We start from the raw sequence: 62,658 nt of genomic DNA, 5'->3' as shown, positions 1-62,658 counted from the left end.
TCTGATCACACCAGTATATAACCCTAATTATATAACTAACTATAGAACCCTCTGATCACACCAGTATATAACCCTACATCATAAGGAGTTATCCTGAGGCATATGATCACACCAGTATATAACCCTACATCATAAGGAGTTATCCTGAGGCATCTGATCACACCAGTATATAACCCTAATTATATAACTAATAACCTATACTATAGTATATAACCCTAATTATATGACTAACTATAGAACCCTCTGATCACACCAGTATATAACCCTAATTATATAACTAACTATAGAACCCTCTGATCACACCAGTATATAACCCTAATTATATGACTAACTATAGAACCATCTGATCACACCAGTATATAACCCTAATTATATGACTAACTATAGAACCCTCCGACCACACCAGTATATAACCCTAATTATATGACTAACTATAGAACCCTCTGATCACACCAGTATATAACCCTAATTATATGACTAACTATACTGTAGTATATAACCCTAATTATATAACTAACTATACTATAGTATATAACCCTAATTATATGACTAACTACAGAACCCTCTGATCACACCAGTATATAACCCTAATTATATAACTAACTATACTATAGAATATAACCCTAATTATATGACTAACTATACTATAGTATATAACCCTAATTATATGACTAACTATACTATAGTATATAACCCTAATTATATGACTAACTATACAACCCTCTGATCACACCAGTATATAACCCTAATTATATGACTAACTATACTATAGAATATAACCCTAATTATATGACTAACTATACTATAGTATATAACCCTAATTATATGACTAACTATACTATAGTATATAACCCTAATTATATGACTAACTATACTATAGTATATAACCCTAATTATATGACTAACTATACTATAGTATATAACCCTAATTATATGACTAACTATACTATAGTATATAACCCTAATTATATGACTAACTATACTATAGTATATAACCCTAATTATATGACCAACTATACTATAGTATATAACCCTAATTATATGACTAACTATACTATAGTATATAACCCTAATTATATGACTAACTATACTATAGTATATAACCCTAATTATATGACTAACTATACTATAGTATATAACCCTAATTATATGACTAACTATACTATAGTATATAACCCTAATTATATGACTAACTATACTATAGTATATAACCCTAATTATATGACTAACTATACTATAGAACCCTCTGATCACACCAGTATATAACCCTAATTATATAACTAACTATACTATAGAACCCTCTGATCACACCAGTATATAACCCTAATTATATAACTAACTATACTATAGAACCCTCTGATCACACCAGTATATAACCCTAATTATATAACTAACTATAGAACCCTCTGATCACACCAGTATATAACCCTAATTATATGACTAACTATACTATAGTATATAACCCTAATTATATAACTAACTATAGAACCCTCTGATCACACCAGTATATAACCCTAATTATATGACTAACTATACTATACAACCCTCTGATCACACCAGTATATAACCCTAATTATATAACTAACTATAGAACCCTCTGATCACACCAGTATATAACCCTAATTATATGACTAACTATACTATAGTATATAACCCTAATTATATGACTAACTATACTATAGTATATAACCCTAATTATATAACTAACTATAGAACCATCTGATCACACCAGTATATAACCCTAATTATATGACTAACTATACTATAGTATATAACCCTAATTATATAACTAACTATAGAACCCTCTGATCACACCAGTATATAACCCTAATTATATGACTAACTATACTATACAACCCTCTGATCACACCAGTATATAACCCTAATTATATAATTAACTATAGAACCCTCTGATCACACCAGTATATAACCCTAATTATATAACTAACTATAGAACCCCCTGATCACACCAGTATATAACCCTAATTATATAACTAACTATAGAACCCCCTGATCACACCAGTATATAACCCTAATTATATAACTAACTATAGAACCCTCTGATCACACCAGTATATAACCCTAATTATATGACTAACTATACTATACAACCATCTGATAACACCAGTATATAACCCTAATTATATGACTAACTACACTATAGAACCCTCTGATCACACCAGTATATAACCCTAATTATATGACTAACTATACTATAGTATATAACCCTAATTATATGACTAACTATACTATAGTATATAACCCTAATTATATGACTAACTATAGAACCCTCTGATCACACCAGTATATAACCCTAATTATATGACTAACTATACTATAGAACCCTCTGATCACACCAGTATATAACCCTAATTATATAACTAACTATACTATAGTATATAACCCTAATTATATGACTAACTATACTATAGTATATAACCCTAATTATATGACTAACTATAGAACCCTCTGATCACACCAGTATATAACCCTAATTATATGACTAACTATACTATAGTACATAACCCTAATTATATGACTAACTATAGAACCCTCTGACAACACCAGTATATAACCCTAATTATATAACTAACTATACTATAGTACATAACCCTAATTATATGACTAACTATAGAACCCTCTGATCACACCAGTATATAACCCTAATTATATGACTAACTATAGAACCCTCTGATCACACCAGTATATAACCCTAATTATATGACTAACTATACTATAGTACATAACCCTAATTATATGACTAACTATAGAACCCTCTGACAACACCAGTATATAACCCTAATTATATAACTAACTATGCTATAGTACATAACCCTAATTATATGACTAACTATAGAACCCTCTGATCACACCAGTACATAACCCTAATTATATGACTAACTATAGAACCCTCTGATCACACCAGTATATAACCCTAATTATATGACTAACTATACTATAGTATATAACCCTAATTATATGACTAACTATAGAACCCTCTGATCACACCAGTATATAACCCTAATTATATGACTAACTATACTATAGTATATAACCCTAATTATATGACTAACTATAGAACCCTCTGATCACACCAGTATATAACCCTAATTATATGACTAACTATACTATAGTATATAACCCTAATTATATAACTAACTATACTATAGTATATAACCCTAATTATATGACTAACTATACTATAGAACCCTCTGATCACACCAGTATATAACCCTAATTATATTACTAACTATAGAACCCTCTAATCACACCAGTATATAACCCTAATTATATGACTAACTATACTATAGTATATAATCCTAATTATATGACTAACTATACTATAGTATATAACCCTAATTATATTACTAACTATAGAACCCTCTAATCACACCAGTATATAACCCTAATTATATGACTAACTATACTATAGTATATAATCCTAATTATATGACTAACTATACTCTGTTACATGTCCTATGTGGCTCAGACCACTGTGCTTGCAACACCAAGAGTCATGGGTTTGTTTCCTGCTGACCCAAAAGAAAAGGGATTCTTGACTGTCCTTCCTTTTGGACTAAAGTGTGTGTTACCTGCTCGTTGGTTCTGGTCCAGAAGATAGCCAATGAGAAGACAGCGGTAACGGGTGGAGCCAGGTAACTGGTCACTGATTGGATGTAAACGTAGAGCTGTCCGCTATTGGCCGACTGCAGGATTGGAATCCACACCACGCTTATCACCACCAGAATCACTGTTACTATCCTACACACACGCACACGCACACGCACAGGCGCACACGCACACGCACACGCACATGCACACGCACACGCACACGCACAGACACACACACACACACACACACACACAGTGTGACTGACCTGCCGACCAATAGCAGCTGTTCCTGTGTGAGTGACTGACCTGCCGACCAATAGCAGCTGTTCCTGTATGAGTGACTGACCTGCTGACCAATAGCAGCTGTTCCTGTATGAGTGACTGACCTGCTGACCAATAGCAGCTGTTCCTGTATGAGTGACTGACCTGCCGACCAATAGCAGCTGTTCCTGTGTGAGTGACTGACCTGTTTAAACAGCAGCTGTGCCTGTGTGAGTGACTGACCTGTTTAAACAGCAGCTGTTCCTGTGTGAGTGACTGACCTGTCTAAACAGCAGCTGTTCCTGTGTGAGTGACTGACCTGTTTAAACAGCAGCTGTTCCTGTGTGAGTGACTGACCTGCTGACCAATAGCAGCTGTTCCTGTGTGAGTGACTGACCTGCTGACCAATAGCAGCTGTTCCTGTGTGAGTGACTGACCTGCTGACCAATAGCAGCTGTTCCTGTGTGAGTGACTGACCTGCTGACCAATAGCAGCTGTTCCTGTGTGAGTGACTGACCTGCTGACCAATAGCAGCCCTGTGTTCCTGAATGCTGACCAATAGCAGCTGTTCCTGTGTGAGTGACTGACCTGCTGACCAATAGCAGCTGTTCCTGTATGAGTGACTGACCTGTCTAAACAGCAGCTGTTCCTGTGTGAGTGACTGACCTGCTGACCAATAGCAGCTTTTCATGTGTGAGGGACTGACCTGCCGACCAATAACAGCTGTTCCTGTGTGAGTGACTGACCTGCCGACCAATAGCAGCTGTTCCAGTATGAGTGACTGACCTGCTGACCAATAGCAGCTGTTCCTGTGTGAGTGACTGACCTGTCTAAACAGCAGCTGTTCCTGTATGAGTGACTGACCTGCCGACCAATAGCAGCTGTTCCTGTATGAGTGACTGACCTGCCGACCAATAGCAGCTCCCGTTCCGAGGCGTACGCACGGTACTTCTTCCAGATGTCCATGGTGAAGAGCGTGGAGGAGGAGTTAAAGATAGAGGTCAACGATGACATCAGGGCCGCCATCATCACTGCTATCATCAGCCCCCGCAGACCTACACACACACACATGGAATCATCAGACCTACACACACACACACACATGGAATCATCAGACCTACACACACACACACATGGAATCATCAGACCTACACACACACACACATGGAGAGCGTTGGATTCCATTGACTATTTACACTTATTTCGGGAACGTTCTTAGTTCCTTAAAAAGAGACGGCTTGCACCCGAACAGGAGAGGAGCTCAGATGCTGAGTGCCAGTATCGAAGAGGTACTACAGAAATGATGGGCTATCAGTCTTTGCCTGCAACAGGTTAGGGTTAGGGTTAGGGTTAGGGTTAGGGGTTAGGGTTGGAGGTTAGGGTTTAGGGGTTAGGGTTGGAGGTTAGAGGTTAGGGTTAGGGGTTAGGGTAAGGGTTAGAGGTTAGGGGTTAGTGTAAGTGTTAGAGGTAACCCTTATTGACTCGTTTTAATCCACATCCTCATTCAAGGAACAGGGCTGAGGGTTCAGTTCTAGTCAATCTGGTGTCTTTTCCATTTCAATCCAACCCCATGGTATTGTCTATTCCAATCCAAGCCAACCCCATGGTATTGTCTATTCCAATCCAACCCCATGGTATTGTCTATTCCAATCCAAGCCAACCCCATGGTATTGTCTATACCAATCCAACCCCATGGTATTGTCTATACCAATCCAACCCCATGGTATTGTCTATTCCAATCCAAGCCCATGGTATTGTCTATTCCAATCCAAGCCCATGGTATTGTCTATTCCAATCCAACCCCATGGTATTGTCTATTCCAATCCAATCCCATGGTATTGTCTATTCCAATCCAACCCCATGGTATTGTCTATACCAATCCAAGCCAACCCCATGGTATTGTCTATTCCAATCCAACCCCATGGTATTGTCTATTCCAATCCAATCCAACCCCATGGTATTGTCTATACCAATCCAAGCCAACCCCATGGTATTGTCTATACCAATCCAAGCCAACCCCATGGTATTGTCTATTCCAAGCCAACCCCATGGTATTGTCTATTCCAATTCAACCCCATGGTATTGTCTATTCCAATCCAAGCCAACCCCATGGTATTGTCTATTCCAAGCCAACCCCATGGCATTGTCTATTCCAATCCAACCCCATGGTATTGTCTATTCCAATCCAACCCCATGGTATTGTCTATTCCAATCCAACCCCATGGTATTGTCTATTCCAATCCAACCCCATGGTATTGTCTATACCAATCCAAGCCCGCCCCATGGTATTGCCTATACCAATCCAACCCCATGGTATTGTCTATACCAATCCAACCCCATGGTATTGTCTATACCAATCCAAGCCAACCCCATGGTATTGTCTATACCAATCCAACCCCATGGTATTGTCTATACCAATCCAAGCCAACCCCATGGTATTGTCTATTCCAATCCAACCCCATGGTATTGTCTATACCAATCCAACCCCATGGTATTGTCTATACCAATCCAACCCCATGGTATTGTCTATACCAATCCAATCCAACCCCATGGTATTGTCTATACCAATTCAAGCCAACCCCATGGTATTGTCTATTCCAATCCAACCCCATGGTATCGTCTATTCCAATCCAACCCCATGGTATCGTCTTATTCCTGTCCAATTCAACCCCATGGTATTGTCTATACCAATCCAACCCCATGGTATTGTCTATACCAATCCAAGCCCATGGTATTGTCTATTCCAATCCAACCCCATGGTATTGTCTATTCCAATCCAACCCCACGGTATTGTCTATTCCAATCCAAGTCAACCCCATGGTATTGTCTATTCCAGTCCAACCCCATGGTATTGTCTATTCCAATCCAACCCCACGGTATTGTCTATTCCAGTCCAAGCCAACCCCATGGTATTGTCTATTCCAATCCAACCCCACGGTATTGTCTATTCCAGTCCAAGCCAACCCCATGGTATTGTCTATTCCAAGCCAACCCCATTGTATTGTCTATTCCAATTCAATCCCATGGTATTGTCTATTCCAATCCAATCCAACCCCACGGTATTGTCTATTCCAATTCAATCCCATGGTATTGTCTATTCCAATCCAAGCCCATGGTATTGTCTATTCCAATCCAACCCCATGGTATCGTCTATTCCAGTCCAAGTCAACCCCATGGTATTGTCTATTCCAATCCAAGCCAACCCCATGGTATTGTCTATTCCAATCCAAGCCCATGGTATTGTCTATTCCAATCCATCCCCATGGTATTGTCTATTCCAATCCAAGCCCATGGTATTGTCTATTCCAATCCAACCCCATGGTATTGTCTATTCCAATCCAACCCCATGGTATTGTCTATTCCAATCCAACCCCATGGTATTGTCTATTCCAATCCAACCCCATGGTATTGTCTATTCCAATCCAACCCCATGGTATTGTCTATTCCAATCCAACCCCATGGTATTGTCTATTCCAATCCAACCCCATGGTATTGTCTATTCCAATCCAACCCCATGGTATTGTCTATTCCAATCCAACCCCCCATGGTATTGTCTATTCCAATTCCCAATCCAACCCCATGGTATTGTCTATTCCAATCCAACCCCATGGTATTGTCTATTCCAATCCAATCCAACCCCATGGTATTGTCTATTCCAATCCCAACCCCATGGTGTCTATTGTCTATGGTATTGTCTATTCCAATCCAACCCCATGGTATTGTCTATTCCAATCCAACCCCATGGTATTGTCTATCCAACCAATCCAACCCCATGGTATTGTCTATTCCAATCCAATCCAACCCCCATGGTATTGTCTATTCCAATCCAATCCCCATGGTATTGTCTATTCCAAGCCAACCCCATGGTAAATCCAACCCCATGGTATTGTCCAACCCCCCATGGTATTGTCTATTCCAATCCAACCCCATGGTATTGTCTATTCCAATCCAAGCCAACCCCATGGTATTGTCTATTCCAATCCAACCCCATGGTATTGTCTATTCCAATCCAACCCCATGGTATTGTCTATTCCAATCCAACCCCATGGTATTGTCTATTCCAATCCAAGCCCATGGTATTGTCTATTCCAATCCAACCCCATGGTATTGTCTATTCCAATCCAAGTCAACCCCATGGTATTGTCTATTCCAATCCAAGCCAACCCCATGGTATTGTCTATTCCAATCCATGGTATTGTCTATTCCAATCCAATGGTATTGTCTATTCCAATCCAACCCCATGGTATTGTCTATTCCAATCCAACCCCATGGTATCGTCTATTCCAGTCCAAGTCAACCCCATGGTATTGTCTATTCCAATCCAAGCCAACCCCATGGTATTGTCTATTCCAATCCAAGCCCATAGTATTGTCTATTCCAAGTCAACCCCATGGTATTGTCTATTCCAATCCAAGCCCCATGGTATTGTCTATTCCAATCCAAGCCCATGGTATTGTCTATTCCAATCCAACCCCATGGTATTGTCTATTCCAATCCAACCCCATGGTATTGTCTATTCCAATCCAATCCAACCCCACGGTATTGTCTATTCCAAGTCAACCCCATGGTATTGTCTATTCCAATCCAAGCCCATGGTATTGTCTATTCCAATCCAAGCCCATGGTATTGTCTATTCCAATCCAATCCAACCCCATGGTATTGTCTGTTCCAATAAGCCCATGGTCCAATCCAACCCCATGGTATTGTCTATTCCAATCCAACCCCATGGTATTGTCTATTCCAATCCAAGCCCATGTATTGTCTATTCCAATCTATTCCAATCCAACCCATGGTATTGTCTATTCCAATCATGGTTTGTCATTCCAATCCAACCCCATGGTATTGTCTATTCCAATCCAACCCATGGTATTGTCTATTCCAATCCAACCCCATGGTATTGTCTATTCCAATCCAACCCCATGGTATTGTCTATTCCAATCCAAGCCCATGGTATTGTCTATTCCAATCCAACCCCATGGTATTGTCTGTTCTAATCCAATCCAACCCCATGGTATTGTCTATTCCAATCCAAGCCCATGGTATTGTCTATTCCAATTCCAACCCCATGGTATTGTCTATTCAATCCACCCATGATTGTCTATTCCATTGGTATTGTCTATTCCAATCCAAGCCCATGGTATTGTCTATTCCAATCCAAGCCCATGGTATTGTCTATTCATGGTCTATTCCACCAACCCAGGTAGTCTATTCATGACTGGTATTGTCTATTCCACATTCTATTCCAATCCACCCAGAGACATGACTGATACATTCTATTCAATCCAACCCAGAGACATGAAGCCCATGGTATTGTCATTCTAAACCAACCCAGAGACATGACTGATACATTCTAAACAACCCATGGATGATACATTCTAAACAACCCCCAGAGACATGACTGATACATTCTACACCACCCAGAGACATGACTGATACATTCTAACAACCCAGAGACATGACTGATACATTCTAAACAACCCAGAGACATGACTGATACATTCTAAACAACCCAGAGACATTCTAAACAACCCAGAGACATGACTGATACATTCTACACCACCCAGAGACATGACTGATACATTCTACACCACCCAGAGACATGACTGATACATTCTACACCACCCAGAGACATGACTGATACATTCTACACCACCCAGAGACATGACTGATACATTCTACACCACCCAGAGACATTCTACACCACCCAGAGACATTCTACACCACCCAGAGACATGACGGATACAATCTACACCAGGCTTTTACACACATACAGCATTACACACACACACTCACTCACCGCTGGGCATGAGTTCGATGACCAGTTTTGGGAAGGCGATATTGGAGCAGCCCACCTCCGCTCCACACACCCTCACACACTCCTCTGGGTCCACACACCCCACCGAGTCTGGAACACACAGTTATTACACTGGTTATAATGTCTATGATTATTACACACACCATTATTATTACCCTGGTTATAATGTCTATGATTATCACACGCCATTATTACCCTGGTTATAATGTCTATGATTATTACACACACCATTATTATTACCCTGGTTATAATGTCTATGATTATTACACACACCATCATTACCCTGGTTATAATGTCTATGATTATTACACACACCATTATTATTACCCTGGTTATAATGTCTATGATTATTACACACACCATCATTACCCTGGTTATAATGTCTATGATTATTACACACCATTATTTACCCTGGTTATAATGTCTATGATTATTACACACATTATTACCATTATTATTACCCTTATTACCCTGGTTATAATGTCTATGATTATTACACACCATTATTACCCTGGTTATAATGTCTATGATTATTACACACCATTATTATTACCCTGGTTATAATGTCTATGATTATTACACACCATTTATTACCCTGGTTATAATGTCTATGATTATTACACACCATTATTATTATAATGTCCCTGGTTATAATGTCTATGATTATTACACACCATTATTACCCTGGTTATAATGTCTATGATTATTATACACCATTATTACCCTGGTTATAATGTCTATGATTATTACACACACCATTATTACCCTGGTTATAATGTCTATGATTATTACACACCATTATTACCCTGGTTATAATGTCTATGATTATTACACACCATTATTACCCTGGTTATAATGTCTATGATTATTACACACCATTATTACCCTGGTTATAATGTCTATGATTATTACACACACCATTATTATTACCCTGGTTATAATGTCTATGATTATTACACACCATTATTACCCTGGTTATAATGTCTATGATTATTATACACCATTATTACCCTGGTTATAATGTCTATGATTATTACACACACCATTATTACCCTGGTTATAATGTCTATGATTATTACACACCATTATTACCCTGGTTATAATGTCTATGATTATTACACACCATTATTATTACCCTGGTTATAATGTCTATGATTATTACACACCATTATTACCCTGGTTATAATGTCTATGATTATTACACACCATTATTACCCTGGTTATAATGTCTATGATTATTACACACCATTATTACCCTGGTTATAATGTCTATGATTATTACACACCATTATTATCCTGGTTATAATGTCTATGATTATTACACACCATTATTACCCTGGTTATAATGTCTATGATTATTACACACCATTATTACCCTGGTTATAATGTCTATGATTATTACACACCATTATTACCCTGGTTATAATGTCTATGATTATTACACACCATTAGTATTACCCTGGTTATAATGTCTATGATTATTATACACCATTATTACCCTGGTTATAATGTCTATGATTATTATACACACCATTATTACCCTGGTTATATAATGTCTATGATTATTATACACACACCATTATTACCCTGGTTTGAAAGTCTATGATTTTTACCTCTAGGGGTCGCCCTATTGGGCATTGATGCAGTAACGGCCCCTCTATCTACTTTTGTTGACTTTTTTATTAGACCACTCGCAGAACAGCTCCCCTCCTTTGTAAAGGACACCAGCAGTATGACCTCTCCCTGACAATACCTTGTTAGTTACTTTTGATGTTGAGTCATAATACATTTTTCTTTTTCTTCTGCAACGTGACCCTAATGAACTACCTTCCAGTGCCTGCATTATAACTTTGGCTGAAGTTGTACTCACACATAACTACTTCATGTTTCTACATGATTTCTTTATTCAGGCGAAGGGTAATACTATGGGATCCCCCATGGCTCCCAACTATGCTAATTTGTATGTGGTTTACATGGAGAAACAGTCAATCCTCTCCAAAATGTTTCTTGCTTCACATCATTATTTTAGGGAAACTGTATGTTGGTGATATTTTTGTGATGCCAAACAGCTCCAGGCGTTTCATGCTTTTCTTAACTCCTGTTCTGAACATCTGAGATTTACTATGCAGTCTGACACACGTCAAATCAGTTTCCTTGATCTTCTGACTCGCTATTCAAAAAGACTCATTCTTGTATTCTAACTACCCGCTATTCAAAAAGACTCATTCTTGTATTCTAACTACCCGCTATTCAAAAAGACTCATTCTTGTATTCTAACTACCCGCTATTCAAAAAGACTCATTCTTGTATTCTAACTACTCAAAAAGACTCATTCTTGTATTCTAAAAAAAAGACTCATTCTTGTATTCTAACTACTTATTCAAAAAGACTCATTCTTGTATTCTAACTACTCGCTATTCAAAAAGACTCATTCTTGTATTCTAACTACCCGCTATTCAAAAAGACTCATTCTTGTATTCTAACTACTCGCTATTCAAAAAGACTCATTCTTGTATTCTAACTACCCGCTATTCAAAGTGCTCTGAACAAATTAAGGGAAATGTTCACAAACATTGGCACATTCTAAAATCCGATGACAGTATCGGTAATGTGTTTTCGGACCTTCCCTTGGTCGTATTCTCGCGGGGCATAAATCTCAGAGATCAATTGGTACACTCGGATTTACCACCCCAAGATATTACCGAACGACGTGTAACGGTGGGTGAGTGCGTCAAAAGCAGAGAGCAGAGTAAACGGGAGAAACGCTTTAATGTCTTTAACAAAGTACCAGGTCCAAACATGGGTGAAATACCCTAAAACACAGGTGCAAAACACACCATTATTATTACCTTGGTTTTAAATGTATATGATTATTATACACAATTATCGTTCCATTGGAAATGAATGTACTTCTGGTGAACCAAAATGTAAAACACTGTCGGTGTGATCGAGGCGTAACCGGCTACAAAAAAAGTCCATTCTGACTAAAGCTGGATACCTCTTCTAGCCACGACACATGAGGCGGGGTTATAGTGTTTCTAGGTTCTCTCTCTATTATTTCCTGACCCACTAACCGGACACTCCGCCCTCGAGTCCCCGGTGAGGACAGCTTCCGTTCCAGAGTTCACAGCTCGAGTTACAGACAGATATCTCTCCGCGATACAGGATCATTAGCGGTTATTAACTATCGTTATTATTAACCGTTCGTTTTTTTTATTTAGGACTTTGTCTATAAAAGGATAAAGACACTTTTGGTAAGAAACTCCGCAGAGTTTTGTCTCAAAGCTGCTTCAACAGTTTTCTGGAGGAACTAAACGGGATCGAGGAAGTGCCTCGCTTCTAGTAGAATAGAACCGAGAGAAAAGTGTTTAACCGCAGACAGACTCGTCATCAGAATAGTTGAACAAGTCAGAGTCTGGATTAAAGCTGCTGCAGTTTGAAAAGATCCTCTGACTCACACGAACAACACTTCCCCGGTGCTCCACCGGAACGGGGCTGGAGCGGTCATGTGTGACGGGCGTGGCGGGGTGGGGAAGTTTGTCCCGGTTTACCTGTGTCTGCGTGTTTGTTCATGAGATGTGGTTTGAGGCTCCACTGGGAGATGAACCCGTCATCATCTCACAGAGACATTTCACATTCCGCCTGTAACTATTTACTTCTGCTCAATTCTATTGCGTTTTACAACACGAGGAGACGCACTGACGACCGGTAGTTTATACGGTGCTGCTGATAAACTAGTCGGTCTCGGTTTCTGTCGGCTTTGAGGAGAAAAGTCGCCGTTTTATTTATTTTCAACATTATTCGTGTTTTATGGGACACATCGTGGGAAGCTGGTGTACACGGATACGAATACAACATGAGCTGAGACAAGTTGAACTCTTGTCGGAAAGGTTTGGTAAATCTCCCGGTTCAACCGTGGGATTGTATATTTAATGTTCTCCAGTAATATCTGTTGGGTTATATTATTGATCCGTCAGTGATTATCCGTTAGGTATTGATAAAGCGTAGCGCCATGGCTCTGTCTCAGGTGCAGTGTCTCGATGAGCATCACATCAACTGGCGCGTGACCGAGTCCAAACCCGAGTTCTTCTACAGCGAGGACCAGCGGCTCGCGCTCGAGGCTCTGCTGACCGGGGGGCGAGAGGCCTTTAGCAGCTACCTCAGTGAACATGACCTCCGACACTTCCTGTCTGAACCGGAGCTCCTGCGGCTGGCGCGCACCGTGGAGGCCTACCGGCCTGGAAGCGAGCACCTCAAGGCCGAGGCGGGAGCGCTGGAGTATGACGGGGGCAATGGGCCACTGTCATTACAGTACTGGCCCGACCGCTCTGAAGGCTCTATACCCGACCTGGACCTGGGCTGGCCCGACGCCGCGTCATACCGAGGAGTGACGCGTGTCAACGTGCACACGCAGCCCCCGGCTGATGGACAAACACACATCAAGGAGGTGGTCCGGAAGACTATATCACAGGCTCAGAAGGTAGACTACACACAGTACAGACTATAGACTATAACAGACTCAGAAGGTAGACTACACACAGTACAGACTATAGACTATATCACAGGCTCAGAAGGTAGACTACACACAGTACAGACTATAGACTATAACAGGCTCAGAAGGTAGACTACACACAGTACAGACTATAGACTATATCACAGGCTCAGAAGGTAGACTACAGACACTATATCACAGACAGACTATAGACTATATCACAGGCTCAGAAGGTAGACTACACACAGTACAGACTATAGACTATATCACAGGCTCAGAAGGTAGACTACACACAGTACAGACTATAGACTATATCACAGGCTCAGAAGGTAGACTACACACAGTACAGACTATAGACTATATCACAGGCTCAGAAGGTAGACTACACACAGTACAGACTATAGACTATATCACAGGCTCAGAAGGTAGACTACACACAGTACAGACTATAGACTATATCACAGGCTCAGAAGGTAGACTACACACAGTACAGACTATAGACTATATCACAGGCTCAGAAGGTAGACTACACACAGTACAGACTATAGACTATATCACAGGCTCAGAAGGTAGACTACACACAGTACAGACTATAGACTCAGAAGGTAGACTACACAGTACAGACTATAGACTATATCACAGGCTCAGAAGGTAGACTACACACAGTACAGACTATAGACTATATCACAGACTCAGAAGGTAGACTACACACAGTACAGACTATAGACTATATCACAGGCTCAGAAGGTAGACTACACACAGTACAGACAGACTATATCAGACTATAGACTATAACAGACTCAGAAGGTAGACTACACACAGTACAGACTATAGACTATATCACAGGCTCAGAAGGTAGACTACACACAGTACAGACTATAGACTATATCACAGACTCAGAAGGTAGACTACACACAGTACAGACTATAGACTATATCACAGACTCAGAAGGTAGACTACACACAGTACAGACTATAGACTATATCACAGGCTCAGAAGGTAGACTACACACAGTACAGACTATAGACTATAACAGGCTCAGAAGGTAGACTACACACAGTACAGACTATAGACTATATCACAGGCTATAACAGAAGGTAGACTACACACAGTACAGACTATAGACTATAACAGACTCAGAAGGTAGACTACACACAGTACAGACTATAGACTATATCACAGGCTCAGAAGGTAGACTACACACACAGACTATAGACTATATCATAGACTCAGAAGGTAGACTACACACAGTACAGACTATAGACTATATCACAGACTCAGAAGGTAGACTACACACAGTACAGACTATAGACTATATCACAGGCTCAGAAGGTAGACTACACACAGTACAGACTATATCACAGGCTCAGAAGGTAGACTACACACAGTACAGACTATAGACTATATCACAGGCTCAGAAGGTAGACTACACACAGTACAGACTAGACTATCTATATCACAGGCTCAGAAGGTAGACTACACACAGACTATAGACTATATCATAGGCTCAGAAGGTAGACTACACACAGTACAGACTATAGACTATATCACAGACTCAGAAGGTAGACTACACACAGTACAGACTATATCACAGACTCAGAAGGTAGACTACACACAGTACAGACTATAGACTATATCACAGGCTCAGAAGGTAGACTACACACAGTACAGACTATAGACTATAACAGGCTCAGAAGGTAGACTACACACAGTACAGACTATAGACTATATCACAGGCTCAGAAGGTAGACTACACACAGTACAGACTATAGACTATATCACAGGCTCAGAAGGTAGACTACACACAGTACAGACTATATCACAGGCTCAGAAGGTAGACTACACACAGTACAGACTATATCAGAGACTCAGAAGGTAGACTCACACAGTACAGACTATAGACTATATCACAGACTCAGAAGGTAGACTACACACAGTACAGACTATAGACTATATCACAGGCTCAGAAGGTAGACTACACACAGTACAGACTATATCACACAAGGTAGACTACACACAGTACTATATATCATAGACTCAGAAGGTAGACTACACACAGTACAGACTATAGACTATATCACAGGCTCAGAAGGTAGACTACACACAGTACAGACTATAGACTATATCACAGGCTCAGAAGGTAGACTACACACAGTACAGACTATAGACTATATCACAGGCTCAGAAGGTAGACTACACACAGTACAGACTATAGACTATATCACAGGCTCAGAAGGTAGACTACACACAGTACAGACTATATCATAGACTCAGAAGGTAGACTACACACAGTACAGACTATAGACTATATAACAGACTCAGAAGGTAGACTACACACAGTATAGACTATAGACTATATCACAGGCTCAGAAGGTAGACTACACACAGTACAGACTATAGACTATAACAGACTCAGAAGGTAGACTACACACAGTACAGACTATATCATAGACTCAGAAGGTAGACAGACTATATCATAGACACACAGTACAGACTATATCATAGACTCAGAAGGTAGACTACACACAGTACAGACTATATCATAGACTCAGAAGGTAGACTACACACAGTACAGACTATAGACTATATAACAGACTCAGAAGGTAGACTACACACAGTATAGACTATAGACTATATCACAGGCTCAGAAGGTAGACTACACACAGTACAGACTATAGACTATAACAGACTCAGAAGGTAGACTACACACAGTATAGACTATAGACTATATCACAGACTCAGAAGGTAGACTACACACAGTATAGACTATAGACTATATCATAGACTCAGAAGGTAGACTACACACAGTACAGACTATAGACTATATCACAGGCTCAGAAGGTAGACTACACACAGTACAGACTATAGACTATATCACAGGCTCAGAAGGTAGACTACACACAGTACAGACTATAGACTATATCACAGGCTCAGAAGGTAGACTACACACAGTACAGACTATAGACTATATCATAGGCTCAGAAGGTAGACTACACACAGTACAGACTATAGACTATATCACAGGCTCAGAAGGTAGACTACACACAGTACAGACTATAGACTATATCACAGACTCAGAAGGTAGACTACACACAGTACAGACTATATCACAGGCTCAGAAGGTAGACTACACACAGTACAGACTATAGACTATATCACAGGCTCAGAAGGTAGACTACACACAGTACAGACTATAGACTATAGCACAGGCTCAGAAGGTAGACTACACACAGTACAGACTACAGACTACATCACAGACTCAGAAGGTAGACTACACACAGTACAGACTATAGACTATATCACAGGCTCAGAAGGTAGACTACACACAGTACAGACTATAGACTATATCACAGGCTCAGAAGGTAGACTACACACAGTACAGACTATAGACTATATCACAGGCTCAGAAGGTAGACTACACACAGTACAGACTATAGACTATATCACAGGCTCAGAAGGTAGACTACACACAGTACAGACTATAGACTATATCACAGGCTCAGAAGGTAGACTACACACAGTACGTTGACATGAGGACCTGTTAGATGGGTCAGGGTTATAACCACTGTGTGTCTGTTCTCCAGGTTATAGCAGTAGTAATGGATCAGTTTAGTAATGTTGACATTAGGACCTGTTAGATGGGTCAGGGTTATAACTACTGTGTGTCTGTTCACCCAGGTTATAGCAGTAGTAATGTTGACATAAGGACCTGTTAGATGGGTCAGGGTTATAACCACTGTGTGTCTGTTCTCCAGGTTATAGCAGTAGTAATGGATCAGTTTAGTAATGTTGACATTAGGACCTGTTAGATGGGTCAGGGTTATAACCACTGTGTGTCTGTTCTCCAGGTTATAGCAGTAGTAATGTTGACATTAGGACCTGTTAGATGGGTCAGGGTTATAACCACTGTGTGTCTGTTCTCCAGGTTATAGCAGTAGTAATGGACAGTTTAGGACCTGTTAGACATTAGGACCTGTTAGATGGGTCAGGGTTATAACTACTGTGTGTCTGTTCTCCAGGTTATAGCAGTAGTAATGGATCAGTTTAGTGATGTTGACATTAGGACCTGTTAGATGGGTCAGGGTTATAACCACTGTGTGTCTGTTCTCCAGGTTATAGCAGTAGTAATGGATCAGTTTAGTAATGTTGACATCTATAAGGACCTGTTAGATGGGTCAGGGTTATAACCACTGTGTGTCTGTTCTCCCAGGTTATAGCAGTAGTAATGTTGACATTAGGACCTGTTAGATGGGTCAGGGTTATAACCACTGTGTGTCTGTTCTCCCAGGTTATAGCAGTAGTAATGGATCAGTTTAGTAATGTTGACATTAGGACCTGTTAGATGGGTCAGGGTTATAACCACTGTGTGTCTGTTCTCCCAGGTTATAGCAGTAGTAATGTTGACATTAGGACCTGTTAGATGGGTCAGGGTTATAACCACTGTGTGTCTGTTCTCCCAGGTTATAGCAGTAGTAATGGATCAGTTTAGTAATGTTGACATTAGGACCTGTTAGATGGGTCAGGGTTATAACCACTGTGTGTCTGTTCTCCCAGGTTATAGCAGTAGTAATGTTGACATTAGGACCTGTTAGATGGGTCAGGGTTATAACCACTGTGTGTCTGTTCTCCAGGTTATAGCAGTAGTAATGGATCAGTTTAGTAATGTTGACATTAGGACCTGTTAGATGGGTCAGGGTTATAACTACTGTGTGTCTGTTCTCCAGGTTATAGCAGTAGTAATGGATCAGTTTAGTGACGTTGACATCTATAAGGACCTGTTAGATGCGGCCTATAAGAGAAGAGTTCCTGTCTACATCGTCATCGACACATCTGCTGTGTCCTGCTTCCTGGACATGTGTTGTAGAGCCAACATGCACCAGGGACACCTCAAGGTAACACACACACACACACACACACACACACACACACACACACACACACACACACACACACACACACACACACACACACACACACACACACACACACACACACACACACACACACACACACACACACGGTTTCAGATACTTGTAAAATAATTTAAATACTTTATCTGTATGTGTTTGAGCTTGCCTGGCTTAAAGGTAGACTTTGTGAAATGATGTTGAGCAGCACCGGAGATATTAAGATGAGCGAGATGCAACACTGCGCTCTCACACGGTCACACACATTATTTGCTTCTCTCTCCCCTGTTCTCTTACTGTCTTCTCTGTTTCTCTCTCCCTCCCTCCTTCTCTCTCTCCACTGTTCTCTGTTTCTCTCTCTCCTCCCTCTCTCTCTCTGCTGTTCTCTTCTCTCTTCCTCCCCCTTCTCTCTCTCTGCTGTTCTCTTCTCTCTCCCTCCCCCTTCTCTCTCTCCACTGTTCTCTTCTCTCTTCCTCCCCCTTCTCTCTCCCTCCCCCCCTTCTCTCTCTCCCCTGTTCTCTTCTCTGTCCCCCTTCTCTCTCTCTGTTCTCCTCCCTCCCCTTCTTCTCTCTCTCTGCTGTTCTCTTCTCTCTTCCTCCCCCTTCTCTCTCTCTCCACTGTTCTCTCCCTCCCCCTCTCTCTCCACCCTTCTCTCTCTCTTCCTCCCCCTTCTCTCTCTCCCTCCCCTCTTCTCTCTTCCTCCCCCTTCTCTCTACCTCCCCTTCTCTCTCTCTGCTGTTCTCTTCTCCCCCTCCCCATTTTCTCCCACCCCCACGCCTTCCCCTCCATCTCTAGTTTTACTGCACTGGGGACATTTTCCTTTGGTACAGAAATATTACCCACAATGCCACACCCAATGCCACACCCCTTATAAAGAGACTAACTCCACACACACACACACACACACACACACACACACACACACACACACACACACACACACACACACACACACACACACACACACACACACACACACACACACGGTTTCAGATACTTGTAAAATAATTTAAATACTTTATCTGTACGTGTTTGAGCTTGCCTGGCTTAAAGGTAGACTTTGTGAAATGATGTTGAGCAGCACCGGAGATATTAAGATGAGCGAGATGTAACACTGCGCTCTCACACGGTCACACACAGTACTTAATCACGTCCACGGTTTCTCTTCCGCTGTTCTCAGTGTGGTGGTCAGGGCAAGAAAAGAGCCTAGAGAGTTGAGCCTCTACTTCAACATTCTCTGGTTGTAGTCCTGACAAACTGTCTTGTCTCTGTCTGTCTGTCTGGTTGTAGTCCTGACAAACTGTCTTGTCTCTGTCTGTCTGTCTGGTTGTAGTCCTGACAAACTGTCTTGTCTCTGTCTGTCTCTCTCTCTGCTGTTCTCTGTCTGTCTCCCCCATTTCTCCCACCCCCCCGTCTGTCTCTAGTCCTGACAGACTGTCTGTCTTGTCTCTGTCTGTCTGTCTGGTTGTAGTCCTGACAGACTGTCATGTATCTGTCTGTCTGTCTGTCTGGTTGTAGTCCTGACAGACTGTCTTGTCTCTGTCTGTCTGTCTGGTTGTAGTCCTGACCGACTGTCTTGTCTCTGTCTGTCTGTCTGTCTGGTTTCAGTCCTGACAGACTGTCTTTATCTGTCTGTCTGTCTGTCTGTCTGGTTGTAGTCCTGACAGACTTCTTGAAATCTGTCTGTCTGTCTGTATTAAGATGACAGACTGTCTTGTCTGTCTGTCTCTGTCTGGGTCCTGACAGACTGTCTTGTCTCTGTCTGTCTGTCTGGTTTCGTCTGTGTTCTCTGTCTGGTGGTCAGGGCAGTCCTGACAGACTGTCTTGTCTCTGTCTGTCTGTCTGTTGTAGTCCTGACTACTGTCTTGTCTCTGTCTGTCTGTCTGTCTGTCCTGACTGACAGACTGTCTTGTCTCTGTCTGTCTGTCTGGTTGTAGTCCTGACAAACTGTCTTGTCTCTGTCTGTCTGTCTGGTTGTAGTCCTGACAAACTGTCTTGTCTCTGTCTGTCTGTCTGTCTGTTGTAGTCCTGACCGACTGTCTTGTCTCTGTCTGTCTGTCTGGTTGTAGTCCTGACCGACTGTCTTGTCTCTGTCTGTCTGGTTGTAGTCCTGACCGACTGTCTTGTCTCTGTCTGTCTGGTTGTAGTCCTGACCAACTGTCTTGTCTCTGTCTGTCTGTCTGTTGTAGTCCCGACTGACCTTCTGTCTGTCTGGTTGTCTCTGTCTGTCTGTCTGTCTGTTGTAGTCCTGACAGACTGTCTTGTCTCTGTCTGTCTGTCTGGTTGTAGTCCTGACCGACTGTCTTGTCTCTGTCTGTCTGTCTGTCTGGTTGTAGTCCTGACCGACTGTCATGTCTCTGTCTGTCTGTCTGGTTGTAGTCCTGACCGACTGTCTTGTCTCTGTCTGTCTGGTTGTAGTCCTGACAAACTGTCTTGTCTCTGTCTGTCTGTCTGTCTGGTTGTAGTCCTGACAGACTGTCTTGTCTCTGTCTGTCTGTCTGTCTGTTGTAGTCCTGACCGACTGTCTTGTCTTCTGTCTGTCTGGTTGTAGTCCTGACCGACTGTCTTGTCTCTGTCTGTCTGTCTGGTTGTAGTCCTGACCGACTGTCTTGTCTCTGTCTGTCTGTCTGGTTGTAGTCCTGACCGACTGTCTTGTCTCTGTCTGTCTGTCTGTCTGGTTGTAGTCCTGACAGACTGTCTTGTCTCTGTCTGTCTGTCTGTCTGGTTGTAGTCCTGACAGACTGTCTTGTCTCTGTCTGTCTGTCTGGTTGTAGTCCTGACAGACTGTCTTGTCTCTGTCTGTCTGTCTGTCTGGTTGTAGTCCTGACCGACTGTCTTGTCTCTGTCTGTCTGTCTGTCTGGTTGTAGTCCTGACCGACTGTCTTGTCTCTGTCTGTCTGTCTGGTTGTAGTCCTGACAAGTCTTGTCTCTACTGTCTGTCTGGTTGTAGTCCTGACCAACTGTCTTGCTCTGTCTGTCTGTCTGGTTGTAGTCCTGACAGGACTGTCTTGTCCTGTCTGTCTGTCTGGTTGTAGTCCTGACCGACTGTCTTGTTACCTTCTGTCTGTCTGGTTGTAGTCCTGACCGACTGTCTTGTCTCTGTCTGTCTGGTTGTAGTCCTGACCGACTGTCTTTGTCTGTCTGTCTGTCTGGTTGTAGTCCTGACCAACTGTCTTGTCTCTGTCTGTCTGTCTGGTTGTAGTCCTGACCGACTGTCTTGTCTCTGTCTGTCTGTCTGTCTGGTTGTAGTCCTGACCGACTGTCTTGTCTCTGTCTGTCTGTCTGGTTGTAGTCCTGACCGACTGTCTTGTCTCTGTCTGTCTGTCTGGTTGTAGTCCTGACAGACTGTCTTGTCTCTGTCTGTCTGTCTGGTTGTAGTCCTGACCGACTGTCTTGTCTCTGTCTGTCTGTCTGGTTGTAGTCCTGACAGACTGTCTTGTCTCTGTCTGTCTGTCTGGTTGTAGTCCTGACAGACTGTCTTGTCTCTGTCTGTCTGTCTGGTTGTAGTCCTGACCGACTGTCTTGTTTCCTTTCCCTTTTCTCTGTTCCTTTGAGCTGTTTGTTTGGTCCGTCTGGTCTGTCTGTCTGTATTCTCTCTGTCTGTCTGTTATCTCTCTGTATGTATGTATGTTATCTCTCTGTTTGTCTGTCTGTTATCTCTCTGTCTGTCTGTATTCTGTGGAGAATAGAGGAACTAGTTCTGCAGTTTGTCTGTCTGATATCTGTCTGTCTGCTATCTCTCTGTCTGTATGTTATCTCTCTGTCTGTCTGTATTCTGTGGAGAATAGAGGAACTAGTTCTGCAGTTTGTCTGTCTGTTATCTCTCTGTTTGTCTGTCTGTTATCTCTCTGTCTGTCTGTTATCTCTCTGTCTGTCTGTATTCTGTGGAGAATAGAGGAACTAGTTCTGCAGTTTGTCTGTCTGTTATCTCTCTGTCTGTCTGCTATCTCTCTGTCTGTATGTTATCTCTCTGTCTGTCTGTCTGTATTCTGTGGAGAATAGAGGAACTAGTTCTGCAGTTTGTCTGTCTGTTATCTCTCTGTCTGTCTGTATTCTGTGGAGAATAGAGGAACTAGTTCTGCAGTTTGTCTGTCTGTTATCTCTCTCTGTCTGTCTGTTATCTCTCTGTCTGTCTGTTATCTCTCTGTCTGTCTGTATTCTGTGGAGAATAGAGGAACTAGTTCTGCAGTTTGTCTGTCATCTCTCTCTCTGTCTGTCTGTTATCTCTCTGTCTGTCTCTCTGTCTGTCTGTTATCTCTCTGTATGTCTGTTATCTCTCTGTCTGTCTGTCTGTTATCTCTCTGTCTGTATGTATTCTGTGGAGAACAGAGGAACTCGTTCTGCAGCTTAACTCTTGGAGTAGTTAGTGTTTTAGTTTCAGAAGCTTCCAGAAGAACATTCAACACATTCCATACTGCTGCTGCAGTCAATTAGACACACGCACGTGAAAATACACACACGCACACACACACAAACACACACACGCACGCACACACAAACACAATTAAATCAACCACATAGACAACACTCTAAAGACAGTACATTGGGAAGGTATTCAGACCCCTTGACTTTTAACACATTTTGTTTTACGTTACAGCCTTTTTCTACACACAATACCCCATAATGACATCACAATACCCCATAATGACATCACAATACCCCATAATGACATCACAATACCCCATGATGACATCACAATACCCCATAATGACATCACAATACCCAATAATTAGATTGATGAGGAAACATATTTGTTTAATCCATGTTAGAAAGGCTGTAATGTAACAGAATGTGGAAACATGGAAGGAGTCTGAATACTTAACGAATATACTGACAACCTCCCACCTCCTAAATGATCAGAGCTTCTCTCTCTCCGCTGTCCTCTTCTCTCTCTCCCTCCCCCTTCTCTCTCTCCGCTGTCCTCTTCTCTCTCTCCCTCCCCCTTCTCTCTCCGCTGTCTCTCTTCTCTCTCTCCCCCCCTTCTCTCTCTCCGCTGTTCTCTGTCTCTCTCTCCTCCCCTGTTATCTCTCTGTATGTTGTATTCTGTTCTCTCTCCCTCCCCCTTCTCTCTCTCCGCTGTCTCTCTGTTATCTCTCTGTCTCTCTCCGCTGTTCTCTTCTCTATCCTATGTATCCCTCTCTGTCTGTCTGTTATCTCTCTGTCTGTCTGTTATCTCTCTGTCTGTCTGTATTCTGTGGAGAATAGAGGAACTAGTTCTGCAGTTTGTCTGTCTCTCTCTCCTCCGCTGTCTCTCTGTTCTCTCTCTGTCCCCTTCTCTCTCTCTGTCTCTTCTCTCTCTGTCTGTCTGTTCCTCCCCTTCTCTCTCTCCGCTGTTATCTCTCTCTCTCCCCTCTCTCTCTCCCTCCCCTTCTCTCTCTCCGCTGTTCTCTGTTCTCTCTCCCCTTCTCTCTCCGCTGTTCTCTTCTCTCTCCCTCCCCTTCTCTCTCTCCGCTGTTCTCTGTTCTCTCTCCTCCCCTTCTCTCTCTCCCCCTTCTCTCTGCTCTTCTCTCTTCTCCCACTTCTCTCTCCCTCCCCTTCTCTCTCTCCGCTGTTCTCTGTTCTCTCTCAAACCCACTCTCTCTCTCTGTCAATTAAATCTCCCTCCCCTTCTCTCTCTCTCCCCCTTCTCTCTCCCTCTCTCCTGTTTCTCTCTTGACTCTCTCTTCTCTGTCCCTCCCCTTATTCTCTCCCTCCCCCCCATTCTCTCATCCAATTCTCTTCTCTGACTCCCTCCCCCTTCTCTCTCTCCCTCCCCTTCTGATCCATCACAATCTCCCTCCCCCCTCATCTCTCCCTCCCCTTCTCTCCCCTCCCCCTTCTCTCTCCGCTGTTCTCTGTTCTCTCCCTCCCCCTTCTCTCTCTCCCTCCCCTTCTCTCTCTCTCCTCCCCTTCTCTCTCCCTCCCCTTCTCTCTCTCCTCTGTTCTCTCTCTCTCCCTCCCCTTCTCTCTCTCCCTCCCCTTCTCTCTCTCCCTCCCCCTCTCTCTCCCTCCCCACTTCTCTCCTCCCCTTCTCTCTCTCCCTCCCCCTTCTCTCTCTCCGCTGTTCTCTCTCTCTCCCTCCCCCTTCTCTCTCTCCCCTTCTCTCTCCCTCCCCTTCTCTCTCCCTCCCCTTCTCTCTCTTCTCTTCTCTCTCCGCTGCTCTCTCTTCTCTCTCCCTCCCCCTTCTCTCTCTCCTCTCCGCTTTCTCTCTCTCCCCCCCCCTTCTCTCTCCCTCCCCCTCTCTCTCCCTCCCCTTCTCTCTCCCCCCCTTCTCTCTCTCTCCCCCTTCTCTCTCTCTGCTGTTCTCTTCTCTCTCCCTCCCCTTCTCTCCCCCTCCCCCTTCTCTCTCCCTCCCCTTCTCTCTCCCTCCCCCTCTCTCTCTCCCCCTCTCTCTCTCTCTGTTCTCTTCTCTCTCCCTCCCCCTTCTCTCTCCCTCCCCCTTCTCTCTCTCCCTCCCCTTCTCTCTCTCCCTCCCCTTCTCTCTCCCTCCCCTTCTCTCTCCCTCCCTCTTCTCTCTCCCCCCCTCTCTCTCTCTCCCCCTTCTCTCTCTCTCTGTTCTCTCTCCCCTCCCCCTTCTCTCTCCCTCCCCTTCTGTCTCTCCCTCTCTCTCTCCCTCCCCCTTCTCTCTCTCCTCCCCCTTCTCTCTCTCCCCCCCTTCTCTCTCTCTGCTGTTCTCTTCTCTCTCCCTCCCCTTCTCTCTCCCTCCTCCCTTCTCTCTCCCTCCCCCTTCTCTCTCCCTCCCCCTTCTCTCTCCCTCTCTCCCCTCTCTCTCCCTCCCCCTTCTCTCTCTCCCTCCCCTTCTCTCTCTCCCCCACTTCTCTCCCTCCCCCTCTCTCTCTCCCTCCCCCTTCTCTCTCTCCTCCCCCTTCTCTCTCTCCGCTGTTCTCTGTCTCTCTCCCTCCCCCTTCTCTCTCTCCCCCCTTCTCTCTCTCCCCTCTCTCTCTCTCTCTCCCTCCTTCTCTCTCCCTCCCCTTCTCTCTCCCTCCCCTCTCTCCCTCCCCCTTCTCTCTCCCCCTTCTCTCTCCCTCCCCACTTCTCTCCCTCCCCTTCTCTCTCTCCGCTGTTCTCTCTTCTCTCTCCCTCCCCCTTCTCTCTCTCCCCCTTCTCTCTCTCCCTCCCCCTTCTCTCTCTCCCGCTGTTCTCTGTCTCTCTCCCTCCCCTTCTCTCTCCCTCCCCTCCCCCTTCTCTCTCTCCTCCCCTTCTCTCTCCCTCCCCTCTCTCTCTCTCTGCTGTTCTCTTCTCTCTCCCTCCCCCTTCTCTCCCCTCCCCCTTCTCTCTCTCCTCCCCCTTCTCTCTCCCCTCCCCTTCTCTCTCCCTCCCCACTTCTCTCTCTCCCTGTTCTCTGTTCTCTCTCCCTCCCCCTTCTCTCTCTCCCCCCCCTTCTCTCTCTCTCCCCCCTTCTCTCTCTCTGCTGTTCTCTTCTCTCTCCCTCCCCTTCTCTCTCCCTCCCCTTCTCTCTCTCTCCCCCTTCTCTCTCCCTCCCCTTCTCTCTCCCTCCCCTTCTCTCTCCCTCCCCCTCTCTCTCTCTGCTGTTCTCTTCTCTCTCCCTCCCCCTTCTCTCTCCCTCCCCTTCTCTCTCCCTCCCCCTTCTCTCTCTCTCCCCCTTCTCTCTCCCTCCTTCTCTCTCCCTCCCCCTTCTCTCTCCCTCCCCTTCTCTCTCTCTGTTCCCTTCTCTCTCTCCCCCCCTTCTCTCTCCCTCCCCCTTCTCTCTCCCTCCCCCTTCTCTCTCCTCCCCTTCTCTCTCTCTCTCCCCCTTCTCTCTCCTGCTGTTCTCTTCTCTCTCTCCTCCCCCTTCTCTCTCTCCCTCCCCTTCTCTCTCCCTCCCCTTCTCTCCTCTCCCCCTTCTCTCTCTCTGCTGTTCTCTTCTCTCTCCCTCCCCTTCTCTCTCCCTCCCCCTTCTCTCTCTCCCTCCCCTGTTCTCTCCCCCTTCTCTCTCTCTCCTGTTCTCTTCTCTCTCCCCCCCCTTCTCTCTCCCTCCCCTTCTCTCTCTCCCTCCCCTTCTCTCTCCCTCCCCCCTTCTCTCTCTCTCTCTCTTCTCTCTCCCCCCCCTCTCTCTCCCTCCCCCTTCTCTCTCTCTCTTCTCTCTCCCTCCCCCTTCTCTCTCTCTGCTGTTCTCTTCTCTCTCCCTCCCCTTCTCTCTCCCTCCCCCTTCTCTCTCCCTCCCCTTCTCTCTCTCTCTGCTGTTCTCTTCTCTCTCTCCCCCCCTTCTCTCTCCCTCCCCCTTCTCTCTCTCCCTCCCCCTTCTCTCTCTCCCTCCCCCTTCTCTCTCTCTGCTGTTCTCTTCTCTCTCCCCCTTCTCTCTCTCCCTCCCCTTCTCTCTCCCTCCCCCTCTCTCTCTCTGCTGTTCTCTTCTCTCTCCCTCCCTTCTCTCTCTCCCCCTTCTCTCTCTCTCTCCCTCTTCTCTCTCCCTCCCCTTCTCTCTCTCTCCCCTTCTCTCCTCCCTCCCCTTCTCTCCCCTCCCCTTCTCTCTCTCCCCCTTCTTCTCTCCCTCCCCTTCTCTCTCTCCCTCCCCTTCTCTCTCTCCCTCCCCCTTCTGTCTCCCTCCCCCTTCTCTCTCTCCCCTTCTCTCTCTCTCCCCCTTCTCTCTCTCTCTCCCCCCCTTCTCTCTCTCCCCCTCCCCCTCCCCTTCTCTCTCTCCCCCCTTCTCTCTCTCTCTCTTCTCTCTCTCCCCTCCCCTTCTCTCTCTCTCTCCGCTGTCTCTTCTCTCTCTCTCTCCCCTTCTCTCTCTCCCCCTTCTCTCTCTCCCTCCCCCTTCTCTCTCTCCCTCCCCTTCTGTCTCCCTCCCTCTTCTCTCTCTCCCTCCCCCTTCTCTCTCTCCCTCCCCCTCTCTCTCTCCCTCCCCTTCTCTCTCTCCGCTGTTCTCTTCTCTCTCCCTCCCCCTTCTCTCTCTCCCTCCCCCCTTCTCTCTCTCCCTCCCCTTCTCTCTCCCTCCCCACTTCTCTCCCTCCCCCTTCTCTCTCTCCCTCCCCTTCTCTCTCTCTGCTGTTCTCTTCTCCCCCTCCCCATTTTCTCCCACCCCCACACCTATCCCTCCATCTCTAGTTTTACTGCACTGGGGACATTTTCCTTCGGTAAAGCAATATTACCCAAGAGGCATTGCTCCTCCTAACGCCACACCCTTATTAGAGAGACTAACACCACACACACACACACACACCAGACTTAAGTTTCAGAATACTGCAGGTTTATTTTTTAAAGATCTTGTGTTGTGGTATTAAATCATGTTTTATATATATATAATGTTTTTATAAAGTAATTATTTTAGTTACTTTGACCCCGTTTTCTCCCCAGTGTCATGTAGGGTTAGTATGTAATACTTTGTAATTATCTGGTTTTCAGTGGAACTGCAGGCTGTTAACTGCAACAGGTTATAATAACATGGGTGTGTGTGTGTGTGTGTATATTAATGTGTGTGTATATATTCGTGTGTGTGTGTGTGTGTGTGTGTGTGTGTGTGTGTGTGTGTGTGTGTGTGTGTGTGTGTGTGTGTGTGTGTGTGTGTGTGTGTGTGTGTGTGTGTGTGTGTGTGTGTGTGTGTGTGTGTGTGTGTGTGTGTGTGTGTGTGTGTGTGTGTGTGTATATTAATATGTGTATATATTCATGTGTGTGTGTTCTCTGTCCTCTAGAACCTGCGTGTGCGATGTAGTGAAGGAGTAGAGTTCTACACTCGCTCGGCTCAGAAGGTCCGAGGTTCTCTCAGTCAGAGATACATGCTGGTAGACGGAGACAGAGCTGTGACTGGATCATACAGGTACCCTGACCTCTGACCCTCTCAGTCAGAGATACATGCTGATAGACGGAGAGAGAGCTGTGACTGGATCATACAGGTACCCTGACCTCTGACCCTCTCAGTCAGAGATACATGCTGGTAGACGGAGACAGAGCTGTGACTGGATCATACAGGTACCCTGACCTCTGACCCTCTCAGTCAGAGATACATGCTGATAGACGGAGAGAGAGCTGTGACTGGATCATACAGGTACCCTGACCCCTGACCCTCTCAGTCAGAGATACATGCTGGTAGACAGAGACAGAGCTGTGACTGGATCATACAGGTACCCTGACCTCTGACCCTCTCAGTCAGAGATACATGCTGGTAGACAGAGCTGTGACTGGATCATACCCTGACCTCTAACCCTCTCAGTCAGAGATACATGCTGATAGACAGAGCTGTGACTGGATCATACAGGTACCCTGACCTCTGACCCTCTCAGTCAGAGATACATGCTGGTAGACAGAGCTGTGACTGGATCATACCCTGACCCCTGACCCTCTCAGTCAGAGATACATGCTGGTAGACAGAGCTGTGACTGGATCATACCCTGACCTCTGACCCTCTCAGTCAGAGATACATGCTGATAGACAGAGCTGTGACTGGATCATACAGGTACCCTGACCTCTGACCCTCTCAGTCAGAGATACATGCTGATAGACAGAGCTGTGACTGGATCATACAGGTACCCTGACCTCTGACCCTCTCAGTCAGAGATACATGCTGATAGACAGAGCTGTGACTGGATCATACCCTGACCCCTGACCCTCTCAGTCAGAGATACATGCTGGTAGACAGAGCTGTGACTGGATCATACCCTGACCTCTGACCCTCTCAGTCAGAGATACATGCTGATAGACAGAGACAGAGCTGTGACTGGATCATACAGGTACCCTGACCCCTGACCCTCTCAGTCAGAGATACATGCTGGTAGACAGAGACAGAGCTGTGACTGGATCATACAGGTACCCTGACCCCTGACCCTCTCAGTCAGAGATACATGCTGGTAGACAGAGCTGCGACTGGATCATACCCTGACCTCTGACCCTCTCAGTCAGAGATACATGCTGATAGACAGAGCTGTGACTGGATCATACAGGTACCCTGACCTCTGACCCTCTCAGTCAGAGATACATGCTGATAGACAGAGCTGTGACTGGATCATACAGGTACCCTGACCTCTGACCCTCTCAGTCAGAGATACATGCTGATAGACAGAGCTGTGACTGGATCATACAGGTACCCTGACCTTTGACCCTCTCAGTCAGAGATACATGCTGGTAGACAGAGACAGAGCTGTGACTGGATCATACCCTGACCTCTGACCCTCTCAGTCAGAGATACATGCTGGTAGACAGAGCTGTGACTGGATCATACAGGTACCCTGACCTCTGACCTTCTCAGTCAGAGATACATGCTGGTAGACAGAGCTGTGACTGGATCATACAGGTACCCTGACCCCTGACCCTCTCAGTCAGAGATACATGCTGGTAGACAGAGCTGTGACTGGATCATACAGGTACCCTGACCTCTGACCCTCTCAGTCAGAGATACATGCTGATAGACAGAGCTGTGACTGGATCATACCCTGACCCCTGACCCTCTCAGTCAGAGATACATGCTGGTAGACAGAGACAGAGCTGTGACTGGATCATACAGGTACCCTGACCCCTGACCCTCTCAGTCAGAGATACATGCTGGTAGACAGAGCTGTGACTGGATCATACAGGTACCCTGACCTCTGACCCTCTCAGTCAGAGATACATGCTGATAGACAGAGCTGTGACTGGATCATACAGGTACCCTGACCTCTGACCCTCTCAGTCAGAGATACATGCTGATAGACAGAGCTGTGACTGGATCATACAGGTACCCTGACCTCTGACCCTCTCAGTCAGAGATACATGCTGATAGACAGAGCTGTGACTGGATCATACAGGTACCCTGACCTCTGACCCTCTCAGTCAGAGATACATGCTGGTAGACAGAGACAGAGCTGTGACTGGATCATACAGGTACCCTGACCCCTGACCCTCTCAGTCAGAGATACATGCTGGTAGACAGAGACAGAGCTGTGACTGGATCATACAGGTACCCTGACCTCTGACCCTCTCAGTCAGAGATACATGCTGGTAGACAGAGCTGTGACTGGATCATACAGGTACCCTGACCTCTGACCCTCTCAGTCAGAGATACATGCTGGTAGACAGAGCTGTGACTGGATCATACAGGTACCCTGACCCCTGACCCTCTCAGTCAGAGATACATGCTGGTAGACAGAGCTGTGACTGGATCATACCCTGACCCCTGACCCTCTCAGTCAGAGATACATGCTGGTAGACAGAGCTGTGACTGGATCATACCCTGACCTCTGACCCTCTCAGTCAGAGATACATGCTGGTAGACAGAGCTGTGACTGGATCATACCCTGACCTCTGACCCTCTCAGTCAGAGATACATGCTGGTAGACAGAGCTGTGACTGGATCATACAGGTACCCTGACCTCTGACCCTCTCAGTCAGAGATACATGCTGATAGACAGAGCTGTGACTGGATCATACAGGTACCCTGACCTCTGACCCTCTCAGTCAGAGATACATGCTGGTAGACAGAGACAGAGCTGTGACTGGATCATACAGGTACCCTGACCCCTGACCCTCTCAGTCAGAGATACATGCTGGTAGACAGAGCTGTGACTGGATCATACCCTGACCTCTGACCCTCTCAGTCAGAGATACATGCTGATAGACAGAGCTGTGACTGGATCATACAGGTACCCTGACCTCTGACCCTCTCAGTCAGAGATACATGCTGGTAGACAGAGACAGAGCTGTGACTGGATCATACAGGTACCCTGACCCCTGACCCTCTCAGTCAGAGATACATGCTGGTAGACAGAGCTGACTGGATCATACAGGTACCCTGACCCTCTCAGTCAGAGATACATGCTGATAGACAGAGCTGTGACTGGATCATACCCTGACCCCTGACCCTCTCAGTCAGAGATACATGCTGGTAGACAGAGCTGTGACTGGATCATACAGGTACCCTGACCCCTGACCCTCTCAGTCAGAGATACATGCTGGTAGACAGAGCTGTGACTGGATCATACAGGTACCCTGACCTCTGACCCTCTCAGTCAGAGATACATGCTGGTAGACAGAGCTGTGACTGGATCATACAGGTACCCTGACCTCTGACCCTCTCAGTCAGAGATACATGCTGGTAGACAGAGACAGAGCTGTGACTGGATCATACAGGTACCCTGACCCCTGACCCTCTCAGTCAGAGATACATGCTGGTAGACAGAGCTGTGACTGGATCATACCCTGACCCCTGACCCTCTCAGTCAGAGATACATGCTGGTAGACAGAGCTGTGACTGGATCATACCCTGACCTCTGACCCTCTCAGTCAGAGATACATGCTGGTAGACAGAGCTGTGACTGGATCATACCCTGACCTCTGACCCTCTCAGTCAGAGATACATGCTGGTAGACAGAGCTGTGACTGGATCATACAGGTACCCTGACCTCTGACCCTCTCAGTCAGAGATACATGCTGATAGACAGAGCTGTGACTGGATCATACAGGTACCCTGACCTCTGACCCTCTCAGTCAGAGATACATGCTGGTAGACAGAGACAGAGCTGTGACTGGATCATACAGGTACCCTGACCCCTGACCCTCTCAGTCAGAGATACATGCTGATAGACAGAGCTGTGACTGGATCATACAGGTACCCTGACCCCTGACCCTCTCAGTCAGAGATACATGCTGATAGACAGAGCTGTGACTGGATCATACAGGTACCCTGACCCCTGACCCTCTCAGTCAGAGATACATGCTGATAGACAGAGCTGTGACTGGATCATACAGGTACCCTGACCTCTGACCCTCTCAGTCAGAGATACATGCTGGTAGACAGAGCTGTGACTGGATCATACAGGTACCCTGACCTCTGACCCTCTCAGTCAGAGATACATGCTGGTAGACAGAGCTGTGACTGGATCATACAGGTACCCTGACCTCTGACCCTCTCAGTCAGAGATACATGCTGGTAGACAGAGCTGTGACTGGATGATACAGGTACCCTGACCCCTGACCCTGTATGTTCTCTCTCCTCAGCTTCACGTGGTCGGCGTCTCGTCTGGACCGGAACCTGATCACGGTTCTGAGCGGTCAGGCAGTTGAGACGTTCGACAAACAGTTCCGTGACCTCTACATGACCTCTAGGGGTGTGTCCCTCGCCAAGGTTCCGCTGGAGGAGGAGCCTATCCCTGACCTCACCCCCATCACCACCCCCGCCCCGGTCTCCGCAGCCGTTGCTAGGAAACTAATCAACCCTAAATACGCCCTAGTTACGTCACAGGCTAAAGCTAACAATGCTAGCCCAGCTAGCTCTGCTAACAACTCTAGCAACAAGAACTCCACTACCCAAAATCCACTGGGACGGGTTCTAAAGCCTGCCAGAGAGCCAGTGGAGGCCCCGCCCCTCCACCCAGGACTAGCCAATCTGGAGAAGGTGTACCTGATCCCATACCTGCCCACCTGGCCGGAGCCAGACCCCCCCCGCGACGTGATTGGCTTCATCAACGTGAGAGACGCGTCCCGCCCCCAACAGGTTTGTTACTCTCTACTGTTCCCCTTTCCCCTCTCCTAACCCTCTCTCCTCACCCTCTCTCCTCTCCTCACCCTCTCTCCTCACCCTAACCCTCTCTCCTCACCCTTTCCCCTCTCCTAACCCTCTCTCCTCACCCTAACCCTCTCTCCTCACCCTCACCCTCTCTCCTCACCCTCACCCTCTCTCCTCACCCTCTCTCCTCACCCTCTCTCCTCACCCTAACCCTCTCTCCTCACCCTTTCCCCTCTCCTAACCCTCTCTCCTCACCCTCACCCTCTCTCCTCACCCTCTCTCCTCACCCTAACCCTCTCTCCTCACCCTTTCCCCTCTCCTAACCCTCTCTCCTCACCCTCTCTCCTCACCCTAACCCTCTCTCCTCACCCTTTCTCCTCTCCTAACCCTCTCTCCTCACCCTCTCTCCTCACCCTCTCTCCTCACCCTCTCTCCTCTCCTAACCCTCTCTCCTAACCCTCTCTCCTCACCCTCTCTCCTCACCCTAACCTTCTCTCCTCACCCTCTCTCCTCACCCTAACCCTCTCTCCTCACCCTCTCTCCTCACCCTAACCCTAACCCTCTCTCCTCACCCTCTCTCCTCACCCTAACCCTCACCCTCTCTCCTCACCCTCTCTCCTCACCCTAACCCTCTCTCCTCACCCTCTCTCCTCCTAACCCTCTCTCCTCACCCTAACCCTCTCTCCTCACCCTTTCTCCTCTCCTAACCCTCTCTCCTCACCCTCTCTCCTCACCCTCTCTCCTCACCCTAACCCTCTCTCCTCACCCTCTCTCCTCACCCTCTCTCCTCTCCTAACCCTCTCTCTCCTCACCCTCACCCTCTCTCCTCACCCTCTCTCCTCTACCCTAACCCTCTCTCCTCACCCTCTCTCCTCACCCTCTCCCTCACCCTAACCCTCTCTCCCTCCCTCTCTCTCCTCTCTCTAACCCTCTCTCCTCACCCTCCCTCTCTCACCCTCTCTCCCTCTCCTAACCCTCTCTCCTCAACCCTCTCCCCCTCTCACCCCCTCTCCCCTCACCCTCCCTAACCCTCTCTCCTCACCCTCTCTCCTCACCCTAACTCTCTCCCCTCACCCTAACCCTTTCTCCTCACCCTAACCCTCTCTCCTCAACCTAACCCTCTCTCCTCACCCTAACCCTCTCTCCTCACCCTCACCCTTTCTCCTCACCCTAACCCTCTCTCCTCACCCTCACCCTCTCTCCTCACCCTAACCCTTTCTCCTAACCCTTTCTCCTCACCCTAACCCTCTCTCCACACCCTAACCCTCTCTCCTCACCCTAACCCTCTCTCCTCACCCTAACCCTCTCTCCTCACCCTAACCCTTTCTCCTCACCCTCTCTCCTCACCCTCACCCTCTCTCCTCACCCTAACCCTCTCTCCTCACCCTCTCTCCTCACCCTCTCTCCTCACCCTCTCTCCTCACCCTCTCTCCTCACCCTCACCCTCTCTCCTCACCCTCTCTCCTCACCCTCTCTCCTCACCCTAACCCTCTCTCCTCACCCTCTCTCCTCACCCTAACCCTCTCTCCTCACCCTCTCTCCTCACCCTAACCCTCTCTCCTCACCCTCTCTCCTCACCCTAACCCTCTCTCCTCACCCTCTCTCCTCACCCTAACCCTCTCTCCTCACCCTCTCTCCTCACCCTAACCCTCTCTCCTCACCCTCTCTCCTCACCCTAACCCTCTCTCCTCACCCTAACCCTCTCTCCTCACCCTAACCCTCTCTCCTCACCCTAACCCTCTCTCCTCACCCTCTCTCCTCACCCTCACCCTCTCCCTCACGCTCACCCTCTCTCCGCACCCTCACCCTCTCTCCTCACCCTCTCTCCTCACCCTAAACCTCTCTCCTCACCCTCTCTCCTCACCCTAACCCTCTCTCCTCACCCTCACCCTCTCTCCTCACCCTAACCCTCTCTCCTCACCCTTTCTCTAACACATGTAACATGTGTAGGACCTGACTGATAATGTTTCTGACTGTTAACAGGTCCACCTCCAGAGAAGTCAACAGTTTGAGACCAGCCAGGCCATCAGGTTCAGCTCTCCCTTCAGCCTGCCTGAGAAACCCCTACCTGAGACTGCTACTCTACGGAATACACAGCACGACAAACACACGCCTGATACACAGAACCCTGATACACAGAACCCTGATATGCCTGATACACAGAACCCTGATACACAGAACCCTGATATGCCTGATACACAGAACCCTGATATGCCTGATACACAGAACCCTGATACACAGAACCCTGATACACAGAACCCTGATATGCCTGATACACAGAACCCTGATACACAGAACCCTGATATGCCTGATACACAGAACCCTGATATGCCTGATACACAGAACCCTGATACACAGAACCCTGATACGCCTGATACACAGAACCCTGATACACAGAACCCTGATACACAGAACCCTGATACACAGAACCCTGATACGCCTGACATAAACCCCTCCGTCCCTCCAGTCCCTAAACCTCGCACCCTGCAGCTCCTCATTAGCCCTGCCCATTCTCACCAGTCTGGCCAACCACAGGTCAGCCTGGTCCCCAGGACTGAAAGCCAATCAGGGACACCGCCTGCCTCCATCAGCCAATCAGGGACACCGCCTGCCTCCATCAGCCAATCAGAAACACTGATGGATACCAAGTCCCGCCATGGGCAGAGAGACGAGGAGGAGGAGGAGTGGCTAGAGGAGGAGGAGTGGCTGGAGGAGGGGCTAGAGGGGAGGCGGGGCAGCAGTAGTCATGACGATAATGGCAGCACCACGGCGCTATGTGACCAGACAGCCAATAACACGTCGTCTGACGACTTATACTACGAGTGCAACGAATCAGACCCCACAGAATCCTCCCCGGTGGCCAATGGGTTAACAGCAGAGTTGGGCCGGGTTGGCAAGGGTCATCGTCATGGAAATGGAGTCAATGTGATGGCGAGGTTCTCCCAGAGCATGCTGGACCTTCGGCCTCACAGGCAATCAGACGACAGGGGAGTTCTAATGAGCCAATCACAGGACCGAAGGGGCCAACAGACACGCCCTCAGCCACACAGACACATCGGACAGGTGAGACACCCACACCGTGGGTTAATAACCCTCACTAGGAGAGGACCAGATTAGACCTAGGGGTCAACAGACACATCAGACAGGTGGAGACACCGTGGGTTAATAACCCTCACTAGGAGAGGACCAGATTAGACCTTTTGTTACCTGGGTACAGGGGGCTGGGTGTTACCTGGGTACAGGGGGCTGGGTGTTACCTGGTTACAGGGGGCTGGGTGTTACCTGGGTACAGAGGGCTGGGTGTTACCTGGGTACAGAGGGCTGGGTGTTACCTGGGTACAGGGGGCTGGGTGTTACCTGGGTACAGGGGGCTGGGTGTTACCTGGGTACAGGGGGCTGGGTGTTACCTGGGTACAGTGGGCTGGGTGTTACCTGGGTACAGGGGCTGGGTGTTACCTGGGTACAGAGGGCTGGGTGTTACCTGGGTACAGAGGGCTGGGTGTTACCTGGGTACAGAGGGCTGGGTGTTACCTGGGTACAGAGGGCTGGGTGTTACCTGGGTACAGAGGGCTGGGTGTTACCTGGGTACAGGGGGATGGGTGTTACCTGGGTACAGGGGGCTGGGTGTTACCTGGGTACAGGGGGCTGGGTGTTACCTGGGTACAGGGGGCTGGGTGTTACCTGGGTACAGGGGGCTGGGTGTTACCTGGGTACAGGGGGCTGGGTGTTACCTGGGTACAGGGGGCTGGGTGTTACCTGGGTACAGGGGGCTGGGTGTTACCTGGGTACAGGGGTCTGGGTGTTACCTGGGTACAGGGGTCTGGGTGTTACCTGGGTACAGGGGTCTGGGTGTTACCTGGGTACAGGGGTCTGGGTGTTACCTGGGTACAGGGGTCTGGGTGTTACCTGGGTACAGGGGCTGGGTGTTACCTGGGTACAGAGGGCTGGGTGTTACCTGGGTACAGGGGGCTGGGTGTTACCTGGGTACAGGGGGCTGGGTGTTACCTGGGTACAGGGGGCTGGGTGTTACCTGGGTACAGGGGGCTGGGTATTACCTGGGTACAGGGGGCTGGGTGTTACCTGGGTACAGGGGGCTGGGTGTTACCTGGGTACAGGGGGCTGGGTGTTACCTGGGTACAGAGGGCTGGGTGTTACCTGGGTACAGGGGGCTGGGTGTTACCTGGGTACAGAGCTCTGCTGATCATGCCTGGAAGTATGATGAATATGAAGGGTAACATCTTGAGGTAGGACGCCAGGATAGAAGCTCCTTTGGCATGAGACAGGTTCTTAGCTGACAGGGACCTCTGCACGATGACCTAAACACACACACACACACACACACACACACACACACACACACACACACACACACACACACACACACACACACACACACACACACACACACACACACACACACACGAATGTATGAGAAAATAAAGAGTGTCTTCATGACCAATAGAAACAGTCCTGTGTAATAACGAGTCAGGCAGTATGGGTCAGAGCAGTGTGTTAGTATGTAGATCTAACTGTAGTCAGGCAGTATGGGTCAGGGCAGTGTGTTAGTATGTAGATCTAACTGTAGTCAGGCAGTATGGGTCAGGGCAGTGTGTTAGTATGTAGATCTAACTGTAGTCAGGCAGTATGGGTCAGGGCAGTGTGTTAGTATGTAGATCTAACTGTAGTCAGGCAGTATGGGTCAGGGCAGTGTGTTAGTATGTAGATCTAACTGTAGTCAGGCAGTATGGGTCAGGGCAGTGTGTTAGTATGTAGATCTAACTGTAGTCAGGCAGTATGGGTCAGGGCAGTGTGTTAGTATGTAGATCTAACTGTAGTCAGGCAGTATGGGTCAGGGCAGTGTGTTAGTATGTAGATCTAACTGTAGTCAGGCAGTATGGGTCAGGGCAGTGTGTTAGTATGTAGATCTAACTGTAGTCAGGCAGTATGGGTCAGGGCAGTGTGTTAGTATGTAGATCTAACTGTAGTCAGGCAGTATGGGTCAGGGCAGTGTGTTAGTATGTAGATCTAACTGTAGTCAGGCAGTATGGGTCAGGGCAGTGTGTTAGTATGTAGATCTAACTGTAGTCAGGCAGTATGGGTCAGGGCAGTGTGTTAGTATGTAGATCTAACTGTAGTCGGGCAGTGTGTTAGTATGTAGATCTAACTGTAGTCAGGCAGTATGGGTCAGGGCAGTGTGTTAGTATGTAGATCTAACTGTAGTCAGGCAGTATGGTCAGGCAGTATGGGTCAGGGCAGTGTGTTAGTATGTAGATCTAACTGTAGTCAGGCAGTATGGGTCAGGGCAGTGTGTTAGTATGTAGATCTAACTGTAGTCAGGCAGTATGGGTCAGGGCAGTGTGTTAGTATGTAGATCTAACTGTAGTCAGGCAGTATGGGTCAGGGCAGTGTGTTAGTATGTAGATCTAACTGTAGTCAGGCAGTATGGGTCAGGGCAGTGTGTTAGTATGTAGATCTAACTGTAGTCAGGCAGTATGGGTCAGGGCAGTGTGTTAGTATGTAGATCTAACTGTGTTAGTCAGGCAGTATGGGTCAGGGCAGTGTGTTAGTATGTAGATCTAACTGTAGTCAGGCAGTATGGGTCAGGGCAGTGTGTTAGTATGTAGATCTAACTGTAGTCAGGCAGTATGGGTCAGGGCAGTGTGTTAGTATGTAGATCTAACTGTAGTCAGGCAGTATGGGTCAGGGCAGTGTGTTAGTATGTAGATCTAACTGTAGTCAGGCAGTATGGGTCAGGGCAGTGTGTTAGTATGTAGATCTAACTGTAGTCAGGCAGTATGGGTCAGGGCAGTGTGTTAGTATGTAGATCTAACTGTAGTCAGGCAGTATGGGTCAGGGCAGTGTGTTAGTATGTAGATCTAACTGTAGTCAGGCAGTATGGGTCAGGGCAGTGTGTTAGTATGTAGATCTAACTGTAGTCAGGCAGTATGGGTCAGGGCAGTGTGTTAGTATGTAGATCTAACTGTAGTCAGGCAGTATGGGTCAGGGCAGTGTGTTAGTATGTAGATCTAACTGTAGTCAGGCAGTATGGGTCAGGGCAGTGTGTTAGTATGTAGATCTAACTGTAGTCAGGCAGTATGGGTCAGGGCAGTGTGTTAGTATGTAGATCTAACTGTAGTCAGGCAGTATGGGTCAGGGCAGTGTGTTAGTATGTAGATCTAACTGTAGTCAGGCAGTATGGGTCAGGGCAGTGTGTTAGTATGTAGATCTAACTGTAGTCAGGCAGTACACTGTGTCTGTGAGTGTCTGTCTAACGCTCCCTCCCTCTCTCACTGACTCAGTCTAACTCTCCCTCTCTCTCTGACTCAGTCTAACGCTCCCTCTCTCTCTGACTCAGTCTAACTCTCCCTCTCTCTCTGACTCAGTCTAACGCTCCCTCTCTCTGACTCAGTCTAACGCTCCCTCTCTCACTGACTCAGTCTAACGCTCCCTCTCTCACTGACTCAGTCTAACGCTCCCTCTCTAACTGACTCAGTCTAACGCTCCCTCTCTCTGACTGACTCAGTCTAACGCTCCCTCTCTCTCTCTGACTCAGTCTAACGCTCCCTCTCTCTCTGACTCAGTCTAACGCTCCCTCTCTCTCTGACTCAGTCTAACGCTCCTCTCTCTCTCTGACTCAGTCTAACGCTCCCTCTCTCACTGACTCAGTCTAACGCTCCCTCTCTCTCTGACTCAGTCTAACGCTCCCTCTCTCTGACTCAGTCTAACGCTCCCTCTCTCTCTGACTCAGTCTAACGCTCCCTCTCTCTCTGACTCAGTCTAACGCTCCCTCTCTCTGACTCAGTCTAACGCTCCCTCCTCTCTCTGACTCAGTCTAACGCTCCCTCTCTCTGACTCAGTCTAACGCTCCCTCTCTCTCTCTGACTCAGTCTAACGCTCCCTCTCTCTCTGACTCAGTCTAACGCTCCCTCTCTCTCTGACTCAGTCTAACGCTCCCTCTCTCTCTGACTCAGTCTAACGCTCCCTCTCACTGACTCAGTCTAACGCTCCCTCTCTCTCTGACTCAGTCTAACGCTCCCTCTCTCTGACTCAGTCTAACGCTCCCTCTGACTCAGTCTAACGCTCCCTCTCTCTCTGACTCAGTCTAACGCTCTGACTCAGTCTAACGTTCCCTCTCTCTCTCTGACTCAGTCTAACGCTCCCTCTCTCTCTGACTCTCTAGTTGTTTCAGAGCTCCAGGTCGCCAGGTCGTGATGGGCGCCAGAGGGGCAGGGCTAAAGTCATCATTGCCAAACCAGGAAGTGTCCACCGCTCGCCACTAGCATCGTTCCCTGCGATTGGAGGACATCGCTACTTGCAGGGCCAATCACTGCAGCCCTCCTCTGACTCAGTCTAACGCTCCCTCGCTCGGTCTAACGCTCCCTCTCCTGACCGGTCTAACGCCCCTCTCTCACTGACTCAGTCAGCCCTTCCTGACAAAGGGGTCTAACGCTTCTCTCTGACTCAGTCTAACGCCACGCCTCCCTCTGACTCGTCGACGCATCCAATCTCGGCAGGAGCTCCTGGGCTGACTGTCCTTCTCCAAACTGACCAATCAACCACTGAGGGGGCGGTATATAGCCTCACAGACGAAAGCGTCGCTTGACAACAAGGAGGTCGGCTAGGATTAACTAATGTATGGACCAATGGGACGGCTAGGTTTGACTAATGTCTGGACCAATGGGACGGCTAGCAGGAAGTTAGACAGACAATGTAACTGAATGTTGTTGTTTTCTGACTCAGTCTAACGTTGCTCTCTCTGACTCAGTCTGATTGGTTGCTCTGACTCTCTAGTTGTTTGATCATGGGTGCCAGATTGGCTAAAGTCATGATTGCCAAACCAGGAAGTGTCCACCGCTCGCCACTAGCATCGTGATTGGAGGACATCGCTATGGGCCAATCACTGTCTGATTGGTTGCCACGATCACAGCCCTTCCTACAAAGGGGTGGGACTTTCCCCTGGCCACGCCTCCCCACGTCGAGCATCCAATCCGGCAGGAGCTATGGGCGTGTCCTTCTCCAAACTGACCAATGATTGGTTGCCTGTTCAGACATGTCCAACAAGGAGGTCGGCTAGGATTAACTCATGGACCAATGGGACTGATTGGTTTGACTCTGTCTGGATCAATGGGTCTGATTGGAAGTTGACAGATCAATGTGTCTGATTGGTTGCTCTGACTTTATCATGTGTCTGATTGGTTGCTCTGACTTGATCATGTGTCTGATTGGTTGCTCTGACTAGATCATGTGTCTGATTGGTTGCTCTGACTTGACTATGTGTCTGATTGGTTGCTCTGACTAGATGATGTGTCTGATTGGTTGCTCTGTCCAGATCATGTGTCTGATTGGTTGCTCTGTTCAGATCATGTGTCTGATTGGTTGCTCTGACTAGATCATGTGTCTGATTGGTTGCTCTGACTAGATCATGTGTCTGGATTGGACTGATTTCTCTGATTGTTTAAAGAATGTTATCTGAATGTCTGAAAATGAGACTGCATTGTTGCCTGTTCAGATCATGTGTCTGATTGGTTGCTCTGACTAGATCATGAGTCTGATTGGTTGCTCTGACTAGATGAGTAACTTGACTGGACATTTGGATGTTTCTCTATTGTTTAAAGAATGTTATCTGAATGTCGAAAATGAGACTCAGCAATATGTTGCCACAAGGAGCAGGATGAACAGAGAATATTGCAGATGAACATGATACAAGACGATGCAGTAACTGCAGGTATCTGCAAGACAGACTCACTCTGATACAACGTGATACAACGTGACTCTCTGCAACGTGATAGCTGCAGGAACCAAGACAGACTCACTCTGATACTGACTCACTCTGTACAACGTGATAGCTGCAGGACCAAGACAGACTCACTCTGGTACAACGTAGCTGCAGGACCAAGATAGCTGCAGGACCAAGACAGACTCACTCTGATACAACGTGATAGCTGCAGGACCAAGACAGACTCACTCTGGTACAACGTGATAGCTGCAGGACCAAGACAGACTCACTCTGGTACAACGTGATAGCTGCAGGACCAAGACAGACTCACTCTGATACAACGTGATAGCTGCAGGACCAAGACAGACTCACTCTGGTACAACGTGATAGCTGCAGGACCAAGACCGATACAACGTGACTCTTTCTTTAACTAACCTTGTCTGGATGTCTGTCTACTGTCTATCTACTGTCACATGAATTGAATGTTTGCAGGACATTTTCCAGCTGGTTTTTGAATGTTTGCCAGAAAAATGTTTTAATGATGTTGTTTTTTTAACATGGCCTTTCCTGACCAATGGGGCGATCTGGACGTAATCTGACCAATGGGGCGATCTGGACGTAATCTGGCCAATGGGGCGATCTGGACGTAATCTGGCCAATGGGGCGATCTGGACGTAATCTGGCCAATGGGGCGATCTGGATGTAATCTGACCAATGGGGCGATCTGGACGTAATCTGGCCAATGGGGCGATCTGGACGTAATCTGGCCAATGGGGTGATCTGGACGTAATCTGGCCAATGGGGCGATCTGGACGTAATCTGGCCAATGGGGCGATTTGGACATAATCTGGCCAATGGGGCGATCTGGACGTAATCTGGCCAATGGGGCGATCTGGACGTAATCTGGCCAATGGGGCGATCTGGACGTAATCTGGCCAATGGGGCGATCTGGACGTAATCTGACCAATGGGGCGATCTGGACGTAATCTGGCCAATGGGGAGATCTGGACGTAATCTGACCAATGGGGCGATCTGGACGTAATCTGGCCAATGGGGCGATCTGGACGTAATCTGGCCAATGGGGCGATCTGGACGTAATCTGACCAATGGGGCAATCTGGACGTAATCTGGCCAATGGGGCGATCTGGACGTAATCTGGCCAATGGGGCGATCTGGACGTAATCTGACCAATGGGGCGATCTGGACGTAATCTGGCCAATGGGGCGATCTGGACGTAATCTGGCCAATGGGGCGATCTGGACGTAATCTGACCAATGGGGCGATCTGGACGTAATCTGGCCAATGGGGCGATCTGGACGTAATCTGGCCAATGGGGCGATTTGGACGTAATCTGGCCAATGGGGCAATCTGGACGTAATCTGGCCAATGGGGCGATCTGGACGTAATCTGGCCAATGGGGCGATCTGGACATAATCTGGCCAATGGGGCGATCTGGACGTAATCTGGACATTTGTTGAAACCTTAAGATTTAAGGATTTATTTGATTTTCCTCTGTTTGAGAGGGATGTCCTCTCCAGGCCCCCGTAGTCTGACCAGCTAGGTTTACTCGGCTGGAGAGACTCTGAGTGGCCTAACGCTCACTCTGATTGGTTACTGGGACTATGGGGGCGTGAGTAACGTTTTACTCGGCTGGAGAGACTCTGAGTGGCCTAACGCTCACTCTGATTGGTTACTGGGACTATGGGGGCGTGAGTAACGTTTTGAAACAATGGCAGATTTTTGCCAATGTTGGACATGAACGTTGTTAAAACGTAAGGAGAATGTTATAAATAAAGTGATCTTGACTGAACTTTGTTGGTTGGTTTTTACTGTTAGGAGTTAAAGGTCAGGGGTTAGAGGTTACCTGGTCAGTGTACCAATAGCATGTAGCTAGTACAGTACATTCAGAAAGTATTCCAAGCCCTTGACTTTGTCCACATTTTGTTACGTTTCAGACTTATTCTAAAATGGATTAAATTGTTTTTTTCGCCCCTGATCTACACACAATACACCTAAATGACAAAGCAAAAACAGGTTTAGAATGATTTGCAATCGTCACATTTACATTTACAGTGTTCAGACCCTTTACAGTCTTCAGACCCTTTACATTTACAGTCTTCAGACCCTTTACAGTCTTCAGACCCTTTACAGTCTTCAGACCCTTTACATTTACAGTCTTCAGACCCTTTACAGTCTTCAGACCCTTTACATTTACAGTATTCTGACCCTTTATATTTACAGTCTTCAGACCCTTTACAGTCTTCAGACCCTTTACATTTACAGTATTCAGACCCTTTACATTTACAGTCTTCAGACCCTTTACATTTACAGTCTTCAGACCCTTTACATTTACAGTATTCAGACCCTTTACAGTCTTCAGACCCTTTACATTTACAGTCTTCAGACCCTTTACATTTACAGTCTTCAGACCCTTTACATTTACAGTCTTCAGACCCTTTACATTTACAGTCTTCAGACCCTTTACATTTACAGTCTTCAGACCCTTTACATTTACAGTCTTCAGACCCTTTACATTTACAGTATTCAGACCCTTTACATTTACAGTCTTCAGACCCTTTACATTTACAGTCTTCAGACCCTTTACATTTACAGTCTTCAGACCCTTTACATTTACAGTCTTCAGACCCTTTACATTTACAGTATTCAGACCCTTTACATTTACAGTCTTCAGACCCTTTACATTTACATTTACAGTCTTCAGACCCTTTACATTTACAGTCTTCAGACCCTTTACATTTACAGTATTCAGACCCTTTACATTTACAGTCTTCAGACCCTTTACATTTACAGTCAGACCCTTTACATTTACAGTCTTCAGACCCTTTACATTTCAGACCCATTTACAGTCTTCAGACCCTTTACATTTACAGTCTTCAGACCCTTTACATTTACAGTCTTCAGACCCTTTACATTTACAGTCTTCAGACCCTTTACATTTACAGTCTTCAGACCCTTTACATTTACAGTCTTCAGACCCTTTACATTTACAGTCTTCAGACCCTTTACATTTACAGTCTTCAGACCCTTTACAGTCTTCAGACCCTTTACATTTACAGTCTTCAGACCCTTTACAGTCTTCAGACCCTTTACATTTACAGTCTTCAGACCCTTTACAGTCTTCAGACCCTTTACATTTACAGTCTTCAGACCCTTTACATTTACAGTCTTCAGACCCTTTACATTTACAGTCTTCAGACCCTTTACATTTACAGTCTTCAGACCCTTTACATTTACAGTACAGACCCTTTACATTTACAGTCTTCAGACCCTTTACATTTACAGTCTTCAGACCCTTTACATTTACAGTCTTCAGACCCTTTACATTTACAGTCTTCAGACCCTTTACATTTACAGTCTTCAGACCCTTTACATTTACAGTCTTCAGACCCTTTACATTTACAGTCTTCAGACCCTTTACATTTACAGTCTTCAGACCCTTTACATTTACAGTATTCAGACCCTTTACATTTACAGTATTCAGACCCTTTACATTTACAGTCTTCAGACCCTTTACATTTACAGTATTCAGACCCTTTACATTTACAGTCTTCAGACCCTTTACATTTACAGTCTTCAGACCCTTTACATTTACAGTCTTCAGACCCTTTACATTTACAGTCTTCAGACCCTTTACATTTACAGTCTTCAGACCCTTTACATTTACAGTCTTCAGACCCTTTACATTTACAGTCTTCAGACCCTTTACATTTACAGTCTTCAGACCCTTTACATTTACAGTCTTCAGACCCTTTACATTTACAGTCTTCAGACCCTTTACAGTCTTCAGACCCTTTACATTTACAGTCTTCAGACCCTTTACATTTACAGTATTCAGACCCTTTACATTTACAGTCTTCAGACCCTTTACATTTACAGTCTTCAGACCCTTTACATTTACAGTCTTCAGACCCTTTACATTTACAGTTTACAGTTCAGACCCTTTACATTTACAGTATTCAGACCCTTTTACAGTATTCAGACCCTTTACATTTACAGTCTTCAGACCCTTTACATTTACAGTCTTCAGACCCTTTACATTTACAGTAGACCCTTTACAGTACAGACCTTTACATTTACAGTATTCAGACCCTTTACATTTACAGTCTTCAGACCCTTTACATTTACAGTCTTCAGACCCTTTACATTTACAGTCTTCAGACCCTTTACAGTATTCAGACCCTTTACATTTACAGTCTTCAGACCCTTTACATTTACAGTCTTCAGACCCTTTACATTTACAGTCTTCAGACCCATTTACAGTTTCAGACCCTTTACATTTACAGTTCAGACCCTTTACATTTACAGTCTTCAGACCCTTTACATTTACAGTCTTCAGACCCTTTACATTTACAGTCTTCAGACCCTTTACATTTACAGTCTTCAGACCCTTTTTACAGTTTACAGTCTTCAGACCCTTTACATTTACAGTCTTCAGACCCTTTACATTTACAGTCTTCAGACCCTTACATTTACAGTCTTCAGACCCTTTACATTTACAGTCTTCAGACCCTTTACATTTACAGTCTTCAGACCCTTTACATTTACAGTCTTCAGACCCTTTACATTTACAGTCTTCAGACCCTTTACATTTACAGTCTTCAGACCCTTTACAGTCTTCAGACCCTTTACATTTACAGTCTTCAGACCCTTTACATTTACAGTCTTCAGACCCTTTACATTTACAGTCTTCAGACCCTTTACATTTACAGTCTTCAGACCCTTTACATTTCTTCAGACCCTTTACATTTACAGTCTTCAGACCCTTTACATTTACAGTCTTCAGACCCTTTACATTTACAGTCTTCAGACCCTTTACATTTACAGTCTTCATTCAGACCCTTTACATTTACAGTCTTCAGACCCTTTACATTTACAGTCTTCAGACCCTTTACATTTACAGTATTCAGACCCTTTACATTTACAGTCTTCAGACCCTTTACAGTATTCAGACCCTTTACATTTACAGTATTCAGACCCTTTACATTTACAGTCTTCAGACCCTTTACAGTCTTCAGACCCTTTACATTTACAGTATTCAGACCCTTTACATTTACAGTCTTCAGACCCTTTACAGTATTCAGACCCTTTACATTTACAGTATTCAGACCCTTTACATTTACAGTCTTTACAGACCCCTTTACATTTACAGTCTTCAGACCCTTTACATTTACAGTCTTCAGACCCTTTACATTTACAGACCCTCTTTACAGTCTTCAGACCCTTTACATTTACAGTCTTCAGACCCTTTACATTTACAGTCTTCAGACCCTTTACATTTACAGTCTTCAGACCCTTTACATTTACAGTCTTCAGACCCTTTACATTTACAGTCATCAGACCCTTTACATTTACAGTCTTCAGACCCTTTACATGTACAGTCTTCAGACCCTTTACATGTACAGTATTCAGACGCTTTACATTTACAGTCTTCAGACCCTTTACATTTACAGTCTTCAGACCCTTTACATTTACAGTATTCAGACCCTTTACATTTACAGTATTCAGGCCCTTTACATTTACAGTCTTCAGACCCTTTACATTTACAGTCTTCAGACCCTTTACATTTACTATCTTCAGACCATTTACAGTATTCAGACCCTTTACAGTTACAGTCTTCTGACCATTTACATTTACAGTCTTCAGACCCTTTACATTTACAGTCTTCAGACCCTTTACATTTACAGTCTTCAGGCCCTTTACATTTACAGTCTTCAGACCCTTTACATTTACAGCCTTCAGACCCTTTACATTTACAGTCTTCAGACCCTTTACAGTCTTCAGACCCTTTACATTTACAGTCTTCAGACCCTTTACATTTACAGCCTTCAGACCCTTTACATTTACAGTCTTCAGACCCTTTACAGTCTTCAGACCCTTTACATTTACAGTCTTCAGACCCTTTACATTTACAGTCTTCAGACCCTTTACATTTACAGTCTTCAGACCCTTTACATTTACAGTCTTCAGACCCTTTACAGTCTTCAGACCCTTTACATTTACAGTCTTCAGACCCTTTACATTTACAGTCTTCAGACCCTTTACGTTTACAGTCTTCAGACCCTTTACAGTCTTCAGACCCTTTACAGTCTTCTGACCATTTACATTTACAGTCTTCAGACCCTTTACATTTACAGTTTTCAGACCCTTTACATTTACAGTCTTCAGACCCTTTACAGTCTTCAAACCCTTTACAGCCTTCAGACCCTTTACATTTACAGTATTCAGACCCTTTACAGTCTTCAGACCCTTTACAGTCTTCAGACCCTTTACATTTACAGTCTTCAGACCCTTTACAGTATTCAGACCCTTTACATTTACAGTCTTCAGACCCTTTACATTTACAGTATTCAGACCCTTTACATTTACAGTCTTCAGACCCTTTACATTTCCAGTATTCAGACCCTTTACATTTACAGTCTTCAGACCCTTTACAGTATTCAGAACCTTTACATTTACAGTATTCAGACCCTTTACAGTCTTCAGACCCTTTACAGTATTCAGACCCTTTACATTTACAGTCTTCAGACACTTTACATTTACAGTCTTCAGACCCTTTACATTTACAGTCTTCAGACCCTTTACATTTACAGTCTTCAGACCCTTTACATTTACAGTCTTCAGACCCTTTACAGTCTTCAGACCCTTTACATTTACAGTCTTCAGACCCTTTACATTTACAGTCTTCAGACCATTTGTTGAAGCACCTTTGGCAGCGATTGTGCCTTTGAGTCTCCTTGGGTATGCTGCTACCAGCTTGGGACACCTGTATCTGGGGAGTTTCTCCCATTCTTCTCTACAAATCCTCTAAAGCTGTCAGGTTGGATGTCAGGTTGGATGGGGAGCGTCGCTGCACAGCTATTTTCAGGTCTCTCCAGAGATGTTCGGGCTCTGGCTGGGTCACTCAAGGACATTCAGAGACTTGTCCCGAAGCCACTCCTGCGTTGTCTTGGCTGTGTGCTTAGGGTCGTTGTCCTGTTGGAAGGTGGAGCAGGTTTTCATCAAGGATGTCTTTGCTCCGTTCAACTTTCCCTCGATCCTGACTAGTCTCCCAGTCCCTGCCGCTGAAAAACATCCCCACAGCATAATGCTGCCACCAACACCATGCTTCACTGTAGGGATGGTGCCAGGTTTCCTCCAGACGTGACCCTTGGCATTCAGGACAAAGATTTTCAATCTTGGTTTCATCAGACCAGAGAATCTTGTTTTTCAGGGTCAGAGTCCTTTAGGTGCCTTTTGGCAAACTTTCGTGAGCTGTCATGTGACTTTTACTGAGGAGGTGCTTCCGTTTGACCCCTCTACCTGATCGGTGGAGTGCTGCAGGACGGTTGTCGTTCTGGAAGGTTCTCCCATCTCCACTGAGGAACTCTGGAGTGACCATCGGGTTCTTGGTCACCTCCCTGACCAAGGCCCCTTCTCCCCTGTTTTCTCAGTTTGGCTGGGCGTCCAGCTCTAGGAAGAGTCTTGGTGGTTCCAAACAACAATGATGGAGGCCACTGTTTTCTTGATGACCTTCAATGGTGAGAAAATGTTTTGGTACCTTTCCCGAGATCTGTGCCTCGTCACAATCCTGTCTCGGAGCTCTACGGACAATTCCTTCGACCTCATGGCTTGATTTTTGCTCTGACATGCACTGTCAACTGTAGGACCTCATATAGACAGGTGTGTGCCTTTCCAAATCATGTCCAATCAATTGAATTTACCACAGGTGGACTCCAATCAAGTTGTAGAAACATCTCAAGGATTATCAATGGAAACAGGATGAGCTCAATTTCGAGTCTCATAGCAAAGGGTCTGAATATTTATGTAAAACCTGTTTTCGCTTTGTCATTATGGTGTGTTGTGATGTCATTATGGGGTATTGTGATGTCATTATGGGGTATTGTGATGTCATTATTGGGTATTGTGATGTCATTATGGGGTATTGTGATGTCATTATGGGGTATTGTGATGTCATTATTGTGATGTCATTATGGGGTATTGTGTGTAGATTGATGAGGAAAATAATTGATTTAATCCATTTTAGAATAAGGCTGTAACGTAACAAAGTGTGGAAAAAGTCAAGGGGTTTGAATACTTTCCAAATGCAGTCACTCCCAGGGTCATGCCAGGGTTAGAGGTCAGGGGTCAAATCTACCTGGTAGCCAGTATATTCAGTCCCAGGGTCATGCCAGGGTCAGAAGTCAGAAGTCAGGGGTCAGATCTACCTGGTAGCCAGTATAGTCAATCCCAGGGTCATGCCAGGGTTAGACGTTATATCTACCTGGTCAGTACACCAGTACCAGGTAGCCAGTATAGTCAGTCCCAGGGTCATGCCAGGGTTAGAGGTCAGGGGTTAGAGGTTATATCTACCTGGTCAGTACACCAGTACCAGTCCCAGGGTCATGCCAGGGTTAGAGGTCAGGGGTTAGAGGTTATATCTACCTGGTCAGTACACCAGTACCAGTCCCAGGGTCATGCCAGGGTTAGAAGTCAGGGGTTAGAGGTTATATCTACCTGATCAGTACACCAGTACCAGGTAGCCAGTATAGTCAGGGTCATGCCAGGGTTAGAGGTCAGGGTTTAGAGGTTATATCTACCTGGTCAGTACACCAGTACCAGGTAGCCAGTATAGTCAGTCCCAGGGTCATGCCAGGGTTAGAGGTCAGGGGTTAGAGGTTATATCTACCTGGTCAGTACACCAGTACCAGTCCCAGGGTCATGCCAGGGTTAGAAGTCAGGGGTTAGAGGTTATATCTACCTGATCAGTACACCAGTACCAGGTAGCCAGTATAGTCAGGGTCATGCCAGGGTTAGAGGTCAGGGTTTAGAGGTTATATCTACCTGGTCAGTACACCAGTACCAGGTAGCCAGTATAGTCAGTCCCAGGGTAATGCCAGGGTTAGAGGTTATATCTACCTGGTCAGTACACCAGTACCTGGTAGCCAGTATAGTCAGTCCCAGGGTCATGCCAGGGTTAGAGGTTATATCTACCTGGTCAGTACACCAGTACCAGGTAGCCAGTATAGTCAGTCCCAGGGTCATGCCAGGCCAGGGCAGGTCTCCAGTAACCGGGTGTCTAAACAGGTGCATGGCGTCCTCTCTGGGCAGATGACAGCTACTGTTGGGGATGATCTGGAAAAACAAATGAGAATCACACTATAAACCTCACTACTAATATATTACTGATAATAACATTACTAGTATTATAATACTATAATACTGATAATAACATTACTACTATTATAATACTATTACTATTATAATACTATAATATTGATAATCACACTATAAACCTCACTACTAATATATTACTGATAATAACATTACTAGTATTATAATACTATAATACTGATAATAACATTACTACTATTATAATACTATTACTATTATAATACTATAATACTGATAATAACACTATAAACCTCAGTACTAATATATTACTGATAATAACATTACTAGTACTATAATACTATTACTATTATAATACTATAATACTGAGAATCACACTATAAACATCACTACTAATATAATACTGATAATAACATTACTACTATTATAATACTATTACTATTATAATACTATAATACTGATAATATTTTACTACTGTTATAATACTGTAATACTGATCATAACATTACTACTATTATAATACTATTACTATTATAATACTATAATACTGATAATAACATTACTACTATTATAATACTATTACTATTATAATACTATAATACTGATAATAACACTATAAACCTCAGTACTAATATATTACTGATAATAACATTACTAGTACTATAATACTATTACTATTATAATACTATAATACTGAGAATCACACTATAAACATCACTACTAATATAATACTGATAATAACATTACTACTATTATAATACTATTACTATTATAATACTATAATACTGATAATATTTTACTACTGTTATAATACTGATAATAACATTACTAGTATTATAATACTATAATACTGATAATAACATTACTACTATTATAATACTATTACTATTATAATACTATAATACTGATAATAACATTACTACTATTATAGTACTGTAATACTGATCATAACATTACTACTATTATAATACTATTACTATTATAATACTATAATACTGATAATAACATTACTACTATTGTAATACTATTACTATTATAATACTATAATACTGATAATAACATTACTACTATTGTAATACTATTACTATTATAATACTATAATACTGATAATAACATTACTACTATTATAGTACTATTACTATTATAATACTATAATACTGATAATAACATTACTACTATTATAATAATATTACTATTATAATACTATAATACTGATAATAACATTACTACTATTATATTACTATTATAATACTGATAATAACATTACTACTATTATAATACTGGTAATAACATTACTACTATTATAATACTATTACTATTATAATACTATAATACTGATAATAACATTACTACTATTATAATACTATTACTATTATAATACTATAATACTGATAATAACATTACTACTATTATATTACTATTATAATACTGATAATAACATTACTACTATTATAATACTGGTAATAACATTACTACTATTATAATACTATTACTATTATAATACTATAATACTGATAATAACATTACTACTATTATAATACTATAATACTGATAATAATATTACTACTGTTATAATACTATTACTATTATAATACTATAATACTGATAACAACATTACCACTATTATAGTACTATTACTATTATAATACTATTACTACTGATAATAACATTACCACTATTATAATACTATTACTGTTATAATACTATAATACTGATAATAACATTACTACTATTATAATACTATTACTATTATAATACTATAATACTGATAATAACATTACTACTATTATAATACTATTACTATTATAATACTATAATGCTGATAATAACATTACTACTGTTATAATACTATTACTACTATAATACTATAATACTGATAATAACATTACTACTGTTATAATACTATTACTATTATAATACTATTACTATTATAATACTATTACTATTATAATACTGATAATAACATTACTAGTATTATAATACTATTACTATTATAATACTATTACTATTATAATACTATAATACTGATAATAACATTACCACTATTATAATACTATAACTATTATAATACTGATAATAACATTACTACTATTATAATACTGATAATAGCATTACTACTGCTATAGTACTATTACTATTATAATACTACTACTATTATAATACTATTACTACTGATAATAACATTACTACTGCTATAGTACTATTACTATTATAATACTATTACTATTATAATACTATTACTACTGATAATAACATTACTACTATTATAGTACTATTACTATTATAATACTACTACTATTATAATACTATAATACTGATAACAACATTACTACTATTATAATACTATTGCTACTGATAATACCATTACTACTGATAATAACATTACTAGTATTATAATACTATTACTATTATAATACTATAATACTGATAATAACATTACTACTGCTATAGTACTACTACTACTATAATATTATTACTACTGATAATAACATTACTACTATTATATTACTGATAATAACACTACTACTGCTATAGTACTACTACTATTATAATATTATTACTACTAATAATAACACTACTACTGCTATAGTACTACTACTACTATAATATTATTACTACTGATAATAACATTACTACTATTATAATACTGATAATAACATTACTACTGCTATAGTACTACTACTACTATAATAACATTACTACTGCTATAGTACTACTACTACTATAATATTATTACTACTGATAATAACATTACTACTGTTATAGTACTACTACTATTATAATACTATTACTACTGATAACACTACTACTACTATAATACTATTACTACTGATAATAGCATTACTACTGTTATAGTACTACTACTATTATAATACTATTACTACTGATAATAGCATTACTACTGTTATAGTACTACTACTATTATAATACTATTACTACTGATAACACTACTACTACTATAATACTATTACTACTGATAATAGCATTACTACTGTTATAGTACTACTACTATTATAATACTATTACTACTGATAATAGCATTACTACTGTTATAGTACTACTACTATTATAATACTATTACTACTGATAACACTACTACTATTATAATACTATTACTACTGATAATAACATTACTACTGCTATAGTACTACTACTATAATATTATTACTACTGATAATAACATTACTACTATTATAATACTGATAATAACACTACTACTGTTATAGTACTACTACTATTATAATACTATTACTACTGATAACACTACTACTACTATAATACTATTACTACTGATAATAGCATTACTACTGTTATAGTACTACTACTATTATAATACTATTACTACTGATAATAGCATTACTACTGTTATAGTACTACTACTATTATAATACTATTACTACTGATAACACTACTACTATTATAATACTATTACTACTGATAATAACATTACTACTGCTATAGTACTACTACTATAATATTATTACTACTGATAATAACATTACTACTATTATAATACTGATAATAACACTACTACTGCTATAGTACTACTACTATTATGATATTATTACTACTGATAATAACATTAGTACTATTATAATACTGATAATATCACTACTACTGCTATAGTACTACTACTATTATGATATTATTACTACTGATAATAACATTACTACTATTATAATACTGATAATAACACTACTACTGCTATAGTACTACTACTATTATGATATTTTTACTACTGATAATAACATTACTACTATTATAATACTGATAATAACACTACTACTATTATAATACTATTACTATTATGATATTATTACTACTGATAATAACACTACTACTGCTATAGTACTACTACTATTATGATATTATTACTACTGATAATAACACTACTACTGCTATAGTACTACTACTACTATAATATTATTACTACTGATAATAACATTACTACTATTATAATACTGATAATAACATTACTACTGCTATAGTACTACTACTATTATAATACTATACTACTGATAATAACATTAATACCTATGATAATAACATTAATGACTATAATAATAACATTAATGACTATAAAAATAACATTAATGACTATGATAATAACATTAATACCTATGATAATAACAGCATTAATACCTATGATAATAACATGAATAACTATAATAATAACATTAATAACTATGATAATAATAACATTAATAACTATGATAATGACATTAATAACTGTGATAATAACATTAATGCCTATGATAATAATAACATTAATAACTATGATAATAACAACATTAATGACTATGATAATAACATTAATAACTATGATAATAACATTAATAACTATGATAATAACATTAATACCTATGATAATAGTGACATTAATAACTATGATAACAACTTTAATAACTATGATAATAATAACAGTACTAACTATGATAATAACATTAATAACTATGATAATAACAACATGAATAACTATGATAATAACAACATTAATAACTATGATAATAATAACATTAATGCCTATGATAATAATAACATTAATAACTATGATAATAATAACACTAATAACTATGACAATAATAACATTAGTGCCTATGATAATAATAACATTAATAACTATGATAATAACATTAATAACTATGATAATAATAACATTAATAACTATGATAATAATAACATTACTGCCTATGATAATAATAACATTAATAACTATGATAATAATAACACTAATAACTATGATAATAATAACATTAGTGCCTATGATAATAATAACATTAATAACTATGATAATAACAACATTAATAACTATGATAATAATAACATTAATAACTATGATAATAATAACATTAATAACTATGATAATAACATTAATAACTATGATATTAACATTCATAACTATGATAATAGCATTAATAACTATAATAATAATAACATTCATAAATATGATAATAATACCATTAATAACTATGATAATAACATTAATAACTATAATAATAATAACACTAATGCCTATGATAATAACAACATTATTACTGCACATGATAGTGGAAGTTGCTGTTGACTCACCTTAGAAGGGATGGCTGCCTGGTAAACTCTCTCCAAGTTACTGTAGCCTCCAATCTGGTTGAACGCTGGAGGGGCAGGCGGGCGGGCGGGCAGGCGGGCGGGACAGACAGACAGACAGACAGACAGACAGACAGACAGACAGACAGACAGACAGACAGACAGACAGACAGACAGACAGACAGACAGACAGACAGACAGACAGACAGACAGACGCTGGTGAAGTTAGGGTGATGGTGAGAATGATAGTGTGTGTGTGTACCTGTGATGGTGAGGATGATAGTGTGTCTGTGTACCTGTGATGGTGAGGATGATAGTGTGTGTGTGTGTGTGTGTGTGTGTGTGTGTGTGTGTGTGTGTGTGTGTGTGTGTGTGTGTGTGTGTGTGTGTGTGTGTGTGTGTGTGTGTGTGTGTGTGTGTGTGTGTGTGTGTGTGTGTGTGTGTGTGTGTGTGTGTGTGTGTGTACCTGTGATGGTGAGGATGATTGCTCCTATAATCATGACGAAGGTCTGCAGAGTGTCTGTATAGATGACAGCAGCCAGACCACCTGATGAAGACAGAGATGGAGGGAACTAAGGCTTGTAGAATATAGTATGGAATATAGTGGATAGACCTGCTATAGTGTAGAGGGAACTAAGGCTTGTAGAATATAGTGTATAGACCTGCTGTAGTGTAAAGGGAACTAAGGCTTGTAGAATATAGTATAGAATATAGTATATAGACCTGCTGTAGTGTAGAGGTAGAGGAGGGATAGTAGAATATAGTATAGAATATAGTGTATAGAATATAGTATAGAAGATAGTATAGAATATAGTGTATAGACCTGCTATAGTGTAGAGGGAGAGGAGGGCTAGTAGAATATAGTATAGAATATAGTGTATAGACCTGCTATAGTGTAGAGGGAGAGGAGGGCTAGTAGAATATAGTATAGAATATAGTGTATAGACCTGCTATAGTGTAGACGGAGAGGAGGGCTAGTAGAATATAGTATATAATATAGTGTATAGACCTGCTATAGTGTAGAGGGAGAGGAGGGATAGTAGAATATAGTATAGAATATAGTGTATAGACCTGCTATAGTGTAGAGGGAGAGGAGGGCTAGTAGAATATAGTATAGAATATAGTATATAGACCTGCTATAGTGTAGAGGGAGAGGAGGGATAGTAGAATATAGTATAGAATATACTATATAGACCTGCTATAGTGTAGAGGGAGAGGAGGGATAGTAGAATATAGTATATAGACCTGCTATAGTGTAGAGGGAGAGGAGGGCTAGTAGAATATAGTATAGAATATAGTATATAGACCTGCTATAGTGTAGAGGGAGAGGAGGGATAGTAGAATATAGTATAGAATATAGTATATAGACCTGCTATAGTGTAGAGGGAGAGGAGGGCTAGTAGAATATAGTATAGAATATAGTATATAGACCTGCTATAGTGTAGAGGGAGAGGAGGGATAGTAGAATATAGTATAGAATATAGTATATAGACCTGCTATAGTGTAGAGGGAGAGGAGGGCTAGTAGAATATAGTATAGAATATAGTATATAGACCTGCTATAGTGTAGAGGGAGAGGAGGGATAGTAGAATATAGTATAGAATATAGTATATAGACCTGCTATAGTGTAGAGGGAGAGGAGGGATAGTAGAATATAGTATAGAATATAGTATATAGACCTGCTATAGTGTAGAGGGCAGTGACCACCAGCATGAGGACAGTAGACAGGTACAGGTTCCATCCTAAACACACCTGGACAAACAACGCCCCTGAGTACAGGTCTGTCTGATGGAGGGAGACGAGAGAGAGGAGGGGGAGGGAGGAGAGGGAGGGGGAGAGGAGGGCTAGTAGAATATAGTATAGAATATAGTATATAGACCTGCTATAGTGTAGAGGGAGAGGAGGGATAGTAGAATATAGTATAGAATATAGTATATAGACCTGCTATAGTGTAGAGGGCAGTGACCACCAGCATGAGGACAGTAGACAGGTACAGGTTCCATCCTAAACACACCTGGACAAACAACGCCCCTGAGTACAGGTCTGTCTGATGGAGGGAGACGAGAGAGAGGAGGGGGAGGGAGGAGAGGGGGTAGGGAGACGAGAGAGAGGAGGGCTAGTAGAATATAGTATAGAATATAGTATATAGACCTGCTATAGTGTAGAGGGAGAGGAGGGATAGTAGAATATAGTATAGAATATAGTATATAGACCTGCTATAGTGTAGAGGGAGAGGAGGGATAGTAGAATATAGTATAGAATATAGTATATAGACCTGCTATAGTGTAGAGGGAGAGGAGGGCTAGTAGAATATAGTATAGAATATAGTATATAGACCTGCTATAGTGTAGAGGGAGAGGAGGGCTAGTAGAATATAGTATAGAATATAGTATATAGACCTGCTATAGTGTAGAGGGAGAGGAGGGCTAGTAGAATATAGTATAGAATATAGTATATAGACCTGCTATAGTGTAGAGGGAGAGGAGGGATAGTAGAATATAGTAGAATATAGTATAGAGACCTGCTATAGTGTATCCTAAACACACCTGGAGGCCCCTGAGTAGGTCTGTCTGATGGAGGGAGACGAGGGCTAGTAGAATATAGTATAGAATATAGTATATAGACCTGCTATAGTGTAGAGGGAGAGGAGGATAGTAGAATATAGTATAGAATATAGTATATAGACCTGCTATAGTGTAGAGGGAGAGGAGGGATAGTAGAATATAGTATAGAATATAGTATATAGACCTGCTATAGTGTAGAGGGTCTGAGGAGGGATAGTAGAATATAGTATAGAATATAGTATATAGACCTGCTATAGTGTAGAGGGAGAGGAGGGCTAGTAGAATATAGTATAGAATATAGTATATAGACCTGCTATAGTGTAGAGGGAGGAGGGCTAGTAGAATATAGTATAGAATATAGTATATAGACCTGCTATATAGTATAGAATATAGTATATAGACCTGCTATAGTGTAGAGGGAGGAGGGATAGTAGAATATAGTATAGAATATAGTATATAGACCTGCTATAGTGTAGAATAGTAGAATATAGTATAGAATATAGTATATAGACCTGCTATAGTGTAGAGGGAGAGGAGGGCTAGTAGAATATAGTATAGAATATAGTATATAGACCTATAGTGTATAGTAGAATATAGTATATAGACCTGCTATAGTGTAGAGGAGGGAGGGCTAGTAGAATATAGTATAGAATATAGTATATAGACCTATAGCTATAGTGTAGAGGACCTGCTATAGTGTAGGGAGGGAGGGCTAGTAGAATATAGTATAGAATATAGTATATAGACCTGCTATAGTGTAGAGGGAGAGGAGGGCTAGTAGAATATAGTATAGAATATAGTATATAGACCTGCTATAGTGTAGAGGGAGAGGAGGGCTAGTAGAATATAGTATATAGACCTGCTATAGTGTAGAGGGAGAGGAGGGCTAGTAGAATATAGTATATAGACCTGCTATAGTGTAGAGGGAGAGGAGGGCTAGTAGAATATAGTATAGAATATAGTATATAGACCTGCTATAGTGTAGAGGGAGAGGAGGGCTAGTAGAATATAGTATAGAATATAGTATATAGACCTGCTATAGTGTAGAGGGAGAGGAGGGCTAGTAGAATATAGTATAGAATATAGTATATAGACCTGCTATAGTGTAGAGGGAGAGGAGGGCTAGGAATATAGTATAGAATATAGTATATAGACCTGCTAGTAGAATATAGTATAGAATATAGTATATAGACCTGCTATAGTGTAGAGGGAGAGGAGGGATAGTAGAATATAGTATAGAATATAGTATATAGACCTGCTATAGTGTAGAGGGAGAGGAGGGCTAGTAGAATATAGTATAGAATATAGTATATAGACCTGCTATAGTGTAGAGGGAGAGGAGGGCTAGTAGAATATAGTATAGAATATAGTATATAGACCTGCTATAGTGTAGAGGCTATAGTGTAGAGGAGGGCTAGTAGAATATAGTATAGAATATAGTATATAGACCTGCTATAGTGTAGAGGGAGAGGAGGGATAGTAGAATATAGTATAGAATATAGTATATAGACCTGCTATAGTGTAGAGGGCAGTGACCACCAGCATGAGGACAGTAGACAGGTACAGGTTCCATCCTAAACACACCTGGACAAACAACGCCCCTGAGTACAGGTCTGTCTGATGGAGGGAGACGAGAGAGAGGAGGGGGAGGGAGGAGAGGGGGTAGGGAGACGAGAGAGAGGAGGGGGAGGGAGAGGAGGGGGAGAGGAGGGGTAGGGAGGAAAGAGGGAGGAGGGAGGGAGGAGAGAGAGAGGAGGGGGAGGGAGGAGAGAGAGGAGGGGGAGGGAGGAGAGAGAGGAGGGGGAGGGAGGGAGAGAGGGAGGAGAGGGAGGAGAAAGAGAGATGAGGGGGAGGGAGGAGAGAGAGAGGAGGGGTAGGGAGGAGATGGGGGGAGGGAGGAGAGAGGGGAGGGAGGAGGGAGGAGAGGAGGGAAAGAGGAGGAGAGAGAGAGAGAGAGAGAGAGAGAGAGAGAGAGAGAGAGAGAGAGAGAGAGAGAGGGAGGAGAGAGCGAGAGAGGAGGGGGAAGGAGGAGAGAGAGGACGGGTAGGGAGGAGAGGGGGAGAGAGGGAGGAGAAATAGGAGAGAGAGGAGGGGATTAGAGAAAGAGGAGGGATGGGAGAGAGATGAGGGAGAGAGCAAAAAATAGAGAAATCAGGTCACCCGTTGTCATAGTAATTGTGTTCTGACCTCTGAGACAATGACAGTCTATTTAGTGACACCAGAACAACGACAGGGCTGTGTGATATATCATACTGATATCCTGGTGAAGACAGACAGCATCAGAGAGAGAACAGACAGGGCTGTGTGATATATCATACTGATATCCTGGTGAAGACAGACAGCATCAGAGAGAGAGAACAGACAGGGCTGTGTGATATATCATACTGATATCCTGGTGAAGACAGACAGCATCAGAGAGAGAACAGACAGGGCTGTGTGATATATCATACTGATATCCTGGTGAAGACAGACAGCATCAGAGAGAGAACAGACAGGGCTGTGTGTTGTGATATATCATACTGATATCCTGGTGAAGACAGACAGCATCAGAGAGAGAACAGACAGGGCTGTGTGATATATCATACTGATATCCTGGTGAAGACAGACAGCATCAGAGAGAGAACAGACAGGGCTGTGTGATATATAATACTGATATCCTGGTGAAGACAGACAGCATCAGAGAGAGAACAGACAGGGCTGTGTGTTGTGATATATCATACTGATATCCTGGTGAAGACAGACAGCATCAGAGAGAGAGAACAGACAGGGCTGTGTGATATATCATACTGATATCCTGGTGAAGACAGACAGCATCAGAGAGAGAACAGACAGGGCTGTGTGGTGTGATATATCATACTGATATCTTGGTGAAGACAGACAGCATCAGAGAGAGAACAGACAGGTAGGTTCTGATCCTCTCCCCTCCGAACCGACGACCCAGGTACTCCGGCATGGTCACGATCTGGAACAAACACTGTTTCAGAGAGACGCCCAGCAGAGGAATGTTCAGGTCAAACAATTCTTCAACGAGCTGCAACACGCAGGAAAGGGTGCAGGTACACACTCTGACTGTGTGTGTGTGTGTGTGTGTGTGTGTGTGTGTGTGTGTGTGTGTGTGTGTGTGTGTGTGTGTGTGTGTGTGTGTGTGTGTGTGTGTGTGTGTGTGTGTGTGTGTGTGTGTGTGTGTGTGTGTGTGTGTGTGTGTGTTAACTCACCCCTGAAGACACATAGACTGGTACAAACACCCAAGCCAATGCCAGCAACACATAGGTGGCCTGAGAGAGGGAGAGAGAGGGAGACCGAGAGATTGTGGGAAAGAGAGAAAGGTTTCATTAACTGTGAGACTGCCCCCTGCTGTCTGTTGATGGTACTACTACTATACATAATAACCAGCTGGTTACACTGCCCCCTGATGGTACTACTACTATACATAATAATCAGCTGGTTACACTGCCCCCTGATGGTACTACTACTATACATAATAATCAGCTGGTTACACTGCCCCCTGCTGTCTGTTGATGGTACTACTACTATACATAATAATCAGCTGGTTACACTGCCCCCTGATGGTACTACTACTATACATAATAATCAGCTGGTTACACTGCCCCCTGCTGTCTGTTGATGGTACTACTACTATACATAATAATCAGCTGGTTACACTGCCCCCTGATGGTACTACTACTATACATAATAACACTGCATGCTG

The 62,658-nt window shown here is 43.7% G+C and overlaps 2 protein-coding genes across 2 annotated transcripts; one reads left to right on the top strand and one right to left on the bottom strand.

Annotated features, from left to right (window-relative positions):
* Positions 1-3,593: 3,593 nt before the first annotated feature.
* Positions 3,594-13,784, bottom strand: LOC124026384 (sodium/glucose cotransporter 5-like; the record flags this gene model as incomplete). The annotated part of the gene is made up of 4 exons (XM_046339406.1): positions 13,147-13,784; positions 9,671-9,778; positions 4,778-4,928; positions 3,594-3,762 (listed from the first exon to the last, which is right to left on the bottom strand). Coding segments are annotated over exons 2-4 (330 nt in total), but the record flags the coding sequence as incomplete, so codon positions are not given.
* Positions 12,762-40,827, top strand: LOC124026385 (protein FAM83G). Its single transcript, XM_046339407.1, has 6 exons — positions 12,762-14,168; positions 18,905-19,072; positions 28,693-28,817; positions 32,966-33,461; positions 35,457-36,536; positions 40,654-40,827. The coding sequence occupies exons 1-6, from the start codon at positions 13,701-13,703 to the stop codon at positions 40,825-40,827; spliced, it is 2,511 nt and encodes an 836-aa protein (XP_046195363.1). The 5' UTR covers positions 12,762-13,700.
* Positions 40,828-62,658: the final 21,831 nt, after the last annotated feature.

Source organism: Oncorhynchus gorbuscha, unplaced genomic scaffold (genome assembly GCF_021184085.1).
Source record: "Oncorhynchus gorbuscha isolate QuinsamMale2020 ecotype Even-year unplaced genomic scaffold, OgorEven_v1.0 Un_scaffold_2714, whole genome shotgun sequence".
NCBI lineage: Eukaryota > Metazoa > Chordata > Actinopteri > Salmoniformes > Salmonidae > Oncorhynchus > Oncorhynchus gorbuscha.
Note: the sequence above shows the minus strand (reverse complement) of the source record. Positions and strands in the feature narration are given on the sequence as shown.

Bases quoted from the DNA above. Each gene is read 5' to 3' on its own strand.
- LOC124026385 (XM_046339407.1), top strand. From the start codon at position 13,701: ATGGCTCTGTCTCAGGTGCAGTGTCTCGATGAGCATCACATCAACTGG. The intron at 14,169-18,904 runs GTAGACTACACA...TCTGTTCTCCAG, and splicing joins CTATATCACAGGCTCAGAAG to GTTATAGCAGTAGTAATGGA. The intron at 36,537-40,653 runs GTGAGACACCCA...CTGACTCTCTAG, and splicing joins CACACAGACACATCGGACAG to TTGTTTCAGAGCTCCAGGTC.